The following is a 72,089-nucleotide window of genomic DNA, read 5'->3' as shown; positions in this document are numbered from 1 at the left end:
AAAACTAAAGGTGGCAGACTGCCCTGGGGACTAGTACAAACACAGTGAAATGTAAATTATGGCTATGCCTGCATCTGTTCAAATCTGTTAAAAACAGTAAATGACTTTATGAAGCCACTTTGTTATACACTGCCACAAAAATGTAATTTAAATGAAAATACTTCAAGTTGAGGGCGTTTCTCAGCAATTACATTAATTAATTACAGAGCATAATTAATGAAAAGCTTTTTTTTAATCCCTTGACAGCACTAACTAAACACAGAGGTTTTAGCTCATTTGGATCGAGGCTGGAAAATCAATAAATGCCTTCATTATGGGCGGGGCTATTGGAGCATGCATGACACTCCCAGTCTATACTATAAAATCTCCAAGGAATGATGAATGCTATGCTAACTACCTACTTAAGCTGCACTATAGCTCTCTATTCACAATTCTCTAAATCCAAATTATTCACCACAGATTAGAGAGTTGACAGGTGCTAGTTTTTATGGAAGGGGTGGGGCTAATAGTGGCGGTTCGTGATGTATGAAGCCACCAAAAAAAAATCACAAACCACCATTCTCAGCCAGTAGCAAAAGGTTTCACTCATCATTTGTATCAGGTATTTCACTGTGATGAACATAGTAAATTACCTTCAAATTGTGAACTCTTTGTTTTGCATGTCATCTGTCATGTTCCATCTGTGGGACAGTCTGGCTTTTGTAGCTCCGAGGAGAACAGTAGCCTGCTGAATAGTGATGAGAGCAAAATTTAACGAGAGCACAAAACCTCCGCCAAGCATCAAATGTCCTCTTTGCCAGATATTGGAAGTTATCTGGATCAGTGATCTTGATCATGGTACCATGATCATTCACAGTTTAAAATGGTATAAGACATTTCTAGCATGTAGCTGTGGTAAAGCAGAAAGTGAAACAGTACTTGTGAATAGTGCATGTAATGCACAAAGTCACCAGCAGGAGGTGTTGTAGAACCAGCTCAAAGAGTTGAACGAAGGGATTTTTTAGATTTTTCAAACTGATCCAAAATCAGTATATTGACCCGGATCATCCTCAAAATCACTTGTTCCTTATCCCATTTCAGATGTCTCCTGAACATTTCATCAAAATCCATCCCTAAGTTTTGGAGTTAGACTGTTCGCAGACAAATAAATAAATAAAATAACATAGTATAATATAATAAAGATAGCTTCCTTGGCGGAGGTAAATATAGTGGAGGATTGTTTTCCAGTATTTAAGCTCAGCCACCTTGCTTCAGTGTCAGGAACTCCTAATGCTTCAGCATAGTGAGGAAACAACTTTATAGGAACACGACAAGCAAGGTCCATAAAGACTTGGATGAGTGACTTTAATGTGAAAGAATGTGACTTTCCTGCACCTCAACCTAATCAAAAAGCTTTGGGATGAAGAATAGAGCTGAAGGTGTGAGCCTGACCTCACAAATACACTTACACAGCTGCCGATTAAAAGAGTTGAAACTGTTATAGCTGCAAAGGGCTGGCTGTCTGTATATTAAACCCAACGGAATAAAAGTGGGAGGTCACTTAGGTCACAATAATAGGTCTGTGAAGGTAGACAAGTGAATACTATTGGCAATTGTTCCTACATCCGACTGGCATTGCTGCACAATCAGACCAGTTATTGTAAAGGTTTACAGTGTAGCTGAATAATGTGGGTGGCTACACAACCACTATGGCCTCAGATTGCACTCAAACGCACACATACACACTCTTGGACAAGTATCAGTGTCACTTTGAACCAGTGAGTCAATATGGGCACAGAAGTATGGGTGCCTTTTTTGTAAGACAAGTGGATGAAAGAGGAAGACCTTTGATAGCACACCAGGGAGTGTGGGTGGTAGAGTTGGAGTGAGAGCACTAAAAAAAACATTGCATGTGTTGTTGGCAGCTCCAGTCAAATCCCTCGGCAGTTCAGTTTTTTTTCTCCATGAAGCCCCGCCTTTGCCATCTGATATTCAAATGCAGAGGAAACCAGAGAAGAGCTCCTCCCAGACCACCCGCAGAATCGTCAGGGATTAGTCAAAGAGCACCAACTAGGTCAACAAGATGCAGGGCCGCTACATGTTCAGGGGACGCCAGGCAGCTCACCCACGCAGGAGTCGGCCTACTCTCAGTCTCTTTCACACTCAGAGGCAGCTACGCTTATGCACTGACCTGTTTTCCCACACTTTGACAGTTATCAAAAAAACAACTCCAAAATTCCTCTTGATTTCTCAGTCTCAGAGCAAGTGGCAATGGGTTAAGCATCAGTTATGAGGCGAGGCGTGAGGAGATGAAAACATTCCCTCTGCTGTCAGCAGTCTTACAAGTAAATCATTGACGGAACATTTGCTTTGCTGCTCAAAAGCAAAATAATTGTGTTTTATAAACTGGTTCGAAAATGTTGTCATTTTATGGAGAAATATAAGTACAAATTGTACTATTGCTTGCTCCTTCTTTCAAGGTCGCGGGGGTCTGCTGGTGCCTATCTGCAGCGGGGTGACACCCTGGACAGGACATCAGTCCATCGCAGGTCACTCAAGATTTAAAATATTTATTCACATCAATACAAAGAGCAGGTATTATAGGAAATTATTACACCAAGAATTATCATAATCAAGTCAGCTGTGAACAAAGTTTAACACCTTTTTTCAGGCCTGATTGTTGGAAGATGAGAATTTTATGGTGTATTAAATGCATTACTTGCCAAAGGTACATTTACAAACAGGTAAATATGATGGTAAACAAGGTAAAGCCATGATTTCACATTGCTTGAAGTTAACCGGTTCAAAAATGTTCACACCGTATTTCATCCGTGAGAAGGCCTTGGGTTATTACTGAATCCAACATGGCCATTTTCTATTCATTCAAGTGATATATGAATTCTGCATCAATGCAGGGACCCCATGGCCTTCTGGGATTACAAATTAGCATAGATTATTAATATGAATAAATATATAATTAAATACTGAAACATTTGGATTATTTGTACTAGGGGTGGGAATCTTTTGGCACCTCACGTTTCGATTTGATTCCTTTACGATTATATGTTTTACCTTTTACCAAAAATAAACAAAAAGAGCTATTCTAAGTTAGAATATATACAGTGTATAATTTAATGTAATCAACTAAATCTGAATTTAAATTTCCTCTTTGGTTTTTTCATTTAATTTACGATTTCAATGTAAATGATAATTGAAAATGTATGGATTGATTATTGATTACTATGTCTGAATGACGATGCATTGATATATCAATTATCTCTCCCACCCCTAATTTGTGCCACCAGTCAAGACTTCTCTCAGACACTTTGGATAGTAAGATAAGAATCTGTCATTTTCTGCTAATTTAAACAGTATTTTGAAGAATTGGCACAAGCAGGAAGTGCATCAAAGTACAAATGACTAGATGTGGCAATCTAAGGAAAATGGATAGCGCTGAATAGATGTTTTAAAAAACTTTTCAAGTTATAGTTTTTCCATCCATCTTCATACCCACTTATTCCCGTTTAACAGGGTCGCGGGGGTCAGCCGGTGCCAATCTCCGGCTCTCATAGGGCGCTGGGCGGGGGTACACCCTGGACAGGGCGCCAGTCCAAAGTTATAGCTTTTTTAGCTCACAAATTGATGCTAACACACAGATTGCACAGAGCGCCAAATGTTGAAAGGTTTTGTGTTACGATCCAAAAACATCCTCCGTGTCTTTCCAAATCTAAACCTACTTTGCACTGTGAGTGTCTTGTGACCTGGATCAGGTATAAAGGGTGGATGAACAGTTCTTGGTTAGATTGAACTATTTTTTGTTAAAACATGTTTTTTTAAATTTACTTAAAATAGTCTTGAATGAGTTAACAGTTTTAGGGAGTTTGGTTGATACAATAATGCATCATAGATTCCCTTCTTAACTTCACGGGCTTTGTACTTGTAGGTCATGTGCGATATTGAATTCCATCCTTCCAGTTTCATAGTCAGCCTCAGGTAAGATGGCCTTGTTGATTTTTGGAACTGTTTATGAAGCCTTTTCTTCTTTGAAGACAGAAGAACTTGTTGAATAGGAAAGCAGACACCATTCCCATTGTTAGCCCAACATATTGATATCCCTGCACAGAGCGCCACACCAAATGTGGGTTCCTTCAATCTGATCATGGCTCTTTAAAGAAACTTAACACGAAGCTGCTGCACTAAATCACACTGGCATAGCTAGATGCCGGTAAACATGGTATCAACTATCTGTGCCTCCACAAGACATTTGTTAACATCCTGCTGTGACCTCAGTCACGTCTAATGTTGCTTTCCTGGAGGACTGTTCCTAGCAGCTCACATTTTATGAAGCAACACGAATGTAATCATTATGAAAAGAACAATTCTGCAAGCTGGGAGAGATGGAGGTCATTTTATAGAAATGTGTAGCTTGGCGCACCTTTTCTTAGTGGCAGCTGTGACTTTCATGCATCTCCTCTTGCTCGGCGCAGCATTATGTTATACTGGCATTATCTATCTTGTCTATCAGACACTGTTTCATCTCGCTGACACACTTCAAGGACAAAAGTGGAATATTTACTGAGATGGCTGTTGAGCAAGTCTGCTATAATCCACTCATAATCACTCTTGTCTGTTTATTTTGAACAGAGGTCACATATTTTTTTTTCTCTAGCTTGTTGCACCAATAAAGACAGTTTCACTCGTTAATGTATAATGTGCTCATCACAAGGCCAGAGTTGAAAAAGTAAGTGTATAAAAAGTATGAACGATTCTCTGTATTACTAAGACACTGTCCTTGTCTGGTATGCTTAACGGGTGATTGTGCATCCAGGATAAACAAACTACAGCATGTGTGCTGTTAAATACATACATAAAAAAACAGCAATATATAATTTGTTCATTCTTCCATTCACTCATCTTTTATATTTTACAGCATGGGTGTCAAAGTAATTGGTCCCATACATGCTCTTCCTAAGAGGGCCAGATTAGTAAATTCCTATCAACTCATAATATGCAGTTTTAGGGGTCTTGAGTTTGACAAGAGCTTAACATGGTCTGCTAATGTTTATTTTAACTCACATTTGTTGAAAGATAAGGTACACCCTGGATACCAGTATGTCACGGTAGGACTGTTATCTTGAATTGTAGTTCTAATATCACTTTTCATTCATGCAGTACATCATTTCTACCAGTAGGTAACACTACTATGGCAATAGATCTGTAGTGTGTGCATATTTAGGAGAAAGAGATTTATTTTATATCGACACAACTCTGACGGTTATTGATAGTAGTAATTAAAAATCACTGTAATTAAAAATGACTATTCAGGGCTGGGATGATATCCTTTTGTCCCGATTTGATTTTATCAAGATTGGTATTCAATATTACCGATTATTAAGATTTTAATTTCTTATTTTCCTTATTTAAAAAAAGGTTGAATCATACAGTATACTTCTAGAAGCAATATATATGAGTCGTAGTTCCAAGAAAACAATGCACACTAATAGTCAGTCAGTCGCTCTGACATTAAACGGCACATGAAAGGGAGCCACACTAAACGTGAAAAATTATTTTTTTTATTTTTTATTTTAATATCAGCTATTAATATCATCACAAAAAATTGTGAAATATCTGAATACTTGATATTAATACTGAAATTCATGTCCTATATTTTATATATAAAAGAATTCAAATATTTACGGTCAAACTAATGTACGGTTAAGTGAGAACACAGTGCATTGATGAAGCAAAACAATCCCTTTTAAAGTTTGTTATTTTTGCTGCATCACAAGCCTTTAGCAGATTTTCCTTACAGCTGTATATGTGAGGAATGTCACAACAATCTCATATGAATACCAGTTCAAAGGTTACAGTATGGCGTGACTTCCAGTGGGCCCTCCCACTGCAGCTCGCACCTGCTTCCTCCTCCCAGTGAAGGCCTGCATTTGCACCAAACCTTGGGCAAAACCGCTGCTGCAATTGCGGGGGGTGGAGGTCAAAGGTGGAGGGTTAATGTCTGCTGACTCCTCCATCTCCCTCCTTCAGAGACAATCAGGCGTCTGAATCTAAAGTCTCCTGTTGCACTGCAGCGTAAGACTGCTGACCTTTGCCCACACGTTTAGATGTTTGCCTTTTCGTCTGGATATTGAGATATTAAAATAGTATACAGCCAAAGTGTTTTGAAAGCCAACTATATGTTTATAGCTTCAGGGTCAGATTATTTTACTGTTAAGTGATAGAGTCGTCGTATGTCAATCAACGACTTGAATCTGTCCCAGTTACCACCATGTGAACTTTACAATAAAGTAATCACTAAAACAGTTACAAATTGTACATTACATAACATATACTGTACCTCTGAGGTGATTGCTGCTTATATTTCTTAAAAGTCACCACATGTTGTCATTTACTGATTTGAACGAATGTCAGTCCATTTAAGCAACAGTGTTGCTTAAATGGGGGTACGTCATGGCACTATAGGGGGTACTTGAGATTGAGAGAGAGAGTGGAACATGAACAAATGAAATAATTTTAAAAAATATGGGGTTTTATAATGTTTTAGTTAAAAATGATAATCATAATAATGATGATGATCTTGATTAGAACATGAACTGTAAATACAAGAGTCAGGCTTGACCCCACGCCAACGCAGGAGATGACAGGAAATTATCAAATCTATAGAAATAAATCTATTCAGAAGCCATAAATACAGCTTCATAGCACTTATTTACAAAATGGAATTCTTTAAAATGTGTGCTATCACTCATTCATTCCATCATTAAGCTTTAAACTTGATTTTTCACAGTATTCTAAGCAAAATTTAGTAGTCGGACAAAGGGGGTTCTTGGATTCATAAATAAGAGAAAAGGGGTACTTGAGCCAAAAAAGTTTGAGAACCACTGATTAAACCTATCACTGTTGTAATTCAGAGGATATATGTTTAGATGTTTTGATGCTTCAAGTCTAAGATGTACAATTTACAGTGAAGGGGTGCCTATTTTGAGGAATATCTTAATTTAAACTGGATAGGAGGCCTTCGTCCATGAGAAAATGACACTTACTCAAATATCAAACAGGTGCCAAAGAGCAGTTGAGGATAAAACAACAACACAAATTTTCTTAGTTTTTATTTTAGATTTTTTCTTTTTCTCCTAAGGTAGCGATGCTTGCACTGTGAAGTGTCCTGCAGCCATGATTATTCATCACAATGTTGTTATAAAGTTCAGTTTCTGGGAAATAATTAACATGTGTACTGAAGCAATCAAACAGAGACACTTGCTTAAGAAAGGATTAAAAAACAACAACAAAGTGTTCTTTTCAGCCTCTTAACCTTCCCCCGTTTTAACACGCCACACTTTTCTCATTTCCTTCACCTCTATTGTCCCAACCACAGCGGCAAGCACATTTCAAACATCTGCAACCAGCCAACTCTGCATTAACCCCCTTACATAAATAACATCATGACAAAATGTTTTCCAAGCAGCCCCCAGACTCTTTTTTTTTTTTGGTCAGTCACAATCTGTCACTATATTCCAGGTCAAAGGACAAACTTTCCTGAAACGCATTTCTGTGAAAAGCTTCTGAGGCCAAAGTTCAGACTGCTCAAGTTGTGAAGGGAGGAGGGTGGAGGGTGAGCGTCCGTGTTGGTGGTGCTGAGGAATGAAAGAGAGGATATTGTATCTCCATTCGGGGTCAGGGTTTAAAGATGAAAGGTCGCTTCAGGTCAGAGGTGACAAGGTGAGATGCCATCCAAATTGCTGAGCATGAGTCTGGGTTAAGGCCTGACTAAAGGTGGTGGCGCAACCGAGTGACAACAACACACACACACACAAACACACGCAAACACACGCACACAAGGCGACATGAACTTTTTATGAAGAGTACTTTGATCAGACTTTTATCTGCTGTTGCACTCAAAATGCAAATCAGAGGTAAAAACCTATTGTGAACAACAGCCTTGTAAAAGAAAAGTATCCAATTTACCTGAGTGACATGTTGAGTGCCGCCTCTGTTTATACTACTGGCAATGAAATGAATTACTGTTTAAACACTGCGGAGAGGTTACAGCAGGTTAGGAGGCTCTGTATCCAGCTGGCTGAATGCAAGTGGCATTAACACAGCATGATGTGATAACACAGCAGTGGGAGGGGGGGAGGACGTGTGCCCGCGCACACAGACACACACACACACACACACACAGAAAACCGACCCCCTTTCCCTGGATTTGAACAGAGCAGTAGAGACAGGGATAGATGGAAGTAGGTTATGTTGTTGTGTTCTCATTCAGCAGAACACTGATGTTCTCGGGGTCCTCCGAGACATTCTGTTCAAGGCCATGTTGAGATGACGTACTGCAGGCTGGAGCTGCTGATAGCACAGATTAGCACAAGATGACAAAAACAGACCATAGTTATTTCAAAAGATTTGGCCTGCGAGTCACATGTTCTCGCTCCACACGGCAACCCATTAAAAAACATACGACTTCAAGTGCATTTCAGGAGTTTGCCCATCTGTTGTGTGAAGTCGACACCCTCGTTCGCACTAAAGTGACACATTTTCACACCTGGGAGCTTCCAGGTGCCTTGTTCAAGGGCACCTCAACACAAGTGTTTTCCTCACTTGTTCCGTGAGTGCCCAGGCTGGTGGTAAATCTGCAGCGCTGTAGCAGGAAAACCATCTTAAGGCCTTTATTTTGGAGCTCGGCCAAGATGCTTGACTAAATCATTTGTTTGAAGATGCTGACGAATGCTTGCTTCCTTAATTTTTTCATTAACTAAAAGGTCAGTTTTGTAACTGGCTTTTGTAAAAAAGGTAAAAATCTACTGTGCACTCTTCTTTGAGGTTTTTAGCTTCTGTCTGCAAAACTGCTAAAAAATAACATAATAGTGTGTAGAGTCAGAAAAAGACTCAACTTGACAACACCGCAACATGGACAAAATTCTTGTCTTAAGGTAGTGTACATACTGATATTAAACAATAAGGCAACTCACAAGGAAACCATCATCATTCAAACAAACAAAAACAATGTTTGTTTTGAGTATATAATTATGTTACCTGAAGCCACTTCCATTGTCAATACAAGCATGGTATATTACTTTCCTAATTATGGTACTTTTCATTGAGTATTTATAACCATTCTAATTGTAATATCAAGAACTTTTAAATATCCTACATAAATAAAACAATAAAACAACTTATTAAGTCTCGAGAAACAAAATTGCACTTCAATTAATATAAAACATTCAGGCACAGAGGTTATCATTGTACGATCTTTAACAGATAACACTGCTAATCCAGTTACAACCTTTAAACCCATACACACACTGTGTTTGTGGCTTTGTTTTCATGAAGACTGTTCAAACGAGACAAAAACGTGCAGGTTTTATCAACTTTACAGAAATAATTCAAGTGGGTTTTATGTCATTAATGATCATCCTTTAATATATCAGATCGCTCAAGCTGTCAAGGCTCACATCTTTAACAGTGAGTAGCTTCAAGGCAAAGCTATGAGGAGGCGACAGCTTCCTTCTGAAGCCTTCTGAGCACCCGTTTTACGCTCGCAGGAGCATGAGCGCCCGCTTTGCGAAGAAGCAGAGCTAGGGTGTGCGGCTGCTCACCCCACTGCGGCCTAACACGGGTGGTTTTGCGTTTGTGGCAGTGATGCTATTGCTCATGCAGTTTCACATTGGCAGTTTGTCTGGAAGCTAACATGTAGCTGAGCCACGCTCACTTTACTCTTCCCCTCAAGACAATGGTCTGTGTTCAAAATGTCATGCTGACATGTAGTGCATTCACATTAGATCACTGCTTCTCAATTATTTTCTGTTACGCCCCCCCCACTAGGAAGACAAAAATACCCCCCCCCCCCCGTTTTTGTCGCGACTCTAAATAGTATCATTTGTGTATAAAATTGTCATCAGTACACCTCTGCATAACATTGTATCCTTATAAACATTAAAGAAAACAAAAAGAAATATAAATCAACTTACATCAAAGAATAACTTTATTAACGTTATTTTTAGTTTGTAACAGAAAAGATTCAAAGTGCATCATTTTGCCTGAAATTAAAAAAATTATAAATGCTTATTTAAACTAAAACCATTTTCAGAATCTGAATCAGTTTTATTCACCAAGTACAGTTTAAAAACAATACAAGGAATTTATCTTGGTGGAAGAACAAAAAAACAAAAAAAAAACAGAAACGTTATAATAATAATAATGATAATAATAATAAATACAATTGATGGATATATACTGTATATGTATATAATATGATAACCACTTCCTTCCCGTTCTCAAGGCTGGCACTGCACCGTCTACTGATGGATCCCTGGACTCTGTTAAAATGCTTTCATAACTTTCAAAGCTAACAAATCAACAGAGATATTTAGCCTTAATGTGCTTCTGGTTTTTGTCATTGTAGATTCAAAATGCATCTTAGGAAACTTGAAAATATACTTTCATGTGAACTAATAATATATAGAAGACAGTATATATTCAAAGAGTTTGTCGTGTATAGTACGGAGTGTGCCATTTTGAACACAACGAAAAGACTGGTTGAATGACAAGCGCACACAACTGCTTAGACCAATTTTGTGATTATCGTCCCAGACCTACTCACGCTTTTTCAGGCTTTCTCCGGGTACACATGTATGTAAAGTTTCGAAATGAACAATTGTGGTGAAAGGTGCTAGCCTTGTGATAATGCTAAAAATGTTTTGTTTTAACAAAACACTAAACACTGGAGCATTCCCAGTACTTGTGCCATAACCAACCAAGGTTGAATCCTGGGTTTATCTGCTCAAAGGACATGGAGTAATCTTGTCTACATCACTGTATCCACTGCATTACCAGGACTGCTTCTCTTTGTTTGTGGGTGCACATTTCTACATGAAAATTAACTATCAAATAAAATACAAAGAATAAATATCTTCCGCAAACTTGTACATGTAGCTAGACTATTTATCTCTACATAAGTCAAGTTCTATACACATACAGTAAAGCTATTTGGGAATGTTATTTAGTGATGTTATTTACATTTAATACTCAAGTAAGCAATTTTTCATACACTTTTTGTCATTGACCTTCTCAGAGCTGCTCACCATTGTAATTTCCAACACAGTTTAGAAGCTTAAAAGAAAATGCATCCATTGTCAGTAAATCTCTCTGTCTAGGATTCAGATCAAATGGTTCATTCCGTCATTCATTCGTTTTCAGTGCCATGATTCCCAACCAGGGGAGTGGATTGAAAGAGGTTGGAAACATTAATCAATCAGCTTCTAATTGATACCATAACTTTCCTCCTTATTTAAAAATCACTTCATCAAATAAGCCATTCATGCACTATAGAGGTGTTGCACCCATGCCAGCAATACATTTTTGTAGTCCCTGAATACACAGTAAAAGGCAAAATGCTGAAATAGCAAAAATGTCAGGAAAGTATGAATGATTGCCTTCAATTGCTAAATACTAGGGATGGGACAATACACACAATACACTACGATAGATGATAAGAGCCTTGTGATAATGATACAATATGTTTTGGAAAATAAAAAAGACTTAAAAAAAATTGCAGTTGGAAGCATGCTTTTATTTGACCTTAACTTTGGACATACTTACTCTGGGTATGACCTTTTCAACTCAATGGGAATATACAAATAATAAGGGGTATTGTTATTAACCAATTGGTTACATAAATGTTAACCTTAAACAGAATAATATGTTGAATAGAATAAATAAAAAATATACTAAAAACCCTGGAAAATAACCTATAAAATAATTACCAATAAAATCAATGTACTTTATGTCGGAGATTTTAGCTGAAGGCAATATAATCATACTCATTTTTTTGCTGATATCGGACCAATATCTGATATCAGTATTAGATGACGACACCCCTAAAAAAGTTAAAACAAACCAAAAAAATGTGGCGTGTAGTAGATCATGTGAACTTATTCATTTTTATCAGACCCCCTCACAACATCTAGTCGTATCCTTGACGATACAACCTGTTTTAACATCACGATATGTAATCACACATTCTATTGTCCCAACTTTACGTAACTCTAGCTGTGTTTCCATTACAGTTTTCACAAAATAAAAGCGATATTCCTAAATGTCGACAAAGTATAATTGCACTTTGAACGTGTTTCCATTGAACGTTGCTTTGTGCAGGAGCCTCGTAACTCCTGTGAAATCTAAGTGTTCATGTGACCAGGTACGTCTTGTCTCATCATGTGTAATTGTGGAAAAAGTGTTTTTATAGCAGTTTTTAGGGCACATTTCAATATTGAAACATCTGAAAAACCTCCTCATGAAATCGTAAAAAAGTTTTTTTGAAATTCAGGTGTTTCCATCACCAGTTTTTACTGCGCTATTTAGATTTTGCGCATTCTCAAGGGTAATGGAGCTAAGCTATTGTTGCTCTGAACACAGGATAGTGTTGAGTGGAGCTCTTTGACACATTTAAAATGTATTAAACACATTTGACATGAGAGGGAGAAATGTGGGATTAAACAAAAAGACAAAGAGAGTACACAATACAAAACTGTTGGGTATCGCTGCTCCAGGTGAAATGGTACCATTTCAGTGAATGTGGCTCCGTTTACATGGGAGCTTTAATTCCTCTTTAATTCAGCATAAAAGTTAAATGCTATTTAAACTGACCTTGCAAACACTTAATTCCTGATGCAAATGTAATTCCGAATTAAACTTAAATCCGAATGAGGTGGCTGGTTTATTACGCTTTTAGTTAATTACGGTCGTTCTTCGCGTGCTCAACTTGCCTTGATGATGCGTTGGTGATGACATAATCCAGGAAGGTCGCCCGGACTGGAGTCGAAACGATTTATTTACTAAGAGCCTTAGAAGACATGGATATATATAAAAAAATAGTATGGAAGAATAAACATGTGGACACTCACATGGACACACAGAGTTATTACACACGGAACTCATCAAACGGAACAGGCTTCATCAGGGCATGAAGCACCAGAGTTTCACTAATGATGCGCGGATCATTTTTCACTCAACGTCCTGTACAGCTGTTGCATTAACCGCTGGCTTTGATTGACCAAAGTATGGACTTCTATCTCCCTTCTCCTGCTCCCAAAGGGAAACCGTTATTTATTGAGCTTCTGCTTCAAAACTACAATCAAAATAAATCTGAAAACAGTTATCACGCAGTATTCTATGTTGTAGCCGAAAAGAAAAGGTTTGTTGTGTTCTTTTCTCCCCAATAAACGTGAATATGTCACGTTTGCCCCCTGTCCAATCAGAACCCTTCCAAAACCCCAGACTGAAAGTGGAATTGAATAAAGCCGAATAAACCGGTTTTCCATGTAAACCATAATTCAGAATGACTATTTCCATGTAAACACGAAGCAGAACACTTTAATTTTTTTTCCCCTCTTCTTTAATTCTGAATAATTTAATTTATTAACTAATTCTGAATTTAAAAAAACATGTAAACGTGGCCTGTGTAAAGTAGTGGTTAGTGGTGGCACTAGCAGGGACAACTGGAAGCACCAGTGGCACTAGCATCAGCTGTTGCATTAGCAGTAGCAGTAGCAGCAGTAGCATTAGCAGTAGCAGCAGTGTTGCTTTTTGGGTGGTGTCAGCAGCAGCAGCAGCAGCAGCAGCTACAGCAGAGTGAGGCTGTGTTCCTTTAAGGGTGGTGTCAGCAGCAGCAGAGTAGGAGGAGTGTGTGCACTGTGTGTCTGTCTCACGGCTCCACAGCCAGGGGGCTCCGGGAATAAACAGTGCTCACAGACCGCTCGCTCGCTCCACACCTTCGCTCTCTCACAGCTCACACACCGAGGCTCTCCGTCACACGGACTAAACATTTGGGCTTTTCCTTCCTCTCTTCTCTGCCAGTCTCACCGTTTCTGCTTCTGCCTCAAGTGTCGCCCCCGTTTTCATTGGATTTGCCTCCTCCACCGATGCTCCGCTCCGGCTGCCCGTGGGGCGGACTGGGCAGGTAAGATAAACGCGCTGTCATTCTCGTTCCTGGACTGTTTTAGAAGAACTCTCTGTGTGTGGGGATGAAGTGGCTTTTGTCAGGGTTGAGGATAAAAACGAGGCTGTGTGTGTCTGATTTAACCCGCAGCCGTCGTGTCAGTCCACTCTATTCAGCGGCCATCAGTGTTTTAGGCCTTTATCGGGCGTATTCGCTGTCATTTCCCCGCACAGACTCAGCGAGGGCGGCTGGGTCTGAGATTTGGCCGGTTCCGGTGCTGCCTCACCGGCAGCTCGGTGTCTTTTGTGTGGGTGTACAGTGCGAGGCTCAGGCTGCGGTCGGTGCAGTTAATGTGGTCCTAACAGCGCACAACCTTCCTATGGGAGCAGCTTTAGCACCACCAGTGGGAAGCGATCACCTCTGCACACAAATCCTCCTTCAGGGAATAATATATAGGGCACTATATCCCCCACGAAGTCACATATACTATTCTAAGACACCTGGACATCATAATGTAAATTGTAGTGTATCGTTAGTGTGTGGAAAACATGATAACTAAGCATTTGTAACACATGTTCACAGTCCGTAATTCGGATAACGATTAATTCTGACAGCTCTGAGTATGGTTGTTGGTTCCATGTTCAAATCCTAGTTCCAAACAGTGTGAGATGTGTCATTGTTGAGTTTGAAGGCAGTTGTTTGTGCTGAAGGCTCACCTGTTTCTGTCATGCGTTACTGTGTTTATCAATGCAGTAATGTTGACAGGGCGACAGGCAGGTGGCACTAACCTGGGAGCATGTAAACAGACACACAGCTAAAGGTTGGCCAACTGTTGCAAAACTCTGGTTCATCCATCCACCGCTCATCCATCCATGATTGGAATTAAACCACAATCTTCAGGCCACAAGGCAGCATTGTAATCATTCCACCGGCCAATCGGTAGTATTGCTAATTCCTGGGAATTTATTATTATTATTATTATTATTATTATTTATTTTTTTTATTATTTAAAAATGTTCTGGTAGGCTTCAGATTATTTAGAGTGACTAGAGTTGTAAGCCTGCAATGAACTGGTGCCCTGTCTAAATTTTTAAATTGAGTAATATTTCTGTCAAAAGACATTTAAAGGAGACATATTGTGTAAAATCCACCTTTACAATGTTTTTGAACATATATGAGGTAACTTGAGTGACCACCTGCACACAAAATGCAAAATAAAACCACCCAGTCCTTTGTTTGTGGTCTGTGTAAGTCTTACAAAACAAAGAAAAGTGCTCCGGTTCAAATTTTTTGAGTTTGTGACGTCACAAGTTGAATCCAGCTTTGTTTCGAACTCCAGCTGCCGAGGACACAAGAAGGAAGTGGCTGGATTTCATTATTAATGGAAGATGTCCCCTTCGTAGTTGGGAAATACTTGTTAGTGTGTGCCAATCATTTCACCCCCGACTGTTTCCATAACCTCATAACTCGTTTCGGGACACCCCGCGGAAGAGAGGGGCGGGGGAGGGGGATAACGGAGCACTCTGAAAGAGCTGTTTTATACCGGGTCTTAAACCTCCCCTTTTGGTTGATTCGTGTTATATTTTGACCAAACCCCAGCACAGAGAAGTCATTTAGACCAAAGGGAACATTTTTAAAAGGTGAAAAATGGTTATAATATGTCCCCTTTAAGAATTTTTTTAAAAACTAAAAATCACCCAACTTAAAAAAATAAAATAAAAAAATTCTTATTTGGGTTTTTAAGCTTAGAAAAAAATAGATTCATGGCTCAGCTAATTATGTTTCCCATTAGTGGGCTCTTTTGTTCTGTCAGTCACCTACACCACCTATGAAAATATCTGGTTGTGTAATTACCGAGTGGGCCTTCCCCCTCAGAATCTTTATCATGGATCGGTCTGCAGACTAAACACAGTTGGTTTGATCGTTTAAGACTAGAGCCTAGTGTAACATCACAGTTTTATCATATCAGATGTATTTGAGAGGCTTTTAGAGATTTATTTTTAGCAGTGACTGTCTACGAGACCTTTTTCCATGGCCTTTGTGTGGGTGTGCTTTAGTCTGAAATCTCCTCTTGCTTCATTGGACTTTGGATCGAGTCAGACGAGAGGCAAAAGGTCAAGGGATGAGGTTTTCTGTGTGTTACAGGACAAAGGGCAGAGTACATTTTCAGGTCAAGTTCCAAAAGAGTGATGCATAATATATACACTGCGTCCCAGCAGCGACCTGTGTGGATGTTGTAATATTAGAAGAGAGGTTCTTTTAATACAGCACTGTGACTTTCGAAATAACAATCAGTAACAAGTAACTGAGGAAAAGAAACTTTTTAAAGCTCTCTATAAGTACTGTCTGTCTGGGGATCTGCCTTTTAGCCTTCCTTTTGTTAAACATTTAAGCTGCCTAATTATTTGACCTGAACTTACACAAGATGTTCAAGGTAATTCACCACGTCCTCTGTGAGCACAGATAACTAAAACCTCCACATTTTATAGTCCGACTTTTAAAACTCTACTTTTTCAAGCTCTAAGGGTGAACTGGAGTTTTCTATGTGCTTGGACTCAAAGGATTCTCTGTATTGGGAGGAATGGGGTGTGATTTGACTAGGCTGTCTGCTTTTGTCTTGGGAGCTGCAGGTGAGCGATGAGCCGTGATTTGCAATAGAATCAGATGACATTCAAATGATCATATGCAAAGGATGAGAGCCTGCCGGGCAGTCAGAAGATTGGACTCCTCGCCTCTGTTCATCTTTCTTTTTGGCTACATTTCAGTGCTGCAAAACATATACGCCATCAAAATGCCAACACCCCGGCATTAGTTACTACTCTGTGAATGTGAATGTATCACATCGAAGGAGTTGTGACCGTCTCCCCGAAGGGGTAAGACATGCAAAAGCTTCTGAAACTTGCTGCTCGTTGCAACTTGGTGACTTTGTTTTCTCCTTTAAATAATCTGAAGTGTGTATACTTTCCGGCACAATCGTACTTGCATCCACACTCACCATGAAACCACACTCATCAGTCACTCGCTGTGGATGCTCACGCAGTCATAACAGAAAAAGCCTAAAGTACAATCCACCACAATCTGTGTATCACTCATTCTTTGGATATTCTGTTTTAAAACAAAATCAAAATAATGGATTCACAGTACTGTGTGGTTATTTTGTTTTACTGATTTAAAACCAAAAACAGAAATACAAAAAAAATATTGTAATATTTGGATATTTTCTGGGAATTTAGGGTGGGAGCAACATGTTGTTAGCGCGCCACACACAGCAGATTCTGTAGGACCGGAGCCGCACAAAGGGAGGATAGGACTGTTTAGGATTTAATTCAGCTGGTATGCCATGTGATTTCTACCAGCATGTGTCCGGTGCCGCTCCTGTTTTCATGTAGTCTGTGGTTGTTTCAGTTCGTAAACAGCACTCAAGTTTTGTTTTGCGGTGTCATGGTCCAAGTAGTAGCCACTGTGAGGCTGGTGCAAGGCAATAGACGTTAGAAAAATGTCTATTAGAGACTTTTAAAAAATTAATTACACAGCTTTTTGGAGGGCAGCAAAAAGCACATTTTCCATGTATTAATATTGAGCGCTACTAAGGGCAGCCTTCAACACATATCAAAGTTGATCACAAGAAACAAGGGTCACCAGTTGACACATAACACCAACTCTGGTTATGTTGAAACCTTCAAATTTAGATTTTTTTTGTGGATTCATTTCCATTCAATTAGACTTTATTTATATAATTACAACAAAAGTCATCTCAAAGTGCTAAATTAACAATGTTTCAATTCATGAGTAAACAACTCGTGTGACTTCATGCGTCACTTCTTTTTTGGGACAAAAGTATGTCAAGGTCCGCTTTGTGCTTAAAACCACATGTAGCTCCCACCCTAATTGACCTGTAAATTTCCAAATGTCAAACAAACAAAACAATATTTCTTCCATTAATATTTAAATTTTAAAACACATAAACGCTGCTTATCTGTTTTTTTTTGTATTTCTGTTTTGGTTTTAAATCAGTAAAATCAAATGACCACACCTTTTATTTGTATTTGATTTGGTTTTGAAATGGAATATCCAAAGAACGAAGCGGAACAAGTGTCACACACATAAACAGCCTCAGATTTTCTGTTTCAAATCTTTGCCAGTTCAGTTTCAGAATTTACCCATTTTTGTGTCATTTCTGCGTTAGTTTACACTAGGCTTGGGTTGATAATCAATAAATTAATTAATTGAACAAAAGGAAAATAAATTAACTGGATAACATTTTTGGCCTTGATATATTAGTGGTTAATTTTAAAACCTCAGCTGTAAATCTGGCACAATTAGCATATTTAAAACTTTGACATGCAGTCATGTAATGTAAACAATGTACAGTCATTTTTCACAGCAGCAGTAGAACATCACTAACAAAAATTCATGGGTTCTTGTCAGTAGATGCATGCAAAGACTGGAATTCTTTTGCAGCACAAAACCCTCTGCAAAAAAAAAAAACAACCACCTGTCTTCTGGGGTTCTTTAAAAAATCTAAAACCTGTTATTCCTGTACTTTAGACCTCTGAAAAAAATCTTTTGAGATGTATTTGATTTGTGCATTAGTTTAACCGCTTTCAAATGTTGCAGTTAGCTTATTTGTTCTGTCAGCTTTGCTAGTTTAACCAAACCTATTCCTCTTTCACAATGAGCCAACTGCTGAGACACCTCAGTCTCTCTACATTAGCAGAGGAGAGAGAAGCCCTCCTTTTCTGAATCACATGTCCTGAGAGGTAGAACAGTCTCTCACAGGGCACAGTGGTGGCAGGAGAAGAGAGATATTTGCGAGTAACGGGTGCTAGTTTACCGTAGGAGTCTTTTCTCTTCAGCCACCACTGCAGAGAAGTTTTGGCTCTGACTTGTAGCGGTTCAACATCATTTGGATGATCGCCGCTTCTTTGTCCGCGTCTGATTGAGACACTCCAGAGTTGTTTGCCATAGTCCGCCCTGTCTGCCTGACACCGCCGCCGCTGAACTCGGATGCGTCACTCGTAGATAGTACATTAAGGAAGTGTTAAGTGTGTGTTTTGAGTTCTCCAATTCTAGCTCAGGCTGTAGCCACATTAGCTACAGAAAACAAAAGTGTGTCTTCTTCTGTGAGAAAATTCCACACTAGGTACTAGGTACTATGGCATATTACTTCCTCTGCTCTGTATGGAGTTTATCATTGTACTGCGCCTAGAGAAGTAGCGGTGGTCAAATTAATCAACGCGTCAATCAATTTTAATGCATTAATTTGGAAAAAATTAACACGCTAATTTTCTCGGCACTAATTTATACACAGGCGTAGAAACAAGCACGGGCTGTGAACACACAAGAATTTGAGATTTGACATCTAGTCATTTGCTACTCAAAGTTTGAGATTCAACTACCCATTTTACGGTGAAAACTATCATGGAAAATGGTATATATTGTCCCAAAACATCTTGGCGCTGGTTAAGCCTGTATCATATAGCTATTTCTATTTCAGAATCAAAGGCAACAAGTAACAAGGCAAAAAGAAAGAAGCACTAACAAAAGATATATACACGATTAAAAAGTAAAAGGTAAAAGTAAACATAGAGACCAATGGTTGTAATACTACAAGAATAAAGATTAAATATTAAAAAAGGATTAAAAACAAGTGCAAATACGCATGCATTTCAGAATGTAAAGTCCATCGTATCACTTTATATTACTTCCAATTTTGTGTGAGAATTGAATTTTTCGTCTCTCTCACCACCCATTTATGAAGACAAATTGTGTGTAAATGAGTCATATTTTCCCTAAACATGCATGTGATAGTATATTCAGTGTCATATTACAATTTCCAATGTATTTAGTTTAAAAAAAAATCTGAAAAATAATAATAAAAACAATATTGCCACTTCTATTTCAGGAAGTAAATTCCTTATATTCAGTCTATTTTCTGAGATCACAGAAAATTGGAGGCCCTACATATACTGCAGACTTTTTGATTTATTAGAGACCCAGGAGATGCCCAGCAATTGTGTTGTTGGCCACGGAACGTTGTTCAAGGGCACTTTGACAGAAGACGTTAACGAATAGAAGAGTTTTATTCATCTACTTACAGACCTGTACTTTGTCAGCCTTCGGAGGACTCTCGCCTGAGACCTCTGGGCCTGTATCCCAGACAATTGCTCTAATTGTCTGGGATCCGTAATCTGAGTGTAAAGCATGTATCAAGCCAAGCCAAATCATTATATTGTTTAGTTTACTGTTTGTTGTTTCAATCAACACTCTGCTAATAACACTGTCAGAGTCTCTGCGGTTACAGGACAGAGATTTACACCAGCACAATTATGCTGTAAATTTTCCTGAGTGGAATCAAATCTTCGATTAACACGACAGAAGTCAGAGTTTTGCCTGATCAACAGGTTTACATGACCTGTCCCTTTTTTCTCTGTGTTTGACAACATAAAACTTAAGGGTTAGATATGACAAAGGTGAGAATGGCTCCTAAAATGTGATTGGCTCTGTTGTTATGTAGATGCTAGTTCGTCGTATTCTGATCATCATTTTTGGCCCAACCATTTTTTCGAGTTGCTTTTTCAACATCTTTCCAAAAGGAAAAAAATACTGTCTCACTAAGATAATTTTTAAATTGATTATAAAATAAAATTGAATAATGTAATGCAAGGCTAGGTGATATGGACCAAAATTCATATTTTATATTTTTTCTCAAAGTGACGATATAAATCTTGATAATTTTAATTCCTATAAAGTCTTGCCAGAAAGACAATTCAGGGATACATTTTCTGATGCAAAATGCCACACAGACTAAAATAACATCCCGGTGCTTTAATATTGATTAAAAAGAAGAAGAAAAAAAACTTGTGCGTGTATCACAAACATGGGCAACTAGTGGCCCTCAAAAAAATGCGCAAAAAAATACACAAAATTACTACAAAAACACAAATCAACAGAGAAATACACAAAAGAACAACACAATTACTTAATAGGACAACAAAATACACAAAAGGAGAAAAAAATGCACAGTGGGACAACAAAAATACATAAAAGAACAAAAAAAACCTACAAAAATGTACAAATAAACAGAGAAATACACAAAAGAACAACAAAAATGATGTAAAGGGACACAGAAAGACAAAAATTGCACAATGGTACAACAAATACATAAAATAACAAAAATATACAAAAGGACAACAAAAGACACAAAAGGAGCAAAGATACGCAATAGGACAACAACAATCCAGAACAACATACATACCAAAATTACACAAAACAACTCAGATATCCAAAATTACTAGAAAAATACACAAAAATATAACAAAAATACATAGGACAATAAACAATGGGACTGGGACATTTATTAAGAAATGGATGCACAATATGTGCCACTTTAGTATTTTTTCTCCTCTAAGGGACAGCACTTGTGAGTGAGTTCTGTAGTGTGGCTTGTTTAGATTGAAGGTCTGGGTTAGGATGCACTCAGTGATCATCTAACTGAACTTTACATGTTCTGAGAAGCAGCGACTCCTAAAAGAAGCAGTTAATACAAAATAAGATATAAAATAAAAATCTATCAATATAGGCATTATTGTAATTTTTTATATAGTGCTCAGACCATATGTAAAGTAGCCTTGGAACTGACGAGCAACCACTATCTTGCGTGTTCCCTACATTGTGCTCCTAGTCAGCTGGGATATTCCCCAGGCCTGACTGTCCAAACCTATTATTCTTCAGTGTTTCATTAGGGAAAGTACAACGGTTCCTTCATTGATAGATTTGTCTTTGTCTCAACTGTGACTAAATACGTGTCAGACATTGAAGATGCATATAGAGTTAATGTAATATGCTGAAGATTTGTATTGATAGTGGTCTTAGAAGAAGATTCTTCCAGAGTAAGGAACAACCAAAGACAAGAATCTCCAGGAGTGAAGGTTTCTTTGTAAAATGAAATCATTGTGTGAGCAACAGGTTTGGTGACTTGCTGCTTTGTGCCTGTTGGGCTCTCAGACCCCAGCAGGGCCATCTCATCCAGACACAATCACTCCAGATCCTGTTGTTACCTCTATCATGAGCAGAAGGCAACCAAAGTCAATGGGACTCTTTTTGATGACGAGGCATGAACTGCTAAATGCTGCTTTCCAGCCCCTGGATTGCAGGCTGTGAATGACGAAAGGCACGCCTCCTCCTCAACTGCAACCCCAGAGAATTACACCAGCCTCAGCTCATCTGTTGAATGAATACCCCCCACCCCCCACCCTCCTCCTTCTTCACCCTCACCTCTGACTCTCCACTCCTCTTCTCTAATGCTTCACCTTGGCCATGGCGCAAGGACTGGCCCTTCAATTATCCTAAACAATTGATCGCTGCTGATTGCAGTCTCTGAATTATTTAGACTTTGCTGGATTGTTTTATTGAATCTATTAGGGAGCAACTAGAAAGGAAAACATGTTACTGCCCTCCCTGACACAAGCATGATAACAAACAAGCCACATCACAAATGACATTGTTTTTAAATGGTATCTTAATCTATTCATTTTAGAAGTTAATGGAATAAAAATTATAATTATAAATACAAAGTGCTATTTTCTTTTGCATCTGGATGCATTTTCTACGTCATCCATTGAGAAATATATTACAGCATCATTTTAGGAGGGTTGCTTTGGATGAAAGTTAACACATTCGTACACTGAGATCTTCTTTGCCCGCACTTGGATAGAACCACTATGGGTACAATAATGGATATAATGTATCAGTGTTTCTCAAAGGAGGGTACAACGAGAGTTTTCTATGCAAAATGTTGCAGTCGGACACCAGTTTGTCTTAAACTATTTATTTTTAAGCTAATTGTTTGTTTTAGGCAAACTATTATGTTTTAAGCTGGGTAGCACAATGCACCACATTTGCAAGACTTTAAACAACCACTTTCAATCAGAACATATTACTAGAAAGCTTTCAAGTATTGGAAAAGTATCAATAGTTGGCAAAAGTAAAACATTGCTGATATGGTATAAACTGAGATTTTTTTGATGCTGTAACTAATGTTAGAATAAATGAAAAAGCAACTATAACACATGAAGCAGGTGGGCTTTTTTAAATTAAGGCCAGGAGATGTGGGGTTGACCAAACTCTCCCCCATGCTTTAACTTTTAATATTCCAATATTACCCCTCATTTTTGTTATGCATGTGGACTATTTGCCATTAAGCTCATTTGAACTCTCTTGTGTCTGTTATCAGGGGTGTCAAACTCATGCCAAATACAGACCAGTTTGATCTCAAGTGGGCCAGAATTTAGGTGGGAAAATTTGTCATTTCAAATTTACTGTGCTCTAGATCTTCACTTTATTTGCTTTATATTGTGACCAATTTCTATTTAATTTTGAAAAATGTTGTGGAATTTAAGGAAAATTTAGAATTAATTCAACAATTTGAGATTAAAAATGAGTACCATCATGTCCCCATGCTTTGATATAAGCATGAGAAAACTGTGAATCCTGCACATATTGTGGAGTTTCATTGAATTTGTGAATTTGGATGAGCTGAGATATCTAAAACTGAATTAGTTGGTAATTAACACAACGGTTTAATGGATGCTCCAATGTGCTGTATTTAACCTCCTGACCTTAAAGTAACGGTAACATTTTAGCCATTCTGGCCTCTTGGCTTCTCTTTTCAAGATATTTTTACCTCTATATCTTGAATCTGCAACCGTGTTAAAATTTAAAAAAAAAAAATCCATATCTCTGTTCATTTGTGAAATTTCACAAATTCAGTTCTTGGTTCATAATTAACTAACAATTGAAATTTGACTCAGATCTGGAAGAAAACCACTGTTTTGGATAGATGGATTTACCTTAATATGTTTGAGTGACACTGCGGTATGGGGGTACTGCTGTGGCGTGGTGGTCTGCGATCTCAGTGCTGTCTAATTTATATTATTCTTATTATTATAGTATAGGAAAATCCATCAGGTGCACATGTACAGTATATATATTTTTGAATAGGATTTTTTTTATATGATCTTGGGAATTGATTCAGTAAATATGAAAACCTTTGATCTTAAGGGTACACATACATTTAGTTGGGATGCACTGCTTTAAAGCTACTACTGTTTGGTATCAGGTGGCACTTTGATGCTGTTAGAGGAAAATGGTTATGATTTCATCAGTGATCTTGATAAAGCTTGAAGAAGCCAAGAACATGTATCCCTAGTAAGCTGCCACCTATCTAAACGTGGGTATTGACATATTCAACCGCATTTCAGCTGTGACATTATGATTGGGTTTTAAGTGCGGTACATGAGTAGCAGTTTTAATTTTGAAGACATGTTCTTGTGGCACACAATTAATTTTAAACACCCAAGCAAATAATTGCTGCATGTTTGAAAAGCACTAGCTGCAGAGGCCAAACTGTGACAATCGATAAAGCCGAGCGGGGAAACAACATCCAGCTAGCTTGTAGAGTGGTAACCGAGCTACTTGCAGCGAAACCTTTAACGCCCTTCTCATCTGACACCTTAAGTAAAGACTGAGGAGATGTAGTGCAGAGCAGCAGCCCTCCTGGGTGATGTGAGAGGAGGTGACTCTTGTCCTGGCTTTGCCGTGGTGATCACAGCACAGGAATGGAGAACTGACTCCCAGTGTTCTCTTCCTGCTCGGATGCTGAGCTTCTTCCCCCGGGCTGTAGAGGTGCAGTCAGAAACTTTCTTTATCGCTGTGATGAGAAAGGACACTACAGTCAGACCGGGGGAGGGGGGGACCTCAGCTTTACTACAAACATATTTCATATTTTGTGTGCCTCTGATGCCCAGAGTTGCCTTGTTTGGTTTTATTAAAAACAGGATAAAGACATGCAGATACTTGTCCTTGGAGTTGTAATTGGTTAGGAGGATGTACTTTGCATAGCGACAGTTTAATCGAATATCACAGCATATCATTGATGAGTTTAAATCACACTAAACCATCTCTGACACCTCAGAAAATGATGGTACACCTTGAAAATGAAATGCCATTCATGCTCTCCTGAAGAGTATTATTGCAAAGCGAACCATGTTGTTGCCTAAGAAGCCTAAAGTGTGATGGTAGAACAATAGGTCACAAAGGCCACGGATTTAAGGTCGAGTGTTATTCAACTGTGTCTTTTTTTAACCAGGTTATGTGGCGGGACAGCTAGGGTTGGGGGGGGGATTGCCAGGGCTAAGTGAAAATGCCACTCATTCTTGAAGAGTCCCTGGCCTCGTCAAGGTTAGTGGCTTGTCTTTGAGGGATTGATGCATGTGCCTGTCTGGCACTGAATTCAAAGTCCAAGGCTATCACAGGCAGCAGCAGTTCCCTCGCTCTCCCTGCCAGCCCTCCATCCCTCCCCCACCCTCTTCTTTTTCGCAGGCTATCACAGAGCCCTCGTCCTTCCCAACTTCTTAGCAATCTGTCCTTTTGGGAACCTTGAGCAGCCCAGGCAAGGACACAGAGTCTGGTGCAGTAAAGCCTGTGCAGAGAGAGAGAGGCAGCGAGGTGTGTGTGTGTGTGTGTGTGTGTGTGTGGGGGTGGGTTGGGGGGGTGGGGGGGGCATAGCTTTATGTAATGTTTCTGCTTTAAACATGGGTGTTTGACTTCCTTGACACGGAGCATGGCGGTGCAGCGTTCTGCACAGACATAGGCACTTTATACGCCTCCCTTTAGCCTTTGGTCGCCCCCCCTCCACCTCAGGACATTAAGGGTGCAGCGAGATCTCAGAAAATTAATTATATCTTTCAGTTTTAAAAGCTTTCATTTGGAATTAAATTTTCTCAAGCAATTAACTAAAGAGGAGTTTTCAGAATTTATGAATGAATGATGGATATATTGCACAGTACGACAGGTTGGGGGAGGGATGATGAAGAGGGCATCAGGTAGGGCAGTATATGCACTATGCACTTTGAAAGTTGTTCCCTTCAATTTCTTCCAGCAAACAGAGAAATCTTTGGAGACAATGCATTGTCAGTTTCATAGAAAATTGAAAAATGGGACTGATGGGGTATAATTTTTATTTGATATGCCTTTTTTACCTTATTTTAGCTTGAACTGTATATGTAATTGTGCAACGTTCTTTGTTTGTTGTGATGAGCTGAATTGTTGCTGGGCAACAGGGGCCTTGTGCAGGTGGCCATGGTAAGTAGAATCCATTTGAGTTCAGATAGATCAGCAAGCATCACCTTATCTTTCCACTGAAGGAATGTCAGACATCGGTAAAATGTCTTCTTTTTCTTCTTTTTCCAAGGTTGAAAATTGCCATTCACTGAAACTATTATCTAAATAGAGATGTGAAAAACCAGCTGTTTGGTAGCTGATCCGCCATTTAAATGATCAATTAATAAACACAGGACTCAATGACAAATGTATTATTGCACATACTTGACAAAGAGAAAATTTGGAGAACATTAGGCCTCTTTTTATGATTGAAATGAAAATGCTCTCTCTTTTACTCTGAAACAGGCTATTCTTTTGAGAACTAACAGCCCACTTTAAAACCTTTGTGAGGTGGTGTTTTTCACTACAGTGGAGCCTTCTAAGCTCTGTTTTCCTATAACTGTGTTAGCAGGCTTCCAGTCATTGTAGCAGAGACAATTTGAAAAGAGGATGAGAGTGCAGGGCTGGTGAATTGAAGCAGTCACATGACCTATTAGAGAAAATGAACTGGGGACCAGAAGATTGATGGCTCGAGTCTCAGATTTTCCGTTTCAAACTTTCCCAAATTTCGTTCAGTCCATTCATTTCACCGAAGTTTACGCTTTTCCACTTTGGCTTTCTTTAGTCTGATATCATTGATTTTGTGTGAAACTTGACGTCCATGCTACACATGCTAAAGCTACACATTTGACAACCCACCGAAAAATATTGTTGAAATATGTGATATTGTCTCAAAATATGTAATCACTTACAGGGTTTAGTCATTTTCATAGACAGTAGCTATTTGCATTTCAGAAGGGGTAGTCCGTAATTTTACGTCAAATTCTGTCTGATTTTATTAGAGAATCGACATTTCCGTCTCTTTAACAACCTGTTTATCAAGACCAGTTAAATGTAAAAGCATAATATTGAAACAAGTGAGTCTATATTTAATGCAATATCCGCTCCGCTTTGTTTTATCAAATAAATATAACAATATTGCCATTTTCTTTTCGATAGTGAATTCTGTATCTTCCATCCGTTTTCCACATTCATGGAAAAGTAGGCCCTACTCATAGTCTTCACTCCCTCTGCCCTTGAGCAAAGGTAATTAACCTGAATTCCTCGAATAAGTATCCAGCTTTAGTACATGTATAATAGGGATAACCATGTAAGTGACTTCAAATAAAAGTATGCACTTTGCCGGAATATTAATGCAGCACAACAGATTCTGACTGGATCAAGAACTACAAACTGCTGAACATGTGTGTTTTTTCTTTCTCTACTGTAATAATGAACAAGATGCCTTAACTAAAAATAATTTGTATCCTGGCTCCTTTAATGTGTTGTTGAGTTCAACTAATTTGTTTGGTATTTTTGGGAGCCTCAACTGATAAAATAAATTCCAGCAAACATAAAACAAAAATATTTTGATTTGATTATTTTCATCCATTAAGAAAGAATCACATTTTGCAACCACTGGCTATACAGCATAGTTTTCAGATGATAAGATATATAAAAATATATTGAAGGCCAGCTTTTTAACATCAAAAATCAACCATAAACAGTACTATGGTTAGTGAGATTAGACTTTATTAACCCCACAATGAGGAAATTCCCTTCTACAAAGATGTTAACTTAAACCATGGATAATTATACACAGCGATAGCCAAGCAGATCCAGTTAGCATGTTTATCCTGCACTAAAGCTTGTAGCCAGTATTTCAGGGCTTGAGAACATTAGAGTCCTACTTGTGTGAACTGTTACCAATGAGAAGAACAAAATGGCTCTAACTTCTTTATTTATGAATCAACAAGTTTTAAGTGTGCTAGTTACTCTTTCCAGGAATAATTATAAACTTCTTGCTTAATTTTGATTAGCATGTTAACTCCGGCCTTTAGTTGCAAAACAAGGTGAGGAAACTGAAAAATGAAGCGATTTTTGCCTTGTGTGTATGTTATGCAGGGGTCACCGTGCACATATACTAGGTTCTGCCTTAGAGCGTGACCTTGACCTAACTGCTAAGGAGGCTTTTTAAGTAACTCTCCAGAAGGAAATCTAATCATGTGACACCCTTAGCTTAGCCTTACCCCCTCCCGTCCTCTCCCTCGACCTTGTATGTCCACGAGGATGAGGGGGTGGAGACAGCTACTGTGGACCTAGCGTGTAGCTGCGGGGGAAGTCGTTCAATTGAGTAATCACTTCAAGGTCAATCGGGATTGAGATAATGTCAGATCTAACTCACCCTTCTCAACGTCCCACCCTGTCTGAATTTTTCAAGCCACAAGTTTTCAGCTTTTTTTTTTTTTTTTTTTTTTTTAGCTGCAGTGACGAGCCAAGCAGGTTTAGTCATCTTCTCAACTCTCAATCACTGATACCGGCACATGTCAGGGAAAGGTCGTTTGGCGTCCAGAGTGATTCATGTCCTGAGTGAGCTGGCTGCTTGGATTTGTGTTATTGCAGTTGCCTTCACTGACTCCCTACAGCTGCCCCTGCTGTTTAAACCATGCTGTCTGGCTTTGGACACTACTGTATCTACTGCATGAGTATTTTTATGCTAGTGTCAACATTACTGCCCTGTGGACACGTTTACCACGTGGCTCACTAACACCCCCACCCCAACTATTATCTTGCAACAATTAATCTCAGTGAAACAGAAACTTTTTTTTGCAATTCAAGGTCTGTTTTTTTTCTTCATAAGAACTATAACAGAAATATGGAAGCTTCCTTGAATAACATTTTGTAGTTATTTTCTTTGAGGTTATTTTTCTACAGTTTGAAAAGACAACTGAACTATCCTCACCTCTTTAACAATTACATATTTTAATTGAAATTAGGGCTGGGCGATATGGACCAAAACTCAATATCTCAATATTTTATATGATATAAATCTTTATAAATTTTATTTCAAATTAAATCTGACCAGAAATATTTCTGGATGAAATGTGCTAATACCAAATACCACAAAGGCACATTTATTAACAAACAGTTGCACAATATGTGCCAGTTTAGTCTTTTTCTCCTGTAAGAGACAGCACCTGTGAGTGAGTTCTGTAGTGTTGCTTGTTTAGGGGAAGGTTTGGGTTAAGACGCACTCATTGATCCATCAAACTGTGCTTTTCGTGCTGTTCTGAGAAGTAGTGAAAGCAGCAACTCCTAAATCAAGTATTTTAAAATAAAATAAGTTATTTAAAAAAGAAAAAAAAATATACATATGTATATCATGATGGAATAAATGATAACACACATTTTACAGAATCTCATTTTGTGAATAAGTGAAATGAAATTGTATTCTGAAGAGATTTATTTAATTTATGGTCATTTTTCAGTCATTTTTGTTTCATGTTGTAATCAAAGTAATTTCTATCATTGTTTTTTTTTTTTTTTTTGTGTCATTTTGTGTATTTTGTTGTCAGTTCTTTTTATTATTCAGTATATTTTTCTTTTATTTTGTGCTTGTGTTGTTGGTATTATTTAGATTATTCTCTCTGTGTGTGTGTTTTTGGTGTTGTTTGGTTGTTTCTTATGTTGTTTTGTATGTTTCTCTGTTATTTTTGTGTATTTTGTAGTAATCTTGTGTGTTTTTCTGTCTTTGTTGTTGTTTCGTGTGTTGCTGGAAACTGCGTGTGTGAGTTGCTAGTAATATTTAGTATTACTGTATTACCATTTTTAACAAAAAAAACCATATATAATATATGTATATAATAATAGAATTATTTTAATATAGTATATATAATATTTGTAATGCTTTCATTTGTTAATTTTCCTCTCTCTCTCTCTCTCTCTCTTTCTCAAGTACCCCCTGTAGTCCCATCGCGTACCCCTTGGGGTACACGTATCCCCTTTTCCTCTCATGGTAAAGATTTAAAAAAAACAGTTTCAGAGCATTGAGTACTGGAAGCTGTTTGGTGTCGTACAAGACTGCTTCTATTAACCGCTGCAGGCTCCGTTCATCACCATGAATAATGTTTTTGTCTAAGAGATCACTCATCCAGATTAGCATATGTGCTACACTTACCACACACAATCCAATATAGTGCCTATATAACCATCAAAATATTGTCCTCTATGTTGTTTTCATTTAACAGTTACTTTGTGCGTAGTGGTATAAAGACAATAGGTGTGAAGTAAATCAATATTTGGTGTGACCAACCATTTCTCTGACACAGCAAAATGTTTTTACAGTCACTGGCATGTACTATTGCTGTGAGCGGCCTCAGAATTTTCATGTGATATAGAGTAGGTTGAATTTTACAAAATAATCTGGCATTAGGATCATTTCTGTATTTAAAAGCTTTACACTCTCCTGTTGCTTGCCAGTTTTTTTTTTATAGCCCATTTAAACAAGCCTCCCTGCTGGCTTTATTTTACTGCATCAATCTACAGCTGCATTCTTTTTGAAGATAAGATTTCATCAAGTCTTGGGGCACAAAAGATCCCCAATTCTGTTTCAGAGTTCCCAATTTAATGTAATTCAATATTACCATTCAGTTCATATTTAATAAGCAGAAATGTGCAGGAACAAGCACGCTCTGACATCACTTTGTGTTTTTCACTCTCATTTTTCTTTAGTTTTTTTTTTTTGGGGGGGGGATTGTGTATTTTTGTTCTCATTTTGTATATTTTTCTCTCATTTTGTATGTTATTGTTGTTTTGTTTGTTTTGTAGAGTAATGTTGTGTATTTTTCTGAAAATGTATGCGTTTTCTTCTTTTTGGATTTACTTTTGGGTCTACCGGTCCACACAAAAGTGCCGCCAGTTGCAATTTGTCTGCTGTAGAGATCTGAGATTAACCATCCCTACAAAGATAAAAGTCTTTTTTATAGATGACAATCTGCTTTAGCATAAAAAGCACAGTCTATATATAAGCAATATAGTCATAATCAACGTTTCTTGCATTGTGCTGAAAAATTAATCTTGCTTTACAGATATGTTTGATAATCCTGTCCCCAACACAATCCATATATAGTCTGTATCCCAGTAAACATGTATTACCTATCTGGCCTACTATTGTTCTGCCCCATAAGTTACTCTCCCATTTGCAGCATCACAACCCAACAATAACGAGACAATATTACTTTGATTCATCATCCAAAATTCAGCTTTAAACTATGTACTAGTCTAATGGCTAACTTTTATCACATTGGTGGTATCAAATCAGTTTGTGTATTTTGTCGTTTTGTGCGTTTTTTTTTAACTTTAAATCCTTGATTGTTTAAAGGTTTTGCAAATGTTATCTTAATCACAAATGACTTCCTGGTGTGTCTCGAACTCCAAATCCTGGTTTGAAACTTTGCTCCCCTGTGGCGCCAACACCTCATTGACTTTCTTGATTAGGTTCAAAATGTTGCCTTGTTAGACACCACTGAAATGAAGTCGATCACCTGCCAGGATGTGACATTTACAATCACACATCAATCTCTACCCATCTGGATCGACCTTTTAGCTCACACACACACACACACACACACACACACACACACACACACACACACACACACACACACACACACACAAAGTGTGAGCACAAATGAGTTTTTGAGCTTCGAAAAAACATTTTGTTAGGTTTTTAACATCTTAACAAAACACATACACTTCTAATCAAATCAATCTTTATTTTAAAAAAGAAAGCACTCATACAGAGTTGCAGCTCAAAGTGCTTTTACAAAGTTAAAAAATCCCCGTCCACCACACAGACACAGGTTACAATGAGGACAATGGCATATGCCACACGGCTGTCTTGTCTCATATACATTATGATAAACATTCAAACTCAAACAGGTGTCAGGCTCAAGATTCACATCATGCACTATACAAAGGCATCAATAATGACAGAGTGAGTTAGTGAATATGCAAACAATAAAAAAAGTAAATAATAATTATAGTAATAATTTGTATCTCTAGAGCACAATGTCTTGTAAGAATAGTGGAAATATTCAGTCCAATATATGCCAGTAAAGGCTAAATACATTATTGTTTAACTTGAAGCTTGTGTGTTATGAAATATAATTCAGTGTAAGTTCCTTATTTTGCTACTAACACAGCAGCGTGCACACACAAACACACCACACAAACACACCTACAGTTATCATAGAGGAGCTGAGGTTGTGTAACAGTGTTTTTCTGTCTGAAGCTTGTGCTGGCACAAGTGTCTGACCAATGTGCTTTATCCAGGGCTCTCTCGCTCTAAGCCACCTTCCCCTCCATTCAGTGTTGACCTTGGTACTTACCAAGAGCCAGGGCTTGACCTACATCCACCTCTTAACTGGAACACGAACCTCCACCAACCATGGGCGAATAAAGAGAACCTGACACCCCACACACTGCTAACTCTCTGTGTCTGTCTTATGTTGCTGTGTTCTTTGCATTTGACTTGAACCTTTCTTTACTTTTCTAATTGCTGGAAATTGCAGGAGTTGACTTTTTGGCTCTTCACTGGCACTGACATGTTTGTGAGCACTAGGTCACCATTAGCACGCAGGAGCTTATCACGAGGTGGTGAGAGTTTATTTGCGGGTCAACTCTCCTCTGGTTTTTCAAGTGTCAAACTTTTGGCCGATGCAAATGAGCACACACGCAAACACATGTTGTCTCTAGCATCTGCTTAGGCTATAATTGTTGTCCGGCAAACACTGCGTGACCCTGGGGTGCTCACCCGAAGCACGCCCGTCAGGAGACATTTGAAAGTCGGCTTTGTTGGAGATTTGTGTAAGCAAATTTAAGACATTTGGTTATGCATGGCATGCTGCAAAGAGCTAATATGTGCAAAACAATTGGATTATACAGTCACAAGTGACTTACTGCAGCTTAGGAAAAAAAGATACAGATGTGTTGGTAATTTTATTTATTTTTTTGCGCAAATAATTACATGTCAATCTCACTCTAACAATTACAGCTCGTGAACAAAAGCAAAACATTGGTTGGTAAGCAATGTCGAAGCACCAGGGAGTGACGACAGATGATTTTTGGCAGGCACATTTATATTTAAATTAGCAGCCAAAGGTGTGCTCGCTGATTAGGTATTTCAATATAGCTTTAAAACGCAATCCAACGCAGATACAAAGGCTGCTCCTGAGGATAGAGTTTCTCTCAATGAATAAAACCCGGCCTTTATCAGGAGGAGGAGGAAGCTGTGCGTAATGAATGAAGGGATTTTTAGAGCAATGTATGATTGAGTGCTGGTTTAATGAGGGAAGGGCTTGCATGAGAGTGCCATGCGTGATCTTAGATACATCATGAGCCATCCCTCACACAGCCTTTAAAAAGGGGGCACACTGTCATGCTACTAGGCATGCTAATAGGCTCAGGTGGCCTTGCCCACAGCAACCTATGGTTTTTTTTCCAGCTGGATATCATGTCATACGTTTTTTGGTGTTTGAAAGTTGTCTTGTGTTTAGATAACCTTATTAATCATGTTGATAATGCCTGCTGGAAAGAAAGATCGGAGAATCTAGCTATGTTTTCATTACCCTTGGAAATGCATAAAATCTAAATAGCGCACAATAAAAACTGGTAATGGAAACACCCAAATTAAAAAAAAAACACTCAAATATTGCAAAAAGGTTTTCACGCTTTCATGAGGAGGTATTTCAGATATTTTGATATTGAAATGTGTCGCAAAAGCACTATGGAAACACCTTTTCAGCAAATACACGTCACAGGACGTGACTCACCTGGTCACATGACTACTGCACTCCAAGTAAACATGACGCAGTACGTGTAGACAGAAGAGGAGACTGGGACATTTCTTAGTTATACTGAAAAAATGATTACTGCCACATTAGACGGAATACGGAGGAGTGTTATAAGGAGGTCTGGAGCATCCATCTTCCTGCGGTGAAGTCTCGCAGGACGAGATTGCGTGTCTCCTGCCCAAATCAGCCTTAAATGGAAACGCGATTATACTTTGTCGACATTTAGAAATATCGTTTTTATTTAGCAAAAATCTGTAATGGAAACCCAGCTTCTGTAAAGGTTATTTAACTTGTGAAGCAGCTGTTTTAACAAGATGTGGGAGTCTTTGCTTTTTTTTCTTCTTCTTTTTTTTAGCTAAACATGCAGCGCTGCCAGCTGATAAGAAGTTACTGTATGTTTATTCCAAAGGCCACATAACATGGCTACTGATCACAGTGAAGTCTCCGACTTGGTGTTTTCCAACTTCTTTTTTCCCCCCTTTGTGTCTCTTTCTCCTTTTCACTGTCTCCCTCGATCATGCTCTGCAGAACTCTGCACGATCTTAGGGAGGGGAAAGAAAAAAAAGCGTAGGAAAAGTGGGTCAGGGCGACCTATTTTTTTTTTTTCCACAGTTCACGAAGGCAGAGGGTGGCGGTGTTATTGTCAGTTAGACGAGGAGCAGGGCCTGATGGGGAGGCAGGGCCTTGTCGCGAGACGCAGCCACTCAGAACTGGGTCAGCAGCAGAGGCTACGTCTTGTAAACGCCTTGTCATACTGGGGAGAAAAGCTGCAAATGAACCATAGATTATACGCCCCAAGCTGAGCACTGAGGTCTCTGCTCACTCCCCCATCCCAGTGGCCGACACTTCAGAAAGGACTTACACACACACACACACACACACACACACGCATGCAGACGCACGCATTTTGTAAGCCTTTACAGTAGTGCAGGAGTCTCTAAAGCAGCGCCGCCCTCGATAAGTTCTTTTTTTCTCCTCTCAGTATTCTGTAATAGTCTTTGATTACTGCAGTCAGACCTGACATACTCAAATCCGCACACACGCACACACTCTTTTTAAGTAAAGGATCTCTTCACAGCTCCCTTTCTCTGACATCCGGATTGCTGTTTTCTAAATATAGCTCTGCCTTCTCTCTCAGATTTGCTTGACTTTATTCAGGTCAGGTTATTTACTGTACCAAGTTAACAGTGGTTTAGAAGCAGGGCTGCAAACTAACGACTAATCAGTTCATCGATTTAACAAAATCTAACAATAGAGATGAAAAACATTTCTGTTTAAAAAGCTATTTTATTCATTCATCTATTTAAAAAAAAAACAAAAAAAAAAACATTACACTTCATTCCATGAAATGCGAAGACAGAGTGCAAATATGAAACATATTAAAGTATTTGATTGTCTGCATAAACTAATCACCAGCAGAATATCAGCAATAAATGTCTAAAAAATATTGTTGACAGCAAAAGCAAACGTGCATTTTCTGATCTTAGTAATTGTAGTTAGTATAAATAAATAAAGATTTTGTCTGTTTTGTCAGTTCCTTTAACTGGGTGAAACGGTGGGTTCATGCACAATGTGAATAAATAACAAAAAGTAAAGTAAATGCAACACTGAAGACTAGGGGTGTCCTGATCCGATATTGGTCCGATATTAGCCTGAAAACGAATATCGTATATTGGATTAAATTTTTTTATAATATTTTATTTATTTTATTCAATTGTAGAATACTGTAGATAATATTTAAGTCAGTTTTTCTCATACCTACTGTTGCTGACTATTGTTCTTTGAGTATGTATAATTCATGTTGATATCGGATCAATAATGGTATCGGCCGATACTCAAGGATGCAATATCAGTATCATATCGGAGATGAAAAAGTTGTATCGGGACATCCCTACTGAAGACAATCATAATACAAAAAATAGTCTTTTATTTTGTATATATCTTTATATATTTACAAACAGACTCATTTGCAGATTTTAGTATGGCTTTTGTAAAAAATGAATTAAATATTACCCCTCCTGGTTTCTCCTTGCAATGAACCCCTGGGATAGGTGCCAGCAGACCCATGTGACCCTGAAATGGAGCAAGCAGGTCAGAAAATGGATGGATGGACAAATAAATACCTATACAATACAAATGTACAGAGACCATAAGTTAAAAGCTATTTAACAAATGCATTCAACATGTGTGGGCCTAATAAAAATAAAAAAAACAACTGAAAATGTATCAATTCGACATACGTTTGAATATTCACCCAAAATGATATTTGCTACTATTGCATATGTTGTTGCCACATATTATGCAGCATCCTTTGCACCAATGCCTTAAGTGACATGAAAGGAAGAATTTATCTTCGGTCATCATATATATTTTATCGTATTGATTTTACTATTTTCCAGCCTTTGTATAACCTGCTGTGTATCAGAAAACCAAAGTAATCGTCATGGATATTTGTTGTAGTTGCTGTGTTGAGCTAAGACCTTTAGATGTGAAAATCAGGGGGTCGGTGCGGCGGCAGAGTGCGTTGGGACCTCGGTTCCTGGGGCTTGCTCCTGTGCGTGAGTGGGGGGTCGCTTCTCAGCCTAGGGTCTCTTTTAGCTTGCTTAGGCCTCCTTGGTTGCCAACGGGTGCCGGCCTTGCTGGTCTTGTGGGTTCAGGGCCACGCCTGTTTTCTAGCACGCACATAGGTAGTGGATACACTGGCCTGCCACAGGCTTTGGGATGTACTTGCATTAGTGCCCAACTTTAGACACGTTGATCCTAACTATCGGTCTTGGTGTAAGCACCCACTCTCTCTCTCTCTGTCTCTCTTTCTGTTCACAGCCACCATCATGACTGGTTCATTAGATTACACCCTACAACACAATATGCACAATAGTGGCATCACATTACACTTTTAGCACAACCAAAATAACTTGGCACCATTTACTTCATCTAATGTCCTACCCTAACTCCCTCTTCCCTGTTCCTTTCCCTCTTACTAGGGTGTAACACTGCCATCTTTTTTTTATGTCTTTCAATAATCTAATAAAGTTGAGCTTACCCTTCCTCGGGCAGGGCTGGTGGTGGTCACAATTAAGCAATACAATGTTTCAATTTTTTTTGCAAAAAAACATACATACTAGCTATTGCTAAAATATTGCACTGTAGTGTTGGTCTTTGATAGTATTTGCAGATATGGTGGAGAAAAAAAAAACCAATTTCAATCTGGGTTTATGATGCCGCCCCAGGTCCACTTACGGAGCAATGCAATTTTCAGATGGAGATCACTCCTTTTTCTTTATGTGGGACAAATTAGCTAATGAATCCTTCCGGACCCTGTGGTGCTTTCTCAGGCTGGCTTTCTGGCTCCTTTCTAAAGGGATGGGATGGACTTTATTAGCTTTTTAGTATTTGAACACACTCACATTCTGATTTCATGTTCTTGATTCAAACTTTACGGAACGCTGCAACATCTGAGGCCATCAGTGAGCAAGTTTAGTTCATGAGTTAGAAACACCACGGAAACGTGACCAATTTTTGTAGCGTTAATCTTAGATTGGATAAAATGTTTACCGAATGTCCTTGTTGCTCTGAACCAGAGATGGACAACTTTTATCACAGCGGTGGCCACAAAAATTCGAACATCTCACCGAGAGCCACATTATCAACATTCATGTCAGCATTTAAAATAATGACAATCTGAGCATTAATACAGGAAAGAACAAAGGATTTGTGTATTTTTTGTTGTCATTTTATACATATTTTTCTCTCATTTTGTTTGCTTTGTTTTGGAGTCATATTTGTGTATTTTGCCTTTTTGGATGTTTTACTCTTATGTGTGTTTTTCTCGTCATTTTGGGTTTTTATAGTCATTTTTTGTGTATTTTTCTTGTTCTTTGTGTATTTCTCTGTAATTTTTTTGTTTTTAGAGTCATTTCATGCATTTACTTTGGGGACCGCACTGCCAGTTGATCCTGTCTGCTCTCAGTAATGCTTCACTACTTAGTATTCTAGATCAGTGTTTCTCAAATGGGGGTACACTACAGGGGGTACTTGAGAGAGACAGAGAGTGGAAAATTAACAAATGAAAGCATTAAAAACCTGGGTTTTATATTGTTTATTTTTAGTTATAATCATAATAATACTAAATATTATCAGCAACTCACAAAATGGCAACAGAAACACACAAAATATGAGCAAAATAAAATAAATAATAAAGAGAAAAGACAAACAACAAGAAAATACACAAAATGACACCAAAAACACACATACTAAGAGAGAAAAATACTTACTATTACCAGCAGCACACAAAAACGACAACAAAGACAGTAAATGCGAGAAAATCACAGAAGATCAATACAAATTACACAAAAAACAACAGAGAAACATACAAAACGACAGAAGAAACAACACCCAATAAGAGAAAGGGGGTACTTGAGCCAAAAAATTATCAAACTGAAAACTAATACACTCTTGTATTGTAGGGCTTTATAAAATCCGCGTTAACGGAATCCCGTAGGGAATCGACCAATGACAAAAATGGACAAAATCGACATGAAACGCCATCACCGTGGAGCAAAGAATGTTTTTTTTTTATAGGAAAATGTTTCCGGGGACCGATTTTCGTGTAGCGCAGCGGTGCTCCTTTAGAACGTGATAAGCTTTAATCCTCTTTCCCTGCTCAGTGTTCGAACTGTTATGCCTGGCTAACTAAGAATAACTCAGTCCATGTTGTCCTTTAGTTCTTTTATTTCAGCCTTTTGTCCGTGCCTCGTAGGTACACATTCACAGTCAGCAAGCTACCTCAAGTACAACAGTTTCAGTGGGAACTTCCAGGTTACAAAATAAAAGTCATTTGGAGCAACGTTATGAGAATGTTACATTCTAACAACATCTCATCAGAGCTACAGAAGATGGGATCATTTAAATTAGGATAATTTAAACTAAGTTGATTAAAACTTAATCAATAAACCTGCTCAGATTTAGTAAACTATTGATCCCTGAGAGGAAATTGGGTGACATCAATGCTGTTTTTATACATCTTTATATGACAGTAATTAAAAAGGAGCAGTCAGAATAATCCCTGTCACTACAACTTGCTGTATATCTACCTTTTAATTGTATCTTACTTTATTTTTGACATACCTATTTGTTTACCTGAGGTTTTTTTTTTTTTTTTGTTCAAAAAATTATAAATATTTCTAAAAAAAAAACGAATTTAAAGAATTAAAGTGGAAAAAAATAAAACTGATTTTATAGGGCCCTACTCACCTGCTGATGTTTGAATTTGGATCAGAGGAAACAAGCACAAGCTTTGTCAGTGTTAGGGCTATTTTCCCTGTTCGTAGCTAATAGTAATCATATTGGTTACTATCTGTGTAATAACAGCTTTATTAGCTAAGGTGTCACACTAACAAACATAACATAATACCCTGAGGTGAGGTTGAACACGGCGGGGGATTGGATTAGCAGTAACACTTGGCGTTAGTCCCCGAGCCTGTGTTTCTGTTTCTGTTGCTGTGGTTCCCCCAAGCATGTGTGCACAGCCTGGGCAGCGGACCTGTCTCCTGTTAATCTCAGTCCCAGAACTTCATGTCTCTGTGTGAAAGCCCCTTAACGCTAATTACAGAGACTGCTCCCGACTCATATCATTAAAGAAAACTGCTTCTAAGAGGGAGTACGTGTCACTCTGTGTCACTGTCTGAGGGGATGATGAGCACTGAGCAGTGTAACCAGCCATGGCTGGTGTTGTTTGTTTTATTTTGTTTTATTTGGTGATAGGGAGCCACCACAGTGCTTTTAACAGATGGTTTCCAGCAGGCCCACGTATGACATGTGATAACAGTACAGTTTGGAAAGGTCAAGCATGAAGAAAGCCAGTGGGAGGGCTGGGACGACAGCCAGTCTCAACATCCAATATAATGTTTCCTCAGAGCATGTGGGTTTTTTTAAGCATCTAAATATTGAAAGCTGACTATACAACATTGCGTTAACTTGTGGACAGCCGAAATAGACATGTGAATCCATTTAAAGTAACCAACATGGAGAGAGTTGACAGTATAAAACTTTTCTCATCATATGTGAAAATGACATTATTGATACTAAACTGTAAGCTGCAGACCGGACATGGTCTCCATTAAAATCTGTCCCGTAGTTTTTGGGTTGACTGTTCAAATACAATAATAAATAAATAAACAAACAAATGCGGGCAAATCCATAACCTCCGTGGTGGAGGTAATAACAGGAAATGATTCCGAAAACACTTCACAACACAAAAAAAAACACAGAAAATGACACTACACATTTACACAAAACAAAAACACTCTAACTTTTTGTTTTTTTCTTGTAATAATGCTTTTTAATGCCATTAATGGTCAGTATTCTGAATAGACTTTGCCACACATTTGCCATTTTTGTGGCCCCCGCTGTGAGAAAAGTTGCTGATCTCTGCTGTAGAGTATTTGTATTGACCTTAAACATTTTGTGGCTTTCTAAATAAAGTCTTTAATTGCTTCTCTTATATCTACAAGAATATTTTGCACCAAACTTAATAGTTATTAAAATTAGTTTTGTGGTTAGAAAACAATTTTGCAACAACGGGTGTGGTTGCAGATGTGCTCATTGTCAAAACTGGCTGATTACCACATTGTCAATTCATCATAGAAACGCTCTGGGGACTTTAACCACAACCTGCGCTATGCAGTAACATCCACCAAACTGGCTAATGCAGCTATGGTGAAAGCCTCTCCTACTTGCTGAACTGGCAGGTTTGGTTTACACTACAGTATGTCAGTTCATTCCTAAAGCCAGCTGCACCGTCAACTCATTACACATTGGCCACGTTTACATGGTAGCTTTAATTCCTCTTTAAAGCAGAATAACAGTTAATTCCTCTTTAAACTGATCGTGTAAACACTTAATTCCTAATGCTAATTTAATTCCTAATTAAACTTAAATCTGAATTAAGTGGCTGGTTTATTCCTATTTTAATTCTGAATTAGATAATTCCTCTTTCTTGTAAACACTTAACTTGTTTAATTCCGCTTTAAGTTAATTTGGGTCGTCTGCTCTTGAGCGACTTGTGGCGATGACGCGATGGTGATGACATAATCCAAGATGGCGGCAGTCCAGGCTAGAGCCAACACTATTTAATAAGAGCCTTAAAAGACATGGATGTAATGAAAAAAGTGGATGAACGGAATAAAAGTGAAAACAGCTCTCGTGTGGTCTTCTGTGTTATAGCCGACAATAAAAGGTTTGTTTTTCCCAATAGACGTGAATACGTCACGTTCTCCCCCTGTCCAATCAGAACCATTCTAAACCCTCAGAACTAAAGCGGAAGTAAATAAAGCCGAATAAACCGGTTTTTCGTGTAAACCTCAATTCAGGAATGACTATTTCCATGAAAACACGAAGCAGAACACTTAAATTCCTGAATGATTTAATTTGGAATAACTCATTCTAAGTATAGTTAGAGGTCTTTTAACTTCACCCACAATCTGCCATGCCCTAAAACCCCTGACCTGCTCACATCAGTCATTTGGAGATATCAAACGCCGCAAAAAAATCTATTATTTTAGTACATTAGAACATTGTGGGGATTAATTAACAATTGCATCGTAAATGTAATGGTTTAAAGCAGGTAAACATTTATTTACTTTCACTGGACATTTTAGAGCTATTTACTCTGACAACAGGTGACAGTTGCACGGTTTTCATTCCAGATTTTCACTGAATAGAAGCGATATTTCTAAATGTCGGCAAAGTATAATAGTGCTTTGAATGTGTTCCATTGAACGTTGTTTTGGGCAGGAGCCTCGTAACTACCGTGAAATCTCATCCCGCGACACTTTGCTGGTGAAAGACGGATGCTCACAACCTCTTTATAACTCTCTGTATTCCTTTGTTGTTTCACATCTAATGTGGCAGTAATAATTTTAAAGTATAATGCTAAGAAATGTCTTGGTCTCCTCTTCTGTTTACATGTACCACGTCATGTTTTCTCAGAGAACAATAGTCATGTGACCAGGTACGTCACGTTCTGTGACATGTATTTGCGAAAAAAGTGTTTCCATAGCGTTTTTGTGACACATTTCAATGTGGAAATGCTTGAAATACCTCCTCATGAAAGCATAAAAACTTTTGAGCGATATTCAGGTGTTTCCATCATCAGTTTTTATTGCGCTATTTAGAGTTTGCGTATTTCCAAGGGTAATGGAAACGGCTAGGCTGTGTCAGAATTTAATTAATGAATGATTTGCACATTAGATTGTATGGATATAAATTTACAAATACGTGAAAGTAATAACAGAAGTGTGTGTTGTGTGTCACAAATACACACCCAGGTGAAACAGAGGGCATTGTAGGGCTGCACAATTTTGACACAAAAACCTAATTGCGATTTTTCTGACAGATATTGCGATATCAATTCGATTTACGATTTTTAAAAATATTTTATTTATTTAAGCGCATATGCGTTTTTTTTTGTTTTTTTTTTCCAAATTCTGTTTTCCACATCAATTTTTTTCTAAATCCATTTTTTTAGAAACATTAACCAAATTTTTCAGAAAATATTAGTTCCTGTGAGGAAAAAAATACTGATAAATAAAAAACCCATAATTAAACAAAATCATATGTCAAAAATAAAGTAAGTAAGTAACAATTAAAAGGTAAATGTAGGTTGTACTGACATGGACTATTCTGACTGTTCCTTTTTAATTATTGATGTCACACAAAGATGTAAGAGAGCAGCATTAATGTCACTCAATTTCCCCTCAATGGTTTACTGAATCTGATCAGATTTATTGATTAAGTTTTGATCAACTTAATTTAAATTAACCTAATTTAAATGATCCTGATGACATCATTCCAGACTGTACTGATCAAACAAAAATAAATGTGCGAGATACATCACTTGTATGAAGTGTTATTTCACCACTAGAGGGTAGAATATTTGACAGTATCATTAATCTACAATGTTTCAGACTCTACAATCCCTGGTATCGATGGTCTCGTCCACAACAATAGAACAATCTTACCCACAGATCTTCTGTAGCTCTGATTAGATGTTTAAACGCTCTGAGCAGGTGAAGCTGATTAAAACTGCTGCTGTTCTCAAAACTCGCTGTAGCAAAAAAACAAAAAAGAGAGAGTTGATGTAGCGCATACAAGCGTGTGTCCTGTAACCATCTCTGATTGGCCAGCAGTCCAGGAAGGAGGTTCTCTGCAATTCTGATTGGTGAAAATATATGTCACTCAAATAATGGAGACCAAGAAAAAACCTCCAGCATCTGAGGTTATATTATCGCAGTAGTGAAAACCTTAAAATTGATGTGATTAAGGTTAATCGTTCAGCCTTAGTGTGCTGCATTGTTAAACTTGAAAAATTAAATATTATTAATTGTGTTTTATGAATGGTGCGTGGCTACTGACTGCGCCGCTAGCATGTCATTCGTCAGGTATAAACTCCTTGCAATATTTAAGTGGAATAAAACTTATTTCCACACTTTCTTTACTAAGCTTGTTGCACATCCTACAAACTGTAGCCCTGATTTATAAACTGTAAGGCAGTGTTTCTCAAATGGGGGTATGTGTTCCCCTAGGTGTTTACGATGGCACTGCAGGGGGTACTTGAGAGAGAGAGGAAAGTTAAAAAATGAAAGCATTAAAAATATAGAGTTTTATTTATAATGTTTATTTTAGTTAAAAAAAATAATAATAAATATTACCAGCAACTTACAAAACAACAACAAAATACACAAAATGGCACCAAAAACACATGCACTAAGAGAAAAATACTATTACCAGCAACACATCCAAACAAAAAAGTTTGAGAACCACTACTGTAAGGTAGTGCACATATTATAGCTTTCAAAAGGTCAATATTGTTTAGCGATGCTCATTGGTCGGTTTCTCTCTCTCTGGGCTATTGCTACTAAACCTGCCAGCTGAAAATAGCACCTTTTTTGTGCTATTCATAGTAGAGTTTGTAACATTCAACTCTCGGGACTGAAAAGCTCTGCTTAGAGCGGGGCCAGACTTTGCACTTTGAACTGCGATGTTTACTTTAGAAAATCAGAGGTCCTCGCTGGGACGCAGCAGGTCATCATCAACCTGTCAAAACTGTGGCTGTGAGCAGCCCCCTCCCCCTCCTCGCTCCGTCAAAGGAAGCCGTGATTGGCCTGTAAGCCAACGCTCATCCTTGGAACAGAGGCTGGGGATTTTTGTTTTGAAGCCACAGGTCACAGTGTGCCGGTGGCTCAAAACGGTGAGGGGAACAGAGGAGAGTTTCCTCACACGTAAACAACCCCCCCAGTGTGGAAACACCGTCCGGTTGTTGCACAGGTGTATTTTATGAAGCAATCCACACTCCCTAAATGACCCCATCTCCTGAAATGGCACAGAGTATGTGCATGTTAGAGAAGGTTTAAAAATAAATCTGCACGGGCTGGTCAGACATTTTGAAATTGTGTTTCTATCTCAGTCTGATAGAGAGGTTAAAGATACAGCATCCTGATAAATCTGTTCCCACCAGGGGGAACAGATAAGATTGAATAAAAGAGCTGAAGAGAAAGAAGGAAGAGAATAGGTGCAGGGGAAGAAGGGGGAGGGCTGAGATGTCTATCTGGCTGCATGAGGGTCCCCCCCCCCCCTTTTTTTTGTCTTGCAGATCCAGTTCAAGGGCGCCCGCAGGCAAGGCAGCTCTCGCTCTCGCCGTGCCAACGCTGCTGCTCAAGGTCATATGAGCCAGCCCTGTAACATTAAAGAGGAACAGGAATAAAGGGGGATGAGGAGGGGTGGCAGAAACATCAACCACAGACGTGCACAAACAGCATCTGCTTGCATGTCAATCAGGTTGTAGGTTGTATAGGGGAGAGAAAAGTAGCCCTTAAATCCCTGAGTCTTTCCCGTGACTTTCTACACCACTCTGTGCATATGGAGAATTCCATAAGGCCAAGAGCTTTTTAAGGGCCGTAATGAGGGTGTCTTATTCTCTCTGCACTGAGCCAAGAGAGGCTTGGCTAACTGCTTTGTAGTTGTCAGCCACACATACAGGCAATGCTTGTGAGTGTGTATGAAAGAGAGGCACCAGGATGAAGAAGAGTGAAAGGTGGAGGAGAGCGGAGTCACTGGTATGAAACTCAGAAGAAAAGTAAAGGGTCCTAAAGTTATTTAAAGGAACAGTACATTAGCAGATTGAGGCATTTTATCCTCTGTAATTAACATTCTATAGAACAGGTGTGTCAAACATATTTTAGTTCAAGGGCCAAATACGGACCAATTTGATCTCAAGTGGGCCACAAATTTTAAGTGGGAAAACAAGCAATTTCAACATTATTCTGCCCTATAAATATATGTAAAGTAATGGAAGTCACAGATAATATTCAATCTTTAAATTTATTTGAGTTTGTGACCATTTTTTATTCAATTTAAGAAATATTTTGTGTAATAATTTTAATAAAATTGCAGGGTTTTGGAAAAGATAAAGATTTCTTTTTCAGCAATTTGAGATTAAAAATGACATAATGTGATAAAAGTGTGGCAAAACTGTGCACCCTGGCAAATATTGTGGATATTCATTGAATTTCTGTATTTGGAAGGGTTGAGATATCTACAACTTAATTATTTGGTGTTTTTACACAATGATTCATGTTTTCTGTGATTCCGACTTTATCCTGTGGGCAAAATGTGATGCTCTAAAGGGCTGGATTTGGAGCCCTTTTGGAGGATTTAGCTAAACAACGCTAAATCCCACAAAGTCCTCAGTGCAATATGTTCAGTAGTGGGTTGGCTTTTCCACTTCCTGACTTACCTATCGCCGCTTTTGTTTACACTGTCGTCATGTGTTCACTGGTCAATTGGGTATCAGTTTGCGGTGCCCATTACGCTGTGTCTCGTCCAACAACAGCTGTACATATCAGCGTTGCACATTAGGGAGCAGGAGACGTGCGAGTTTACACACACGTAAGTTCAAGTCCTCAGGCAGAAGCACGTTACACTGCTGACCTAAAATCGCTGTAATGGAGAAAGGGAGGAGTTCACTCAGTAAAGTATCGCATTAATAATGGACCTGGATTATTATTTATTACAGTGGAATTGTAGCCCCGGGGGAAACTGTTATCCCACTGGATTCATCTAATCATCCAGAGGCAGAAGTTAGAAGAGCTTCCCATCTAATATTTTGCACGACTATGTAAAAGACACAAGGTTGATTTTTAAACTTACTGTAAAAGTAATAGAAGGTGATGTTGTTTTTCTTTTTGGGGGAGAGCTTAAGGCGTGATCATCGTTTGTAACCGTGACAGCAGAAAATGTATTAAACCACAAAGTCAGATTAAACGGCAGCTGATGGAGTAGCTTTAATCTTTGCAACAGTATGAAATGTGAGGTTACTAATATAATAGCAAAATAAAATGTCTGTGATTCAAACACTTAAATATATGATAAAAACTTGTATTAGAAGGTGATTCATCAATATATATATATATATATATATCATAATATTTTAGGGATGTCACGATACAACTTTCATTTCTGATATGATACCGATATTACAGCCTTGCGTATCTGCCGATACCAATATTGATCCGATATCAGCATGACTCATTCATACTTGTATAACTTTTTTTTTCTTTAATAAAAAAAAATTATAATGACATATTTTGTAGTGTGGAATGTTAGAACAATAGTCAGCAACAGTAGGTATGAGGAAAAACTGACCCATTTATTATTAACCAATTAGTTCCATACATTTTAACATTCAACATAATATCTACAGTATTCTACAATTGAATAAAATAAATTAAAAAAAATAATTGCAAAAAAAGGAAATTTGAATCCGATATTCGTTTTCAGACACCCCTAATATATTTATACTCCTTACTGTTTGGAAGGATACCTGAGTTTTTACCACAAGAGTGTATAGTAAACATCAGTGCTCATTATTTTTTTAGATGTTTTTTTTGGGGGTTTTTTTGAGATTATTTATTATATTATTAAGTATATATATTGGTCATTTTATTTGTATATGAATGTAAGAACACAAACAAATGTGATTCAAGTGCCTCCAAGCAGCCTTTTAACATAACTTTGATATAAGGCCGTCTATCATGAGATTTTATTTTTTTTTGTTTGGTTCTTGTCTTATTTGATGTTTTTTGTCATTTCAAACATGGAAGCTTTTAAGTGTGTACTTCATTCAGTTTACTGAAATCATTTGTTGTAAAAGGCATGTGACGTGGAAAAAAATCCAGTTTATTCTGATTGAGAGTTTTAAAGAAACAAGGAGACAGTTTAGATTTTATAATCATGGGGCATCAGGGGGAACTGTTTCAGTGAGAGTCGGGGTGTGCCTCTTGTATACGGTAGTTAGGTGATTGGTCATTCAACCTGTCAATCAGTCTGGTATTGTTTCCAGTTACTGCTATCCAACACAATAACACACACAGCGTGCATCTATTCCCAATCAAACAAGGAAGCGTATAGAAGGAAACAATAAGCTAGTGCACAACTCACCTTCTATTAGACAATCCAAATTTACTGCATTGATACGTGCACATAGCAGTGCAATTCGTTAGCTTCCATGTAGCTCCCACTCAGACCTGTTTCGAGAAACTCGAGCTTGCAAAAGGTTCCGAGGTATGTATTGACTGTGCAAAAACAGGCATCGGAAGAATACATGAGTTATCTTGGCTGCAGTCTGAGTGAAAGAGGTGTGCTGCAAATTTGCAACAATCCGTCGGTTAGTTATTCATTTTGTGAAAATTAGTTCCAACATGTGGATTAAAGCTATGTTGACTTTGTGTTCTAAGATGCCATTTTTGTCTGACTTTTTCATGAAAAGCCTTTTTTAACTTCTGCACCATATTTTCATGGAATAGGCTGAAGATTTAGAAAGTTTTCCCTAAATTTTTATCAGTGCTTGGTTATAAAGAGGGGTGGGGTTGAAAAAATAATCAATATATTGTCATTCAGACATAATAATTGATAATCGATGCATACATTTTCAGTAATCAGTCATTTAAATGGTAAGCTAAATGAACTATTGGAGAAGGAATGTTAACATATATTCTTTTTAAATGTTATGGTTTAGCTGCTAATTTTGTTTATTATATATAATAAACTGTATATATCATTTAAAACAGCCCTTTTTGTTTAGTGTTTGGTCATTGGATTGTGTAAAGCAATAATGCTGCTACGTTGGCACTTTACCATGTAGTTCTAATTCGTACTATATGTTCATAAAACAGCAATTCCTTAGTGGTCACGGTGAGAAACAAAGAAATGCAAAATGTGCATCAAGATGCATTGCGATGCAATGATTCAAAATGTAATTGCTGTCCCTATAATCGTAATCAAATAGAATTGTGAGATGTGTAAGATTCCCACATTTAGTCAAAAGTCCTGGTCCCGGACCAGTTAGAAGTCATTCGATTAAATAAAAAAACAAGACTTGTACTTAAATGCCAGAAATACATAAATCAAATGGGATGAACTCTGAGGTACTGTTGTTCCTGTTGCTTTGGACACAGGAGAACGTGCTGACACACAAACTGCATCTAATTATCTGAAGAAGGTACATGTGATATAATGAGGAGTTACAAAGGAATTGAAAAAAAGTTGTTGAACGTACATAAAACCAAAAAGGTTGGAAACCACTGGCTTTAAAGAATAAAACATTCGAAAAATATTTGCAAAATGTACTAGCCACAGTACATAGTATTGAACATAAAGCAATTGATCAAATAGCAGCAGAGAAAATATTGTATTGCTTACAGTAAATAACCCTGTCTCTTTCTCTGTTTATCTTGAATGTGAGCTCTTATGAGTGTAAGAGAAGGTGTTGTTTTAAGTGGACCTTAGACACCTGAAAGTCTTCCTAGAAGAGCACATGTTTTCAGGCTGCGTAGCTCTTAATTCCGCTTTGAACTGTACTTTCTTCTCAGACAGGATTTACTGGATAAGTGTTTCTTACTCTTGTGACACAACCCTTCCTGATTCTGACCACTCAAAGCTGGATTTCAAGGTCCGCTGAACCCTGATGAACTGTGACAAATGCAGGTGGAGCTAACAAAGTAATAATTGTAAAAATGGTTTCTCCTGCACCATTCGCCTTGAGGTGGTCCAATCACACCTGTTCCACTCCTCTGGCAGGGAAACACATTGACTCTTTACCTTTGATTTAGCAGAAATGCATTTACACTAAATAATCAATAGGTGTAGGTTTCAGTCCTGAGTTGCTCAGCCTTAAATCTTACACGGTGTCTGGCGTGGAGTCTTCTTTGTATCATTTTTGCAGATTAGTTCTCTCATTACTCAAAACAGATCTTGGTTTTCAGTATGTGGTCCGTCTATTAAGGTCTGTTTAAGTGATTATTAGAGAAAGATTTGTTGGTACTTGCAACATTTGTGCCACACCACCCCAAGCCACCATCTCGAGGTCACAGATAAAAAGAAGCGCTGGATGGAATATTGGGAATGTACTTCATGCTATGATAAGGAAAATTTCATCTAACTGTGTCCTCAGAAGTCGCCCTTGTTGCAGCCCCTCCTGCTTTCGGCATGCTTCAGATAGCAGTCATACAATGTTTAAACTATTGCTGACCTCCTACAACTGTTCCATGCACACACACACTTGCATACACACACTACAAAGTAAAGCACACAGCTGAAAGGAATCATGTGGACATCACCACCTCTACCCCTGTATGTGGACAGTAGACTGATTCTGCAGCCTCCTACACTTTCCCCTCACTGTGCTTTGCTGAGTTTTGTGTGTATGTATGTGCGCGTGTATGTGTACGTGTGTGACAGCTGCCTAATTGGGCATTCTCCCCTCGCCAGAGTGCTTGGCTTCTCTCTCTGTCTCTCTCTCACTCGCTTTCTTTCTTTCTTTCTTTCTCTCTCTCTCTCTCTCTCTCTCTCTCTCTCTCTCTCTCTCTCTCTCTCTCTCTCTCTCTCCAGCTTGCTCGGCTGGGCTGCTGACGAATGGCAGCGGATTACAGATGAGGACACAGTGACCTGCTTGACCTTGCTGCACAGTTGCAGGGGGAGGGAGAAAGAGCAGAAAGTGAGGACGGGGTGAGCAGAGTGCTCTGGGTGCGGTGGACAGGGTGCTAGGACTGCAGAGAGGTGGGCGTGCATGAGGGAGGAGGGTGAGGACGAGTGGGTGACGGCGGCAACAAAGTCAGGTCAGCAGAGGATGAGGTTGCGCGAAGGTGGGAGATATACCAGAACTGAGGGCAGATTGGGAGTGATCAGGCAACTTCCAGGACAGCACCATGATGGCACTACCTTTCTCATCCTCCACCTATGTCAGTATGTCAAGGGCATTATCCCGGTGAATAACCGCCACTGCGGCAATTCCCCCTCTTCCAGCGTACTCTAATAGTTTAATTTATACATTTATCCTCCTCCTCTTTGCTCTCACCTATTCTCCCCTTTTTCTTATATAATCATTCTCTTTTTATGTGTCTACCAAACAAGAGGCTTCTTCCTAGCTGCAGGCTAGCTTGGCTGCTCTAACCCCCTCTGGGGGCCCGTGATGTACTCGGTCAAAAGGAGGCGTCGGGGTCCTTGAGTGTGTTGAATTTTAATTTCCCTGCGTGCTATAGATATTTCCATGCCACTGCCCACCTCTGCCTCTCCACCACCTCCCCGCTGTGCGTGTGAGACTGCCAAGGTGAGGTTGTGTCCTCTTGTTAAGAGCGATTAATGGCACTCGTTATGTACATAATGAAATATCCCTCCCGATGCATAAGGTGGCGTTGTCCCTCACTTTCTCTCTCTGACACACACACTTGCCTATTGCCTACTTATTGCCTACTATTTACATCTCGGTGTGAATGTGAAAATGCTTTGTTAAAGCCTCGAGGCAACTCTTGTATGTTTGATATGGTGTAAGGATCCTCCCCACTCCATTGTAAGACATCTCTCCAAATGAAAAACAAATGGGAATTAAGGGGCTGTCAACCCTCACACGAGTTTGTTCCTTCTTTTTCCTTACTTTAGATGCAAACAACACTGCAGCTTCCTGCGTGACATGTGTTCTGAGAGATAGAGATAGGTAGCTCACCATAGAGTCCTGGTTTTGACTGGCGGGGTCAATTTAGATCTAATCTTCTTGTGCGTGTTCTTTTATAGCTTGAAAAATTTCACCTAACTTCAGCTTCTAAGTTGACCTTGTTGATACTGTTTGCCCCTCTGAGACTGGTGTATGAGTGTGTTTCCAGAACAAGGTGCTGTGAGCATCCCCATAAGTTTTGGTCTATTTTCATTGTGTTTTTTTTTTATGTTTACTCGTGCACACGCTAACACCGTTCAGTGCCCGAGTCAAGCTGTTCAAGCTCTATTAATCCCACGCCCCGTTGCACGTAGGCTTGATTAGTGGCAGCAGTTATCTGCGCAGAAGACAGCCCGCCCTCCTTTAGCATTTGGTCAGGGCTGGGGCACTCGAGGTGTTTGTGAGGGAGGGCAGTGAGAGATGGGCAGTGTCAAGTCATGAGAAAGGTGAACAAGGAAGGTGGAGGGTGGGAGGGCAAAAGCAAGGGATAGAGGGGACCAAGAAAGAGGGAGAGTGGAAACCTGATTAGTATTCTTAGGGAGCGCTCCTGCCAGGAGAGCAAATTGATTACTGCACTTTAGGCAAAGCAAGGAAAATGTATTTGTATATCGCATTTCATACACAAGGCAATTCAATGTGCTTTACATGATTAAAAAGTGCAACATTTCGAAAACATTAAACAGAGTTTAAAAATCAACAATAAAAATATGTGGCGTGCCTTAGCAAATCCAGGAACAAGTCGGCATGAGAAATGGAAAAAAAGGACAAAAACCTTCACTTTCTGAGAAAATAGTTTGTTGTTTTTTTTGCAAAATATGGCAGTTTAAGTTATAAAGAAAGCACTCCATGCTTTAAATAACCATATCGGAGGTTTTAAAATGATAAACTTGGCCTTTGAAAACGTCTTGTTTTACAGCAGAGTGATATCTATGTTTGGTGGTGTGGAATTCCAACAACCAATTACCATAAAGACTTTCTTTGGCAATACAAACACTTTTGTTGTTGGTTTGGACCAATAAACTATTTGTGGAAATAAAACACATGGCTACTTAAACATCTATTCTGATTATGAGTCTGACAAACACTGTTTCAAGGCAGCAGCAGAGTAAATCACAACAGTCATCTGATTCAAACACTTGCTGACAAATCTCTTCCTTCTCCTCCTCACTTCTTTGACCACAGAACTAATACATTTAAGACAGTATTTTATTGTTTTTTTTTTTCCTACCATTGCGTCACATTTAGTCTAACAAGCGGAGAACACGTCAGTTTATACAAGTGGCTCCACTCGCGCTGCGCTTTAATTTACCTGTATGCTGAATGTAAAGATAATATTTGTGAGTAAATTGCATTAAAATGGTTCAAACACAACCATTGCTGGGGGATTGGATTTATTCAAAGTAATGAAAATTTGCAGTCTTTGCTCCTGCCCGTTAAGCTGGCTTCTCTAAGGTGACAAAAACTTCAGGATCTTTGAAAACAATTTTCTCCCTTCTGTACTTTAAAGACTGACGACATTCAAAGGGCCATACATTCTCCAAATAATTTATTTATGTGTGTGTGATATCATTGGAAACTTTTAGAATCAGTGAATAACTTAAAACGCTCCCGGCCGACATGTTCCTGCTTTTCTCATGGCTCGAGTTTGAAATCAACAATAAAATTATTAAATGACTTAAGCACTGCTGCAGCTTGTTCCATTTATTTGCAGCAACAACTAAAAACAGCATCACCATGTTTGCTTTGAACTCTGGGCTCCACTATCTGACCTGTGTCAATAGATCTGACAGACCTGCTGTGTCCTATTATCTCACTGATGGATTCTGGACCAAACCCATTCACAGATTTATACACCAGCAGCAGAACTTTAAAGTTTATTCTGAGGGTGTGTAAAGACCTTCAAACTGGATTAATGTGCTGTGACCTCTTTGTTCGGGTTAAGACCTGCACTGCAGCATTCTGAACCAGCTGTAGTTTGATAAGGACCATTACAAATATCCAGCTTGCTAGAGATAATGGAGCAGCTTCTCCTGATCTTTCTGAGTCAGGAAGCATTTTCTTCTGGAGATGTTCTTTAGCTGCTAGAAGGCTGTTTTTATAAATGATTTAATCTGATTGCTAAATGTCAAATCAAAGGTTTCTGGCTTGATATTTAGCTTTTAGAGATTGAGATTCAAGCTACTCAATGGCTGACAGCAGCCCTCTTTTCCCTGTTACCAAAGATTAGGGATGCACCGAATTATCGGCCACCAAATATATTCGGCCGAATATTGCAAAAAAAGCAACATTCAGCCTTTGGTTTAGTGAGTTAAAAGCAAGGACGAAGCGTATGACGCAATCAAACAACGTGCAATGATTTTGAGTCGGAAAAGTGTGTGCGCGTTTCTGCAGAACCAGCAGCAGAAGCTCCTCCTTTCCGCACACAAACACAGTCAGGCTCTCTCCTTACCGCTCTCAGTCACCGCGTAAAAGTTGGAAACCGTCCAATTCCACAACCGAGTTCGTTGTTAGCGCTGTAAGCCACAAATCCGTAAACATTCTCATCGTTTCCTCCTTACACTACACCGGATCTCGCTGCATAGGCTGGTGTAGCATTAGCATTCAATAAACATTTACTTTCTTTAAAAAACATGTCTAAAAATGTGTTCTAGGCTATTTATGCACTATTTAAAAAAAAATGTGAAAAAGTTAACAACCCCATTAGATATTCGGTATTCAGCCGAGCGTTTATATTTTATTCAGCTTTTTGCATCAAATTTTCATTTCAGTGCAACCCTACCAAAGATAATCACCTATATTTTGTCATGATTTAGTTGAAGAAAGTTTTTCCTCATCCAGCAGTTTACCTTTTCTTAGCAGTCACACGATACCTCTATGGGACCATAGTCATCTGGGTTCAGTGATAGATAAAGTTGTGTCATCTGCATAGCTCTGATAATCAACTTTACAGATGTAGAATTTGTCCTAAAGGAAACATATAAAGGCTGAAAAGAAGAAGTCTAAGAACATAGCCCTGTGGAACGCCACAGGACAATGGTTATCTGTCAGATTCAAAGTTTCAAATGCTTACAAAATAACCTCGCTTTTTCAAGTAGGACTTAAACCATTGCAATATTTTCCTATTTAGTCCAACCCACATTTGCTATCGGTGCAACAAAATGTTCTGGTCCACAGTGTCAAATGCAGCCGTTAGATCAAATAGAAAGAGAACAGACACTTTTCCTGAATCAGTGTTCAACCTCATATCATTTAGCACTTTAACTGTGTCAGCGTCTACAGCTAAGACTATGACAAGGTACAGGGGGGCATGATGTGTGTCTGCGTTTACCTCCCAACCACAGCAGTGTTTACCTTTGGTATGCAAAAAAGGGATATTTTTTTCTTTTTATTTTTAAGAGCTTTACTTTAACCCCCAGTCAGTGCTTTCCTTAGTCACAAGGTCTGGCCTTGTCTTTCTGTCTGGTTTAGTCACAACTATCTGAAAAGACACTTATTTCCTGCAAATACTGGCCATCAGCAGTTAGCAAGTTTCTCAGGGTTACTGTGAAAGAAGCTTGTTGTTGATTGTTTTTTATTAATACACGCTTTAGATAAGGTAGTGCTGCAAGTTACCTTACCTTCTTCAATCTGCCCTGCAGGCCTAGAGCCCTGTTATCATTAAAGCCACTCAATCAGCTGCTTCTAACACCTGTGCTTGCAGGTGATGGAATTTAATTACAATTAACCTTAACAGAGTTTTATTATCAGTTTTATTTTTTTCCAAATTCCATGTTTTCCACATTATTTTTGTACTGCATATGCGCACATATCAGTCGCTCTGCAATTGGTTTAAAAGTGTGGAGAAAATGTAAGAAGCCATATGATGGGCTGAAAGCAAACACACCTGATTGGCTGATGAATCTGTCAAAAACTTTTATCAGCCAATGGTGACGTTTGTTGACCCGCGTCGTCAGGGCAGTCTCAAAATTCACCACACAGATTTCTCTCACAAATGTGCAGAGGTTTCACAGCAACGAAGCAGTTTGTAAACGCACATTCAGCAATTCGCATTATCCGTGGATTCATATTACAAGTGTGCCTCAAAATAATAATTGTGAAGTAGTGTGTGTGCATTTCAGAATTTATATTACAAGTTTGCATAAAATATATATTTGCGAAACAGATCATGTGCATTTGTGAATTTGAAATACGCCTGCGCAACAAAGAATGTGCATTTGTGAAAAACCCTGCAACAGTTCATTCATTATGATACTGTTCTGATTCCATAAGTTTAAGTCCTCGGTTAAATAACAAATACAACTTTTCTTCTTTACATGTCCAAGTTGTTATGCTATGAATCATTTTATATTTACTTAGTAGTGACTTCCTATGTGTCAAAGTAAGTAATAAGGCAGGGAGTCTCTGGTCTCTGACATACTGTAGCACTGGTGGCCCTGCTGTAGTTAGTAAGAAGTGCTACCCTGTGTGTGTAGCTGCTAAGGCTCTCTGGTGAGGGGGAGGCTTAAATGTAAGGAGTAGGTCAAGCTAAATAAAGTGTGTCTGCCCTGATGTCTATAGGCTATAGATTTAGCTGCACTTCGGGGGAGATTGTGGTGATCTTGGCAGACATCAAGAACCAGGCTGATTGTATAAAGAGTGAGTTTGTCAGACATTAATAATTAAGGTGCTGCTGTATTTCATTTGTTTATGTAGTTTTTGCCCAATTTCGTTTCAGAGTTTCCCTATTTCCGCGTCGTTTTATGCTTTTCCATTTTGTTTCCATTTGATCTGCTTTCCCTAATCAGAAGTCTTTACAGGCCATTAAACTTCCCAAACCATGCCAAATATGCTCAATATGGTTAATGGAGTGAACTAGTATTATTCTTTTCTTATTTCTCTGCTGTAGAAGTGTTCTAAATATCACCTGAGATTTTGAACAAGATTTAATGTCTGTCCATTTGCTAAAGTTGCTACACTATAGGCCACCCGTTTTACAGTCGAAAATCACATGTAAAAGTGAGGGGTTGCGCCGCGTCATATAGCTATTTCTTTTTCAGGACATGAAATTCATCATATTGTGTCATATTTTACTTGAGAATGAACATTTCCATCTCTTTGCACCCTCCCATGAATGCAATATATTCTCCTAAAATATGTCAATATGAGGGTATATTCCCTGTCATGTTGCAATTTCTGCTTGTTCTTGTGTTTTCAAAAAATCATAATACGAAAAATAGAAACGATGACAATATTTCCGTTTCAGAAATTAAATTATTTTATACTACTGTTATGTCATGACCGATGGATATTGCAAATTTAGTAAATCTTTTTACGATTTGTTGAACATTTGAAATGATTATATAATGTATTATTTATTTATTCTCTTCAAAAATGAGGACCTGTTGTCTCATGAAACTAACTACATAAGTGAAAGTGAAGAAAAACTTTCTCAATTACATTTTGGGGTTTGTTTAGGGCATTAGGTGATGTCTACTTTATAATAACTGTTGTGTAAAGGAAAATGTATTTATTGTTGTTGATTTGTATCTTTTAGGTAATTTTTCCAACATTCAATGCTTTTTTAATGAACATTAGAGAAACACAAAAAAAAGAGACAACGTTTGCCTCTTATTTACTTTTTCTGCTATTCAAATGACAGAATTATTGAGAGACTATTGAAGAAAACAAATACATAATTATTTATGAAGGTTTTTCCACCAGCCCTAAATACTTTTACTAAATTTCATCAGTTATTAAGATAACTCAAAGAAGGTTCCAACCTTAAACTCAGGATAGCCTAACTCTGGGGATACAGATAGAATGCAATGACAGCTTTAGATCTCCTCAAGCACTGGAGAGTTGCAATGTTTCCGTGTCATTAAAGCATTGAAGTGTTTCAAAGGACAGGCAGCGTTTGTGCAAATGGTCTGAAGGCACTGACATAGTTTCATGGGCTTTGTAGTGTAAAGCTTTTTACTCCTTCTTAAAGTCTTTAAAGATTATTGGAGTTGATTTTAGTTAATTCACCTTTTAATGACATCATTCTCTCTCATGACGAGCTAGTGTAAAGTCAATTTGACCAAAATACTGCTATTCTCACACAATGCATGCAAATCAAATGTGGAAAAAAAATCAATTACTAAATTTTATCATCCTATCAATAAATAATTTCTACCGAACTGTATCTTTTTTAGATCTTTGTTGCAGTCAAAGATAATTGGCAAACCTTATTTCAAAAGGACGTTTTTTGTTCTTGGTACTTGGTTAGGGTGAGCAGCCATCTTTGCCCACAATCCCATTTTGGCAAGTTATCCTATCTTAATATTTGTCTGAAATGAGTTTGGCCCAGTATTTTATTGAAGAAGGAATCACATGAGCACACAAGCTGAAATAGTTGAAGTTGCCTGTGTGAATGTTGCGTCAGCGAGCAGTACGGGATGGCATTGCATCCTTCAGGGGATGGAATGGAAAACTTTCCACCATCATTAAAAGCCATCTTTGTGCATCTTTTGATTTATCTGAATGAAGTTGATGTCTCATTTATTAACTCTGGTTATACCATCACTTTTTTGTTGGTTGGTCAAATTATCTGCATTTATGACCTAATAGCAAGCATATGCAGGAATATGTTCAAAGCAATGTACCGGTAGTCAATCATGAATCCAGAAAATTAATCTACTGGTTGATTTGACTTCATTTGAGCAGAACTTTTAAAAAACATATGTATTTTATATTTTATTTATTAATTCACTTAAGTAGTTTTGATGCATAGCACTGTGTGCACTATTGGGGAATGTGGGCCAGGTTTAGGACTCATTTTATTCAAGTCCCCTGTTTGCTGGCAAGGTGCTCGACTCCAGTTTGCCATTGCTGTTACCTGAGAGGGTTTCTCAGAAAAGGGCTACATGTAATTGTTTTATACTTTATTGGGAAAATGTTTGTTAATTGATTTAGAAGACGGCTTTAATTGTGTGACTAAGAGCATGCTGCTGATTTTAAAAGGACAAAAATTGTGTTTTTGAAGATTTCATGTGTTCTTCACTGTAATATTGCTTGTTCATAGCAAGAATTAGGATGATTCTAAACTATACAGAGTAGATTAGTGCAAGCATAGTGAGGAAGACAACAGAGATATGTTCTTATCACTTTGTGTCACTAAAGCTTCCTAATATATAACATTCATACACTATCACAAATTCCACACAGGCACCACTCTTAAGACAGACATCTTGCTGACTCACAGCTCTTCCCTTCTTAGGGCCGATGCCAAGGATATTATGGAAATTATTCATTAAAGGCCAGAGTTTTTAGCTGGTTTTAACCATCTTTCAGGGCAGCCTGACAGTGGGACATTTAATCTAAATTGTAAAGTGGCCCATTTGCCTCAGACACTGCCACTGCAGCCTGTTTTAAGGGGCAGCTCTTCCTTTTGGCACACTGGCTGTGGGGCAATCAGCTGTTCCTATTTCCAGCACCAGTGTTTACAAATGGAAAATGTGTGTCGTTTGGGGAAGGGAAACAAACACTGTTTGGGATGTAAGATGTAAGCAGAAGATTAACTTAAAGCCCAATAGGAACTATTTGGATATAGATTGATGGAAGCCACGGCTCATTTACAAAATGTGTTTGTTGTACATTTTAGTGAATCCACTAATTCTCAGCCACTGAGGAAATGGCATTTGGGTGGGTCTTCCAAATGATGCATAAATATTTGCTGTGGACATTTTTGCAAGCTAGGCACCAGCAAACCCCAGTGACCCTGATAAGGAGAAAGCGGGTTGGAAAATAGATGGATGGATTTTTGCAAGCATTGTCAGTTTGGGTACTGCGAGCTAACCAAGTAATTCACACTTCTTAATTGTAGTTTTAAATACATTCTTGCGGTTTTTAGAGATACATTTACATTAAAATGAGTTTCAGGGTTTTACGAATTTTACCATAGTGCCAAAGGTTGCCGACAGTTTGGCCAACTTAGCATCTTTCTATATTACGTTACTGTATTTACGGCCTCCGAGTTTCTGTGATTCTGGAATTTAAAAGAAAACAAATATCATATTTCCACTTCCAGGGACAAAAATGGCAATAAGACACAGAATATACAATTACATGCATGCTTTGGAACAATACCAAATATTTGCATGCAATTTTCCCCCATAAACAAGTGCAGCAAAAAAAACAAAAACAAATGACAAAAGCTATGAAATCTCAAGATAGAAATTTCACCTCGAGAAACGAAAATAGCTACGACACAGACAAAAACCGCACCGCCAACTTTTGCGACAAAATCTCACGATATTTTTCCCCATTAAACAGGTGGCTGAAAGACTAGCAGCAAGTGGAACGATATGTCCGATCTCACACAACATCTTGCACTAGTGCTGCCGCTATCAAATATTTTTGTAATTTAGTATTCTGATGATTTTTTTCATCGATCAATTGAGTAATCGGATAAATTACACTTTTTTGTTTGTAAACAGCTTTATCAGTAGTGTGTTATGAAATATGAAAGACCTCTTAAAATTAGCTAGCAATTGTCAGTTATTCCTCAAAATTGTATTCAAAATTATTTTTCCAAACTTCAACAAATGCCAGGGCAAAAAAATCAAAATAAATAAACAACCTATTTCCTTAGTTTTAAAATAATAATAATAAAAAAAAAAAAAAAAAAGTAAAACGGGTGTACCAGCCAGTGCTATAACCCATCTGGTAAGACCTGCAGCTTCCTCCACGGTGCATGAAGGACCTGTCCGGACAAAGCTGTAAATGCGCCGCTGTGGGGGACAAAAAAAAAACATTGATTTGTACAACAAATTCAATAACATTGCTCATTAGTAAATGCATATGGTAATGAATGCAGCTTAGTATTTTTAATAAATATTATTTAGTTTTTTTTACTCATTTTTATATTTTTGTCGTTTGGTATGTGTATTTTTTATAATTCTTGTGCATTTGTTTTGTGTACTTTTTGTATAGTTTATATATACTTTATATTTTTGTATAGTATATAATATATATTATTTTACTCATTTTGAATATTTTTTATTATAAATACCGTGTATGTGCACGTGTACGTGTGTCTTTCTGTAGCACCACACACACAAGAAAGGTGAATAAGAAAGTTATGTGAGTGAGATTTTAGCGCATTTGCCCTCTTGTTACTTATGCCTCATCACTATTAACTCATAATACAGGCTAAAATGCATTACCTTGTTGAGGCTTCGACTGCATTCACGTGATTATGTTACAGCGTCGTAGAAGCACCGTTATGGTAGGCTAGATCCATCTCACAGTATCTACACTGGACTACGTTCTCCGCCTTGCGAAGCATAAAATGGTCCCACACTTTAGACATTTTCTGTCTTTTACACACTCCACCGGTGTCACCGTTTTCCGCTATTGCCAGAGAGCAGATGATGCGAGTCAATTAATTCAGTCCGGGTGAAACATGACGCAGCCAGAGACCGCGTACAAAGCAGCTGTGTTACAGACTTTCGTGACATGAATTAAACAAAGCCTCGAGGCAGAGAATTTGCCTCGAAGCTTTTTTGTAATCAAATTATTCGAGGAATCGTTTCAGCCCTGTTTTGCACATGTAATCTTGTGTGATTTCAGAGTGATGTGCCTTTCCGCTAATCTATATAATATATACATATACATCTATAATATATACATACATATATAATATATACATATAAAACTAATAACATTAGTTAACTCAAATAACCCTATTAGGCATGTTTGGTACGATTTCGGGAAACTCAATAGCCAGTAATGACATAGGGAAATCTGATGGAAAGGAAATGGTTAAACTATGCAACAGAATTCAGGGAGATTTACAAAAAAGAATCGGTGGCTTTATGTAATCAGCAACTCGTCAGCCCCCCCCCCCAGTGACTTAATTCCCTAAAACCCCACCCCCACACCCCATATCTGTCTAGCATTAGTATCTGTTAATATAATTTCCCATTTGTCACCAAATATATGTAAAACAAAAAAAGACAATTGGAGAAACACATTTCTGCATAAACATTGCAAATAACAGATTTTTCTGCATTACTTTGTAATACTTTTGTTGTTATGCCTAAACATAAAAGCACAGCTAGGTCTGTGATTCAATGTAAGTGATATCATAATCATTGATTTGGCTGGGTTATATGCCACTCACTTGGGCTCTAAAACACTTGCATGACTCATCGGCGTGTATGAGTTCCTCTATGCTCAGTCTTTCACTCACATTCAACCCAGAGAACTCCTTGTCCTGATGAGAGCAGACAAAGTTCAAATCCGCCCCCGCTCTACTCATTCATGGCCAGAAGCAGCCAAGAACAGCAACACTCGAGTCCTTTTTTTTGCCAGTCTGAGTTGTTAACATCCAGACATCACACACTGTTCCTCACATATAAGCGCTTTGAAAGAAGGCCTGTTGTATCCTGCTGTAAAGACGCTTCTTTAAACAAGAGATTTCACTTTTCAGCATGTATATCACATTTCGTTAAAGTGGGGTACATTGTGTCATGGATTGTGTGTGCTATGCATGAACAATTTGGTCAATGCATCCTAAGAAGTAGGTCAGAGTGCCCTAGTTCTTATTGTGTGGGCATGAATGTTTGCCTGTATAGCTTTTCAGTGTTAGTGTGTCCTGATTGACTTATCTGCAAAAAACATTTTCTTGTTTCGGCTCTCCTGCTGTTCCTGAGCATGTTATTGACTTGTTTACCTTCCTCAAGGTGAACAAGCGCTTTTAATTCAACTTTTCTCAGGAGCACTCAGTCACTTGTGGGAAAGGCCTCGAACAACTACATTTGGTCAGGTAGCTTATGTTTTGTCTCATTTAATCATGTCAGGACATATTGAATTTACAAATAGCGGTTACATCGCATGTGTAAGTGAGCTACCCGGTGAGTATGTGCAGCAGGACTAGGCTGCAGATTACATGATATAATGGTGTTTAGGCATCGCCTCTCCATTAAATTCCTTTAACCTTGACTCCCCTTAAATGCTGGGGGAACACATCTGTCGGCAGGTGTCAGACATTAGTAATACACACCGCACAGGCAGCATTGTCACTTTTTATTAACGCCCAGAGCTTTGCATGGACACCAGCTGTTGCATCAAGTGGAAAAGCCTTGGCGGAATGAGTGACCTTGACATTAACTGCCACTCCTTTGGCTCGTCACCCCTTTGGTTCTTTTGTTTGGCCTCATACATTTTAAATGGCTTGAATGGATTACCATTTCTGATGATGAAGGTCACTCAGAAACTATTTTCTCTTTGTCCTAAAAAGTAGAAGTGGGTGGTAGAGGAGGTGCAACCTCAAGGTCAGTGAAGAGAATTGAGTTCTCATCGCATCTGCATTGGCACTGCCTGTGTGCATTCAGAAAGTGTGCCGACCTTTCTTTGACTTTTGGTGTCTTTTAAAGTACTTTAAGAGCAAAAGCACAAAAAGATAAAGAGTCAACCAGCCGGTGGATGATGAAGCCTCCCCATCACTTGCCCTCCCTCTCGCATGTGCGTGGCTGACGGTAGGGGTAAAAATCACTTTAGGATGTTGCCTGCTCTGTCATTGGCTGACATTGTCAAGGATAATGGATAATCACCACAGAAACCATGCAACAGCTCATTGGTGCTGTAGTGTCCCACGGAGGGGGAGGGGCAAAGGGTGTGGGCGTAAGCCTTTTTGGGTGCCACCACCAATGGATTGATATGTTAAGATATGTGTAAGGTCATTTTCAATACACCAGGAGAGATAATGTAATAGTGATGCACACACCACACATTGTGAAAGAGGGTAGGAGGAGGGCTATGTGCTTTGGGGGCTTCCTAGAGAGGACAGTGTTACTATATTAGGGTCATTTATTTGTTCTTTGCCACCGAGGAAAACATATTTTATCTTGCTCTTGCTGGAGCCAGGCTTTTTGACACCGGTGGTATCATTACATGTCTCTCAAGAGCCTGAAGGTCCGCATTTGTTCTATGAGCAGTTTTTACTTTGTTTGAGACTCTAAATGCACCAGCTCTTTACTACAAAAACTGGTACTGCAGTGTCAGAGTGTCCCTGTGCCACCTTGTCTGCTCTGTATAGAAGAGCCTTTGGGCAAAAACACAGACAAGGTCAAATGTAATTCCAAAGGTTTTCTGCCAGCAGTGGAGAGATTAACAGAATTTACTGTCAGTTTTTCTCTTCCATTTACATTATTCTCTCACTAAGTCAGGGGTTTTATCACATGTTAGTTATGTTTATTAAGCTATGCTAAACGGAAACATGTGCATATATTTACTCTATGATACAATATATTCCATTATAACAACATTAAGATCGCTGGCGGGAAGCTAGTCATAATCCCAGCATCTAAGATTAGCATGACAACAGACGTCAGATGGCCCACTGTGAGCAGGTTAGCTTTTGTTTTGTCACATGTAGGTCAACAGCTTTTAGATGGCCTTGAACTATAATTGATGATGATTGTTCAATATCATTGGGATTATTCTGTTCATGCCAGTGTTCTGTAGTTGGAAGTGTTAAACTTTAAAATTAGGAGGTCAGGTTTTAGATTTCCCAAACTGTTAGTTTTCCTTTTCCTGCTTTAGGTGTAACTGATCAACAAGAATCCACCTTCAAATCCTAGCTCATTACCATGGTGGTATTCAAAGGAGCCACCCTCTTACCCTCACTGCCATGACAACTAGCTGACTTTGACCTCAGGAAAGGGTTTCAGCCTGATTAAAAGCCACCTCGTTTGTTGTTTTTGGCCCTTATTGATGTTCTCTGTGAATCATATAAACTAGTTTACTGTTCAAGTTACTATAGCATTTCCTCATACTCAAAATGTGCATTTCTGTTGTATGACCCACCATGTCGGACACCAAAGCTGAGCACAGTATCAGGAAAGGACAGAGGCATCAGCAGAGGCGAGGTGACTCTCTGTATTAATTAACCTTTATGGGATAGAGCCACAGACTGTCAAAGCTGTCCTGTATCCATGGAAACCAGGCTGACAGGGTTCAGGCCTGCAGGCCTCCAAGGGCAGCACCACTGACACTGTCATAGCAACTGGCACAATGCTCACCCTCAGTGTCATTGGCTCTGCCCTCCTGACAGTGGTGTGGTGTGACAGGTGCACCTGATCCTTACACTAGCTCCTCCTGCTACAACACACACAAATGTATACATTCAACTATATATTTATATACTGTATATATATATATATATATATATATATATATATATATATATATAAAATTTATCTCTCTCTAAACACCATTCATATCCTAGCAAGCCACTTTAGATTTAGCTTCTGCCTTCTGAGGGCAGTGGTGACTTAACGATTAAGAAAGCAGGCTTGTAATCGGAGGATCACTACTTCGAATCCAACCTGGGCCATCAATGTGGGATATTGAGCAAGTCCCTAAACCCAAAGCTACGCTTTGGATAAGAATGTCTGCTCAATAAAATAGTAGTCAAAAATAGTAGTAGTTACAAGCAGCTGAAGGTAATAAAAAATATATAAGATTGGTGGAAGGATTCTTTACTATCCAGGTGGTAATAATGATAATATGCTTCTCACACACAGTGTACTTGATACCCTGTATGACTTTCGCACATATTCAATCCAATGCTTAGCCGTAGATGCCAAACATTTCCTTGTGTGCATGTAGGCGAGTGGGCGGGTGGCTACAGCTTTGTAGATGGAGGGAGAGTTGTGTAGTGTGAGATTCTGCTCAAGTGCATAAGGAATGGGAGGTTGCAGAAGAGGTGGGATAATCCATTGAAATGACAAGCTGCATAAAGAATTATTCACAGCTCTCACAAGACCCTTCACTTTTGAAAGGCATCACTGTGAGGAGCTTACTGCTCAAGACCTGAATGTTTTCAAGGTAGTAGGCTTGAATTTTCAATTTGGATCCAATCAGGCATAATCTACATTTGTCGTCTCTTCAGCCATGAAAAAAATAGTCTAGGGAGGAAAAGGAGCTGTGCACAGTCAATCTGAAATGTTGCTAAGTAACAGAGATGGCAGACAAAGTGCTAAAATGAATGTGATATAGTCCTGTGTAAATCCTTGCTTCTCACATCATTTTTCTTCTCTCTTTCTCTCGTCCCTTCACATTAGGTTGTCCATGTGAGGTCTGCAAAGCTGGAAGGCTCCACTGCAAACCACATCCCCAACTGCCACAGCCAGGGAATGTATCAACATCTTTGTGGTGAAATCCAGTGGACTTTAAGCTTGCTTCTCGCATAAGCTTGCAGCAAGGCCTTCTGGGATACTCTGGTGTCAAAAATGCATTCAACAATGCCTGGGAGGCCAACCGGTCCTACGCAGCCTCCAACTCTTGTTTTTTCACAACAGTACTGAGTCTGCCCTGTACAGGGTGGTCACCATCGAACCCTTCCATTCAACTCCCTCGGAGCAGTTGCTTGACCTTTTTTTTGGTATTTAGGAAGTACATGCCACTGTCTTCCAGATGACCTAGTGGACATTTATTTCCCAGTCGCAGTGCTGAACCATACAAGGGGATCTAATATCGAACATGACTCATGGAGAGGAGCCTGGCCCTGAGACACACAAGGATTCAGCTGTTCTAACTTATCTGGAAGGTTTACTGATGCATCCAGTTGTGGCTGGGCCTGGAGCCATGGCAAGTGGAAGGTCTGAAGCTGTCCACAACAATCAAGAGCAGGGAAACAAAGTGGGCAGTCCCTATCAATTGCCCAGCCATGGTCCAGCTGCTCCAAAAACTGTAACCAATGGGCCAACATTGGGTTCATCACAGCACCTGAAGAAGGCCAGGTTATTGCGCTCTGGTGCATGGAATGATCCAGGAGACCAGCGGATGAATTGCCCTCCTGTAGAGCGGAATGGCCAAGTGGGAAGTCCACAAAATGGAGCACTAGAAGGGTCTCCTCATGCTGGAGAGAGTACTCTGTTGGCATCACTCCTTCAGTCATTTAGCTCACGTCTTCAGAGTGTTGCAATGTCTCAGCACTCTAACAAGTCCTCGAGTGAGTGTTCCTCACCAACCAAGGCACCTCCTACTGACAATGAGCCACTTCCTGTGTATGGTACAGCCTCTAGCCGTTTAAAGGGTCTAATGAGGAAGAACAAACTTCAGAATCACAGCAACACACCTTACAGTCGCCGGGCACCAAGTCAGGACAGACATCCAGAGTCACCCCGATCAATACAGAGCACCACTCCTCCTGCTACTCCTCAAACTGCTGAAACAGTGTCCTGCTCTGAGCGTCTAAAGGCAGTGGCCAACATAGTGAAAATACGCTCTAGTCCTGCACCTTCACCTAAGCCAAGTGTAGCCTGCAGTCAATTGGCCTTGCTTTTGTCTAGTGAAGCCCATCTTCAGCAGTACTCTCGAGAGCATGCACTTAAAGGCCAGATCTCTGGGAGATCTGCAAGTGAGAGACTTGCCGCTATAGCAAACCAGCAGCAAGTCCCAGACAATAAACCACCTAGTGTGTTGGGGTCCCTGCCTAGTACTCCAGATGTGCTAAGTTCCTTATCAACTCAAAATGGATCGACAACAACAACACTCCCCCGAACAGCCCTGTCCAGTCCAAAGAGTCCCTCTGTAGTGTGTGGCCAAAGCCAAAGTTTCCCACCCAATCTCCAACGAGCTCCAAGCCACACTCATAGCCAGCCACAGAGAGAGAAGCGAGGCTTTGACTCACGTCCAACCCGCCCCCCCCAAACATGCAGTAGCCTCCTGCTGTTGCTACTGAACAACCACAACAACCAGAAGCAGCTGACCAAGAATGGTCACCTGGAGGACAGCTGTGGCATTTTGCCACCCAGCTGTTCCACCTCTGTTACATCAGACAGTGAATGCTCCACCCAAGAGAGGAGTCTGACAAAGGACAGCAGTGATGCAGAGAGTTGCTACTCAAGCTGCTCTCCCATTGACCTCTCTTTAAGAAGTAGCATCAACATACAAGACTCGAGGCCCAAAACTACCACCCCTCCTTCCAGGTCTGTTCAAATGTTTTCTTCCACACCTCAAACTTATGTACAGCCTTCCACATCAAGTCTGTCACCACCTACTGGTGTCACTTCTGTTTCTACTGCTATGTCCTCATCTTCATCTTCTATTTCTACCTCCTCATTGGACAAATTAACTGAAACTTTAATTAAAAAGTGGAAACCAGAGCCATCAAGGTCCAAGTTTTCTCGGAACAAAGAGCCTCAATTAAGCCCTGAGCTAAAATCCAATCCTAAACTCACTCTCATGCAGCTTCTTCTTGAGCGCAGGAATAATGAGATGACTAATAAAATCATTGATAACCAGGATTTGCCACTTGATATATCGTTGGCCACTATGTCTCGAAACCAGCAAAATGGCCTAGTACCATGGGAAGGAACTAGGACAAAACGCCCCGCAGACAACTCTGTAGCCCCAGCACAACCAATACATTCACTCAGTCATGAACCAAGTGGTGCACTTTCCCCTTATTCCTACCCCTCCCCTAACATTCAGTCGAGCCCTCTGGACTTGTGTAAGTCAAAGTCTTTTCCTGCTGAAAAGGCTTCTGAGCCCACATTTAGTGCCAGTAAACTGTTACAGAATCTGGCTCAGTGTGGCACTACGTCCTCCTCCTCCTCCTCCTCCCCAATACCTTCTGGCAAACCTCTAAGTCAGGATTTAGAAGCCAACAGACCACTTGCCTTACTGGAAAGGCTCAATGCTCCAGTCCACAGGACCGCCACCTCCACTCCAGTCTCTGATGGAGCCTCAGGCTGTGGCACACCCTCAAATCAGAAGGAAGCTTCTCCTCCCACATCACAAATTGAGAACCTCCTGGAGAGGCGCACTGTGCTGCAGCTCCTTCTTGGATCAAGCTCAACAGCCACAACAGCTTGCCGCAGAGACAGGCTCACCAGCAATGACAGAAGAAGTGCCGAGGGGGCAGGGGGATGCTATGAGAGAAGCTCCAGTGCTGCCCTCATCTGTGACAGCTCCAAAGGGCCTTCTATAGATATAAAGGTCAAATCAGAACTTGAGGAGGCAGGGCCATCCTCTGCTATGTTACAGGACTTGAGTGGCAGTAAAAGACTGAGTGGCTATGAGAGGAATAGCCTCCTGAAAGATTCTCAGGAGGACTTAAAAACAGAACCACGGCCTGCAGAGGTCATCGCAAAATATGGCCTTCTCAGCCAGCTGCTTAAACAACAGACTGCTACCTATTACACCAGTGCTGCAATGCAGACAGAGTCTCAACCAAGACAGGTTAAAGAGGAACAGAGAGAATATCCAAGTCCAAAAAAGAGGCGCCTTTTTTCTGATCGAACTGACTGTCTGAACAATATTAGTTCTCTGAGAGCATTAGATAGTGGAGACTCAAATATTCATGCCTCTCCTGCTGCTCAGGTTGAATATGAGCAACAGAATAGTGTGAAGGAAGATAAGGCTCCTCAAATATGCCCACCAAGTGAAACCCTCATCAGAGAAAGTCGGGGATTCAATGTGCTCAAACAGCTGCTGCTGTCGGATAACGGCCTGAAAAAGCTGTCCCAACAGCCCCGGGGGGCAGCTAGTCCTTCCGTCCTGCAGCCCCATGGCAAGGCCAACGGCAGCATTCTCAGTCAGCCTGCCCATAGTCACAACTTCCTGCACATGCGCAGCTGGAATCCGCATGGCTCCCTTAACTCAGGGCTTCCAAGTACCCTCAGACAACTACCCACCCCTCCTACAGCCGACAGCCCCGTCCGCAGCCCTTGGAGTTACCAGTCATCATCATGGCCATCAGCCCAAAAACAAGACACTCCTCCTGTAGTCAAACAGGAGCCTAATAACATTGTGCAATGGATTAGTCAGGAGAACGAGGAGCTGGAGGATGAAGACTCAAATCCAGACTCTCCACGGCTCTCGCGCTCTAACCCCATCTTATACTACATGTTGCAGAAGGGCAGCCTTCAGCTGAAAAAGGATGGTAGGAGTGAGGCTGAGGGAGCCTCATCCGTAGTTAAAGTAAAAGAAGAGTCAATGAGTGACATGCATGCTTATGACCACAGACTGGCCTCCACCCTTCAATCATCACCCCATAATGACAAGCACAGCCATGAGAGCCAAGGGCTGAGCCAATCGTTCAAGTAGAAGTTTTATGAACTAAAGGAATGATTCAGCAAAATCTAAATCATTTACTTTTTTGTTATTCATTTTTCACGACTTGCCAAATTGGTTTGATAAGACATTCAAAAAATATCTGAAAGTTGTTGTTTTTTGGGGGGGGGAGGGAGTAGACCACCACAAATTCAAGTTCAACTGCATATTTAGGTAGCTCTTTCAATTTAAATGGTAGATAGTACCAAACTGGTCTTTTTCAAAAAATATCCAAATGACACAACCAAAACTACAATCAATATAATCTTTATTCTGTGCTACATCTTTAATAATGTTTTTATTTACATGTACAGAACCCCTCTTTACAATTTGTACCTGAAAAGTACACATAACTATTTCTTGTCCTTTTTGTTGCCTGCATAAAACATTTCAACAGAACATTTCAAGCAACATTTATGATTGAAGTCTCAAAAATGTTAGCGCTTACTTCAGTGGACTCACTATTTATTATTACCATCGGGAAATTTTCAAAAAGACAGTCCCATTCATTTTAGATAAAAACACAAATGAAATCCTAGGGCATGTGCATTATTACAATGTACATACTGGATTTATCTAAAAAAAGGAAGTCACACTGCCATAACTTCAGTCAGGATCATTATGATTGCTTCGTTGTGCTTTTGTACGATGTTCAAATTAGTTTATTTACTGGCAGAGAGAATAAAACAGCAGTTCTTTGAATGGTATTGGCTTACTTACTGTGCTTGTTAAATTCAGCCACTGTTTATCACCACATATTCAGGGGGGTGATGTGTTTGCAGATTGTGCCGTTTTGAGCAGATGGGTCAACAGAACACGTGCAGTGCTTATTGTTGAGCAACTCTGGAAACAGGTTTTTAGAGCAACTGTTAAAAAGGCATGTGGTGGCTGGGGAACTTTTCTTTGCCATCGTGTGTTAAACCACAAACCTTTTTTTTTAAAGTCTGAAGCACATAACGGTTCCTTTCCATTCAAATGTATACACACTCTAGAACCACCTCCTCAGTGTCCTCCTTCAAATTCATTTACCGGCATGTAATTACAAAAAACTCAGTATTATCTGTTTAAAGTTTTACTGTTGGTGGTGTTTTTGGGTTTTTGATTTCCTTCTTCTTCTTTTTCTAATTATTTCCTGGCTATGGTGATTTATGGGCATCTATCTTTTTTTGTGGTTTTGTTATCTCAAGAATCAAAAGAATTGCATGATAATGAAGATAAGAACCACTGGTACATCTTAGTTTTCCAAGCAGCTGTGTACCTGCCCACTTTCCAGAATCACCAAGGCTGTTTGGTGTGTGTGAGGGGATATTGGGTATCTCGCTCCTTCGTTTTGATTGTCCTGTATGCCTATGGGTTGATCCACATAACGCTTAACCATTTAGTCTTGTGATCTTTTGAATACATATACCTATCAAGTACATCTCTTCAAATATAAATGCATTTTCACAACAATTTAATGTATTTGTGTAAATAGTGCTTTCACTATGAAAGATGACTATTTTGTAATGTTTAAGAAAAGATATTACCCTAGTTTTTATTGCCCTGATGTGTAAATATGAATTATATGCATACATCTGTACATACAAAGGAAGAGGATGCTATGCCCATCTTTTTTGGTTGGTTTGTTCTTTGCATGTGTCTCTGTGTGGTAAATGATAATCTATCCTGCGCTGTGTTGTGTAATAATGTCTGACTCCTCACTGCTGCCTGTTGCATGCAGACGCATGGGAACTACCTGTGTATCCCTACTGGTGATGGGGGAAAATGTCAAGTCTTAAAATAGGTCTTTTTCTTTATCACACAAAGCGCAAAGTAGAGGTGGGTACAGAATATGAGGAGTCCCCATATAACCACAGACTGAAGCAAGTTGATAAAAATGTGTGGAAAACTAAACGTGCATTGAATATTTTTGTGATTTTCTTTTCTGTTACTGGTTAACAGAGCTCTGAAGGAGCTCAGGGCTCTAGTGGGGAATTGACGTACAATCATAGATCTGCATTGTGCATCTGAAAAATACATTTGTAGCAACAAATATGGGGAAAAAAGTTTTTTGTTTTTTCATGTGAAGTCTTGAGTTTGTTTTTTAAGTTTTCATTTTTGGTGTTCATTTGCACTGATATCTGAAAAATAAAGTACTAAAATGCATGACCTAGTATGAATGTCTTCCTCTTTTTCCAGCCAATCTTTCATACACACACTACAGTCCACACATTTGGAAACAACTTCAAGACTGACGTTAGAAACCAGGGTGCAACGACTAAACAGCACCTACAAAGAATGAGAAGTGAAGACCACATTTTATTGACATTCTATATACATCTATTCAAGAATAATCATAAAGTACTGTTCAAATGAATGCACCATATTGTGTTAAACTGTATTTTTACAAGCCTCAATAAAACATATCTGTGCCAAAATAAACATTTGGCCAAAAAATCATGCTAAAGCAGCTTTATTATTACATTAATGTTCATTGTTATTACATGCTTGTTTATGAAATTGCACTGTTCCTATTGAAACTTGCTGAGGTTTGTAAAATCAACTTAATATTAAGATATTGTGATATTAAAACATCAAGATATATTGTCGATGGTACAAGTCATATCGCAACATTCAGAAGGGGGTAGTGGGTCTCAACTGCTACTAGAAAATGTAGACATGCTCATGTGAAATGTCCATATGTTAAATCTGGACTGTCGAGAAATTCATAATGATGACATGATTTGGTTTTATTCTAGACTGTCTCAGTTTTTGCGTGCTATGTGGAGAGTGGCACTTTTTGCACTAATTAGAGAAAAAAACATCTTCATTATGTTATTGTTTATTGTATATTTTATATTCACTTGAGTTTAAAACGACATACCCAGAGTCAAATAAAAGCGTAGTTATTTTTTAAATTGCAAGAGTTTTTTGGTCTTTTTTCCGTATCATTACCGTGAGCCCAGTATTGTATATTGTTCCATTCTGTGAACTTAAGATATTGTTCCACCTCTAAAGTATACTGTTGTTAAAACTCAGTTTCAAAACATTCCCATAGAGCTGATCAGTCCTTACATTAAAAGGTTATTTTTGAGAAAGAGGTACATGTAGAATAGTGAATAAATTACTAACGAAATGTACTTGTGGGGCTCTGCGCTACCAGCATGGCACTTGCTTTGATAGTAGTAGTGTGCTTGTTCTTTTGTGTGAG

The 72,089-nt window shown here is 39.0% G+C and overlaps 1 protein-coding gene across 1 annotated transcript; it reads left to right on the top strand.

The window, feature by feature from the left end:
• The first annotated feature begins 13,659 nt into the window (after positions 1-13,659).
• On the top strand, positions 13,660-71,336 carry nrip1b (nuclear receptor interacting protein 1b). Its single transcript, XM_028465848.1, has 2 exons — positions 13,660-13,954; positions 64,903-71,336. Exon 2 carries the CDS (start codon positions 65,321-65,323, stop codon positions 68,891-68,893), a length of 3,573 nt encoding a protein of 1,190 aa, XP_028321649.1. The 5' UTR covers positions 13,660-13,954; positions 64,903-65,320; the 3' UTR covers positions 68,894-71,336.
• The last annotated feature ends 753 nt before the right edge of the window (positions 71,337-72,089 follow it).

This window comes from Gouania willdenowi, chromosome 14 (assembly GCF_900634775.1).
Source record: "Gouania willdenowi chromosome 14, fGouWil2.1, whole genome shotgun sequence".
In the NCBI taxonomy this organism is placed as follows: domain Eukaryota; kingdom Metazoa; phylum Chordata; class Actinopteri; order Blenniiformes; family Gobiesocidae; genus Gouania; species Gouania willdenowi.
This window is presented reverse-complemented; position numbering and strand designations above follow the sequence as displayed.

Excerpts from the sequence above, each read along its gene's own strand:
- nrip1b (XM_028465848.1), top strand. The coding sequence starts at position 65,321 with ATGACTCATGGAGAGGAGCCTGGCCCTGAGACACACAAGGATTCAGCT.